Here is a 60,948-nt window from a genome sequence, read left to right on the forward strand (position 1 = left end):
CTTTCTAAAAAAAAAGAAAACTATATGTTTAAGATTTTTCAATCAAAAATTTTTTCTAAATCTGTTATTTCCATCATCTGTTTCGTTTATTTACACTTCTAATGTAAAACTGTAAATAATTATACTATCTTGCTATAATATTAAGATGTTGTATTCAGTGATTACCCAATTATATACAATTGTTAATAACTTTACATTCTCAGTGTAAAACATACAAATGATGGAAATAATGTATGCTATAAGAAAATTAAATAAATTCAGTTTATTTTTTTTTAATATTAAGAAAATAGTATTTCAAACTTTATTATATCTTTTATTTTTTTATTTTACGGAAAAAGGGTTTCTCCTTAATTTTAATGAAGTCCTTTTCAGTTGCTCACTTAAAATTATAAAAATAAGTAGTTAGTGAAAAGAGTATTGTGCAACTCATTAAGGTATTTTTTACTACTAAATAAAAAAATAAGTGTTTCTTGCTGTAAATAATTTTGTATATCTCGCTGTTTGTTGTATTTTTTTCTTGTGTATTTTTTTCTAGATTTCGTGAGTGTTTTATTTAGTTTTAAGTTTAATTAGTAATTATTAATTTATTTAAAATTGGGGAAGTTCATTTAATAGTGGTAAAAAGTTATGTAAACTTCATCCTTTAAAATTTAATTTTTAGGTTTGTATAGTAAGACACTAAAACATTACCTGGGTGATTAAAGTACTATGTGAGACTTGGATTGATAAAAAAAATTAGGAAAAAGGTACAACATAAATGAGTCATGGTCAAAAAATTATATTTTTCGAAGTTAAGAATAAGTTTTCAAAGTTTTTAATTTCCATGTAAAGAGCTATCTTTTCGATTCCGAGTGCTTTGAAATCAATAACCGATGCACAAAACAACTTTAGTAACATTCTTGTTTTCCTTGAATGTCTCTAAAGTAAAATTTTAAGAAGGAACAGAAGCATCTTTTTAACATTGATTATTCGTTTTCCTAACATTTAGAATGACGTTTGCTTACTAATTGGTAGTGTAAGACCATCATTCAAATAATTCATGTTTCAAAATCTTGAGTCCAAGATACTTTTCCGTTTCACAAAAATTAACTATCTATAAAATGTTCTTTTGGCAGTGGACTAGTAGGTCATTTATACTGACTTGTAATTGCCGAATTTCCCATTGTAATAATTTTTGTTTGTTGCACTGGAATTCCAGCCGTAAAGATAAGTACAGTATACTACCGCTTAAGTACGCACTTATCCAGAAAGACAAAGTAAAGGATGTTATACTAGAACTTCAAGAAATTCCAGTTTTTTTTGCCTAAATTTTCAATCATAAAGTTCCTCCAGATTATTTTATGTTTCCAGGTAGAATGGCCAACCTGCTGAGTTAGCCTGATACTTTGTTAACTTTTAAACTAAGGTGAGTAATCCTGAGTAGGCCAAGTGGCCTGAGATTGAGACAGTCCTGTTATTAAATGTTAACAAACTAAATACTTATGTAGTGGTTGCAGAAAAGTGAAAAGAATAATGATATTTGAGCTGTAATGCTATAAAATAAATAAATCTAGATGACAAAGTTAAAAAAACCTACATATACAAAATGGTTAAGTCATAGTTTAAATGTACATACATTGATGTTTTGAAAATGTTTGGTAAACACAAAATAGTTTTGTACTTTCCCTCTAGAAAAACAATGTAGCTTAATATTTTTTTAAAATCATTGACTGACATTGACTTTCTATATTAAATGTATGTATTAATTATGTAGAAGCTTTTTATAGAAAAAATAAATCATTTTAAAATCTATTAAAAAATTTGCAAATTAGAATTATGTTTTAAATGTTATTTAAAATAAATGACTTGTTTATTAGGCTTAATTATTTGGTGGTTAGTTGTAAGAAAGAAAACAAACAACTAAATTTCATATTATACTATATCGTCAAAAAGTACGCACTTTTTGGTCTGGTTCAATTTGCGTACTTAAGCGGTAGTGTACTGTATTTGTAATGTTAATAAGTTATATCAAGTGTTTTTCTTGACAATCGAATATTTTATGACCGAGCCCTGCGCAGCTTTTTCCATCAGCCTCCCACTTAAAAACGCCTTATAGCATGAAAAATTTTGATTGAGTCTTTTCTTAACCTTGAATAATATTTATAACATCGAAACTACTGTCTTTCTTAATTATTTGAAGTAAGTTTCAATGTTTGTGATAGTAAATTTATTAATACTTTTAAAATGTGCAGATTAGTGTAATCGAAGGGTAACAATGTTTAGATTGGAAGAATTAAATATCTGGGTAAGTTATAACTACTCTAGGGAAATCCTGGTTTTTAAAATATGGGCGATATGGAGGTAAAAACATAATGCCTTTCAAATATGCTTAACAAATCTAAAGTTAATTTATAATTATCCAATGAAAATAGATTAAACTCCATAGGTTGGTTATTTAATTTGAAATTGGTTACTTAATTTCAGTAAAATTTATTCCAGAATTAGATAATATAATCAATTTTTTAACACTACTCGAAAACATTTAAATTTTATAGTAAAACTAAACTAAAACAATTTACCATACCAACCTTTGAATCAAGTATCCAATATATAGGAGACCACCCTGAATAATCTTCCAAAATACAACGTACTTCAACGAACACTAAATATATTAAATGTGCCATTAAATTAAATAATGCAGTTAAGTTTGTATTTGTACTATTCTGGTCAAAGTAAGTTTAAAACAAAATTTTAGGTAGCCGAAGATTACTAAACCTTAAATTGTATTACATTTTTAAACGCATGTACCCACATAGTGCTTATGTCAAATAATTATAGAGAACAATTTTGTAAACGAATGTGTATTTATACAGCAATGTGCAAAACTTACTTAAAATTAGTAATTTTATTGAGAAATGACACCAATTATCGACGTATCTCCAGATAATTTCTTATAGGAAAGAAACATTCGAATCCACTTGCTATCAACTAACTTCACTAAATTACGACTTTGCAATGTTGATAGAATACTTGGGAAGTAATTGACATCCGCGGCCTAAAAGGCAAAAACATTTGCCCATTGCATATTTTTAAGCTTATTAGATACTACACACGTAAAAAATCTTAATAGGTACTTCTAGTTAATAGTGCCTCCCCTTTGATTGTTTTATCACATTTTATATTTCAAGCAGATTTTTGCTGGTAACTGTAATTCTTATGAATATCTGCCTATTATGTTTAAAATACATAGAGACCACATAAAGAAATGTTTCCAGATAAGTATGCTCAAATAATAGAAAGATGCAAATCATTTATAGAACTCCGCAATAGTACTTAAACATTCAGAACCATCTAGTATTAACTCAGACTAAAATTTTAGATACACTGTAATCAATTTTGTTTTAGTGGTTAATATTTATACTAGAATTGGTTTATAATAAAAAATATTTCAGTTGCTTTGAATTGATTACACAACAAATGATTGCTAGTCCAAATTTTCAATAAAATTTATTGTCCATATCCGAGATATGAGAACGCGAAATTCTTAAGTTTTAAAACAAATGTAATGTTTTAATGATAAATTAAAAACACGTTGAACATTTATTACTTTTATAGCAGCTATCGTTGATATTTTTAAGTTAAATTCGTGTAAAAGATCAACATAAAATTAAATGATGAAGCCTTCAACCTAACTAGTGTGTCACGTTTATTTAACTTTTTTATTTATATGTGCATAACTTTTATTAAATTGTATAGATATAAGCTCTTAAGTTTTGTAAGTACTTTAGAATACTGTTTTTTGTTATTGAATATATATAAATTACGGAGTTAATTAACTTTGAATGTCACTAAAGTATCTATTGTGCATTTATTTGTTTACCTAAATAATTTAGTTTTTTGTTGTAGATAAAACTATCCTTAATGAAATTGGTTGTTTAATGATAATTTTAATAAATTAGTGTTCAGTTGCTGAAACAACAACTAAATATAAAAATTCCAACAAAGTATTGGTTTCTATTTGTTTTGAAGTTTGTGTTTTTAATAAGCGATTCTAAACAAACATGTTGTAAAAATTATAAAGAAAATCTACCAAAGAAATTTTAGAAATCCCAAGTTTAAATTGAGTTATAAGTTTATTATATACTGTTATTATATTGATGTGCAGTGCAAACATGTAAGTCTGAAATCAAGCTTTTTTAACTGCTGCATTGTTTGTTTTATATTTAAACTGATTAGAAAATTTTACACTCAAAGCAGTTATGATAGCATGTTCTTCAGCGAACTGTAAAAAACTAGCTACATTAAAAAGGTAATAAGTTCGCAAAAGTGCACCAGCAAAACTGCTGATTTAAGTATATAAGTAAAATTTGCAAATAAATAGTTTCCTTTTATTTAACTTTGCTGCTTTTGTAATATAACTGAATTATGTATGTTGTATTTAATGTAATCCAATGGGCTATAAACAAATAAGTAGTCTAATAAACAAGTTCTAAAAAAAATCTGGTTGTAGTTCGTGTATTACTTTAAAAAATAATAAGTTCAAATTAAAATAACAGCATCTTATAAAGTAACACAAAAGTATATTTTTGTAAAAGTTTCAAAATTTGCTGAAAACCAACATAGTTATCAGTACTAAGTGAAAGTTATTTAAAAGTTTGGTACTTTGGAAAAAAACAACTTGTTAAATGTGAAAGCTTTGTAAAAAATTATTTGGTCATTAAATTAAAAAAACCATCTAAAAAAAAAAAATGACAATATTATACAATGCCTAAATATAAATTGACTGATTGATTAAAGCTATTACTTCAATTTATACATTATAAAGTTAACAGTCTAAAATTTCTTAAGGTGTTTTATTTAATTTAAATAAGGCTCAACGTTTTTTACTAATTCAATTTGTTTGTTGATTACGGAATAGAATCTTTCCTTCTGAATAGAAGTCATAGTGTAAACTTATCATGTATCTATAAAACTTTACCTAGTTTAATTTTAAGTAGTTATTTATTGTTCGCACTATTACAAAATCGTCTGCAGAAAATTTGTTAGAAGGCTTAGCTATATCTTACAATCAAATGATAGAATAAGACTGCAGCATTAAATTTGCAATTTATATATTTCCGTTTGTTTATTGAAGTTCAATATTATTTAGATTTCCATTATATTGAAATATAAATTTTAAATGATTTGAATAGAAAAAAATCATGTTAAAGTAAAACTGTCAGACAGACTTTGAATTGTCAACAGAGAAGTAAACACTTCTTCAGTAATATTCGTCATAATATGAGTCTAAAAATCACAAATTAGGCCTCACTAAAAAACAAATTTTATTTCTCTACCTACATATTTGAACAAAATTTTTTGAGCAGACAATTGAGCCCTTTTTTGTCGTTCATTTAGCTTTTCATTACTATAACTTTTAAATTCCGCAACATTATAAATAATTTTTTAAAACTTTTAAATTTTAAACGTTTTAAAATTTTAGAGACTTTAATTCAATGTCTTTTAAAAACGGGTAGCTGTCTAAATTGCGCGAGCGTACAAAACTGCACGAAGATACTTTTGTACGAAGACTTTATAGCACAAAGATAAAATTGCACGACTTTTGCACGAGCAGACAATTTCGCACATATAATGTTTTTTATTGTTTTTTATTAATGTATATATATTTTTAATTTTTTTTATTTATTTAAATTTTATTACTATCACTGTTACCCCTAACCTTTACCCTAAGTCGGTAGCTTTTTTTTTTTTGAATATAATTTTTCTTAACTATTTTTTTATTTTTACTATCACTATTATCCCTAACCCTTACCCTCGGTCGATTCTTTTTTTTAATTAATTTATTTTTGTATATTTATATATTGTAATATCTATTAGCTATTTTTTATTTTTACTACCACTATTTCCCCTAACCCTTACCCTCGGTCAGTAACTTTTTTTAAAATAATTTTTTAGTTCTTTTTTTGTTTTATTTTATTTTTTATTCACGTGCAAAAATGTAACTTGTGCAAAACTTACCCTTGGTGCAAAATCGTCTACGTGCAATTTTGTTCACTCGTGTAATTTTTTCTCTCGTGCAATTTTGGCTTTGTGCAAATTTGGCTTCGTGCAATTTCGTACACTCGTGCAATTCTGTTCTCGTGCAATATAGTCGCCTCGTGCAATTTAGACCCGTTCCCTTTAAAACAGAGGGTAAATAGATAAAGAATATTGATGTTATGAATAAGTAAATAAAAATAGCTCACTATTATAATTTCTGTTGTGTTGTTCGTACTTATTTAGTAGAAGTTACAATTTAAGGTATGTATTTAAGCATTCGCTACTGCATATCTTTAAGTTTAAAGTTAATGTTTGTAAATTTGTAGTGTCCTTTACACAAGACCTTTAAAGCGAAAATGACAATAACATTTGCTCTATAAGTCATAAACTGCAAAAGTTTTTGGATAATTAGTCTTCGTCTTGAAGAAAAATCTAAGATAAGTTTTTATAGACATAAAATAATAGAGTTACAGTTTATAAACTTCTATGTGAAAAGTAACAAACCAAAATTTCAAAAATTAATTATGCTTAAATCTAGCGGCCTTGTAATTTTATTACTTCAGATTATTGCTCTGGGCACATGATCGTTAAAAAATGATCGAAAATTATTAGATTTGTAGAAGCTTTGTTTATAAAACTATGCTCTCAAACAATCATCTTTAAAAAAATCATATTTTCACATAAATTATACATTTTAGTTCATCAAAAAAAGTACAAAACATAACAAAAACCTTGAAGTTTAAACGAAGTAATCCCTTATAAATCTATTTATTAAAATATTGCTAGTATTTATTTACATTATGGTTTATTGAACATGATGAAAAAAAGTCGACGCTTGGTGTATAGATAAGCCTTTTCATCGAGCTACAGATTACTTATTTATTTTATCTATTTTGAGCTATGAAATAAAGAATTAAAAAACTACAAAAACGTACTTTTATTACTACAAACTTGTACTTTTATAACAATAAAATATTTATGAAAAAAAGTATACATTAAAAAGAACAACATGACAACTAATTCAGAATAAATAAACATTATCACCTATATTTTAAAAAGAAACATACACAATGATCAAAGTTGTATTGAGTTTTTATCTGTTTAGTCCTTACAATAAGTATTTATAATAATTCAGTTTTTGTAGGTGGTCTAGTGACGTTACAAATTGTATTTCACAAACGTCTCACTAATCTCTTAATATATATATAATCTCATTTAAATAAGTCTGAGTGTCTATCAGTAGTATAGCAACTTCGTTTTGACTAAACTACTAGCAGTTTACTCGACTGAAAACTCATTACTATGACCTTTCAAATTCTATTTAGTTTGTTTTAAACTGTGGTCATTGTATTTACTGGAACTTAGTGACGTGAAAACAAACACTAGTCTACAAACAAAAACATAAATTAAATTGAAACACTTAGGGAGGTGTGGGTGGGTTAGATCAACCCATATCCTGACTGTCAGGACCAAGCGCCGTAGGCACAAAAGACGAACTTAACTACATTATAAGATAAAAAGCCATACTTCAGTGCAGCAAGATATTCAAAAATATTCATTGTATGAAAGTATTAACACCTCAATGTTAAAAAAAGATTAATTACTTTACACTTCAACATTATGCTCTTGACACAATGTTGAACTTAAGTCTTTTTGTAAAACTTTGGTTTTACAAAAAGACCAGGTTACTGATTTCTTCAAACTCGTAGTATATATGTAATATTTGATGAAACTACAGTTTGTTGTTTACGCTAGCAAGAGGTTAGTAATAACTAGCTACTATTTTATGAGACAAAAATTTCTTTCGTTTGTTATCTTTTAAACCTAGTACAATAACTACGCTTTTTGAAATTCATCAAAAAAATTGATTACTTTAAAATACAAATAGGAGACTTGGAACCCTTGCCCTAGATTTAAAAATATGCCACTTATAAATTTTTTTCCTCTAATCTTTCAGTTTATTATATCTTTTAGTTTATTAAAGTAAGATACTATCAACCCTTGAAACCTTTTTTTTTTAAACTATTACTTAAGACTTTGTCATAAAAACTACAAAATTATATAGTTTAAATTTTAGTTTTTTTTGGTTTTTTAGCTATCACATAAAAAGCAAACTATTTTTTAAGGGGTGTCAAACTTAATTAATACAAGCAAATAAGTATATTACTAACTAAAATTGAAGGAATTTAATTGTTAAAATAAAATAAAGTTCATTAAAGATATCGTTATCAAAATAAAAAAAATATTCTGTTATAATCTAAAACTAACCTTACTTTTAACATAATGAAAACCATTTTAGAACTTTTATTAAGTATACATCTGTTTAGTTTCACACAATAACTTTATTATCTTTTGTAATAATACAAGTTGTGTGACACAAATTTTATTAACAATTAACTTATTAAAGTCTAATATCAATGATGTGTAATTAATCTAGTACTCAAGTTATTACAAAACCCTTAGTTGACCATAAAGTTTTTTTCTTTCACCAGATCCTAGGACTAAATATTTTGAGCGCTTTTTTGTTCAATAAGCAATATATTAGTTTGTTATCTTTAAAAATAATTAGTCATTAAATTCTATTTAACTCAAAGACATAAAAGAAAAAGAACTTTCGTACTAGAACAAAACATATAAATCTCATAAAATGTTTCTCTTATACACACTCATTAGATTTTGTAGAACAAATTGAAACTCTTAACTCATATAATCAAGTATCGAAAAAACAGAAAAAAATTATTAAAGAAACTGTTGTTTGCTGTTATTAACTACGAACAGCGCAAAATTACTTAAGATATATTAATTAAGCAAGTTTTATAGCTGTACCATACAAAGTAAATAATGTATATTACGTTTTCAATTGTATTTCGACTAATAGTAAAAAACTAAGTTTTACTTTTAACAAAAGTTTTAAAAAGGGTACTAAAAGAACTTTAATTTTATAACTAATCGTTACTGTGAACTTAAAGGTTTCATATACTTTGTAGTCTTTTTTAGACGCTAATAAATAATTTTTAAAGGTTAAATGAGGACTTAAAAGTTTATTGATACTCTTTATGAAATATTTTGATTACAAAATTCTTAGAAGATTTTTTGCTATGGCTTAATAAATTTGTCTCAACTGTAAATAAACTAAGTTAGTTCTGGCAATATAAGTTGACCACCTTTATTACAAAGTAATCTTAGTATGTTTATAAAAGTTTCTTTACAGTTAAAAAACCAACTGTAAGTTTGGAAATCACTGGTTTTATACAAGAATAAAAACCAGTCAAAAGTGTAATATAAGTTAATAAGGACAGAAAAATTCAGTATCAAATTTACAGCAAATATAACTAAAGAAGATAAAACTCCTATCTCTGGTCAAATTAAAAAAACTTATAACTTGTTTGTTTATTATTGCGTTTAGTTTTGTATACTGTTTTTTAAGAGCTTTATACATTAAATAAAGTGTTAAGTTATTTATTAAGTTTAACTACACATTTTAATTGTAGAAATAAACATTGTTGTAAGGTATATTTATAACAGAATTTAAAACTATTATTCGGGATGGGCAAATATTTTAATTAAAGATACTTAATAGCTTTTGATTTATTGATTTTTTTATTCTAGTAATGAAAAGTTATACTTATAAGAAAAATAAGACTAAAATTTTTTAATAAAAACTTGTGTGAGTTGACAGTTTGTGACATCCTTTCAAAAAATTATCTTTAAACAGTTTTATTAACTAGTTAGTAATAGTTTTTTTAAAGACCTTTAGCAAAATATTTCTTAAACTAATATTCAATTGCTTTCAAAATACTTTAGACATTAAAGATCCTATTCTTTGACTAAGCACTTTAACGTAAAAATTTATAGGAACTTTAGTCTATATCTTATCTTGTTTTTTGTGAACGCCTTAGATTTTTTAAAGAATACGGCGCTGTATAGGTAAAGCTTTAAATTGGAATACTCACTTCAAAAGGACTCATAATAATTTTCCATATTAAATTAGTTTACAACATATTTTACTTTTAGAAATCTTTGCACACAAAGACTTTGTTCCTCTATAATTTTGACTTAAGCTTTTAAATTTATATCTATTAGTAAAAGGGGTTTAAATCCTGTAAGTTTTAACCTAGAAATATTATCAACAACAATTTTTATGTGAATTTTATTTATAACATCAATTACTTAAAATATTCAACTAATGTGCAATGTGACTACAATACAAAAACACAAAAAACTTTTTTTTTTTAATTTTTAATAAATTACAGCTCCGATTTATTACGACGACTAAATAAAAATAAATAAAATCATGCATCACTTTTTAATAAATTTTTCAAAATTGTGTTCACTTCTTCAGCTACTGCATTCAATGCGAATTGAAACTGCTCCTAAAAAATTAATATATTGGTTAGAATATGTTTACTTAAACCTAATTGCTTTAGTTTTTGATAGAGTTTAGTTTATATTCAAATATTTACTAAAGTTAAACTTTTCAAAATTAGATCAAGTTTTAATACTTTTGATTAAAAATTTAAGTAATAATTTTATAAAATTAAAATTTTTCATTGTAATCTGATAAACTAGCATTAAAATATTTTTATTAAAGTTGCTTCTTGTAAATGGTATAAAATGACTTAAATTTTACAGAAAAAAAATCATAAAGATGTTAACAAAAAGCTTATTGTACAATGTTATGTGCCAAAGTATTCAAACTTTTAAAATATTAAAAAATATTATATTTCTAACAACTATTATTTTCTCACCTTGGAATTAACCATACTCATACGCTGATCTCTCAGATGCTCCACAGTCGAACTGACATCAACTTCGTGTTTATTACTACACTGGAGATTGTTCAACACAACATCTATCAAAATATATGAACCACTTCTACTACTACCATCATCACACTGAACTAATACCGGGTTGTTCGATGACACACTGCATTTTGCTGCTTTTCTGTTGAGTAAAATATATGTTTGAAATATGTGTGTTTGTTGAATTTAAGAATACTTTAAATACATTTTAAAATCAACTTTTGAAATGTGTATAAAATATTTCAAACATAAGAAACGCTTTAAGTTCTGAATGTTGATATAAAATTTTACCTTTCTTTATGGGAATATATGCTGTATTTATATCTATATTTGAATCTTTAACCTTACACAACTTTAGTGAAAAACTGAACTTTTAAACTTGCTTGTCTAATCTATTAACATGTCTTTAGAAGTAGGTATCTTAAGTACAAATTCTCATTTTATATTAACTTTTTCCCTTGTTTATTTGAATACGAATTTCTGAAACACTACTAACTTCTGTTGTAATTCTCTTCTGTTGTAAGTGGCTTTTTCATGTTGTTTGGTTCGATTACTCGTAGGATCACTTTTACAACTATGCAACTTGGAATAAATTGAAAAAGTTACATAGTTGGAAAGTGATTAACGAATGACGAATGATTGAGTACAAAAAAGCCACTTTACAAAGCTATCAGATAAATTTATCCTTCTTTTATAGTACTATCTACAGCTAATTTATAACTGTTCAACTTAAAAGTTCATTTCTTTCAATTAGCATTTACCAAAGATAAACCTACTTAACCTTATTTAAATTTCTAACATTCATTATTTTAATACACTGTAGGTAAAATTTTTTTAAAGCCTGAATCTTTTTCAAATTTATTCTTCATTTAGTTGGTTTATATTCGAAAATACTTGTAAACTATCTTGTTTCAGTTTGTAAAAATCTATTCATAAACTAAAAAATTTATTTGAAACTTTTCAATCGCCTGCGTTTTTAAACTAGATTATTTATTTTATTTTGTAAAATACTTTCCTAAACTTTTAAAGCATACACACTATTTTCAAACATATTCAACACAAACCTTCGCATATCAAGCAATTGATCAGCAGATGAAGGAATGTCATCGGATGGCCAACTGAGGTAATGAAATTGTGTGATCGTCCTACTGTGTCCTGACTCCGTGTTCCTTACGAACAACGATCTCACCACGTAATCTTCGCTCAGTATGTGCTCCGATATCAAGTGCACCTGTTTAGAGATTTATTCTGTAAATTGGTTTCCTCATACCGAAAAAAAGCTTTTGATTTAATAAATAAGGATTTTAAATTTGTCTGGAAGCTATGCTAAACTATTAAAAATATTTATGAAAACAGACTTTAAGTCAACTCATGGTTCAAAAAAAATTTTAAATAAACCAATTGACAGAAGCTAATAGTTTTAGAAAATAAATTTGTAAAATCCCAATATTGACAAGTGTAGTGTTGTCTTTTAAAATAAAGATCAAAACTTTTATGGTCCTGTTAATATATAACAACAAGACATAAATAAACCACTTTAACAAATTTAAACCCCCTAATCAAACACTTACCTCATAGCAACCAAAGGTCATGGTAGATTCGCAAGGCCAGTACATGGCGCACTTTTCAGTGGAGTTCTCGCTCAGTGGGGTCAACAGAACAATGCAGGTGATGTTGTGCTGCCATATTAGTTGCCACGTTTGAACGACACTGTTGTTGGTTGGAGCTTGCGAGGTGATGTAACGCGGATTTCGTGGGTCTTTGTCGATCTGTATGAGAGTAGGTTGGATGAATAATTTTGTGTTAGTTGTTTCTTGTGTAAAACAATTGTCAATCTATTCAGAGTTAAAAGGACTAATTTGTGTTGTTAAAATGAAGTTATATTGATAAAATCCGAAGTTTAATAGATTTTATTGATCATACAAACTTAAAAGTATTGGTAGTTTTTATATACTAGTTTATCTTCCTTTTACTTGTATAACAAAATTGTTATAGTAAACAAGAAGTTGTAACTAGTCTACTGTTTAGAAATGAATCTCTTGTAAGGAAGGTTGTTTCGCCAAAAGAAGTTTTTTTGGTAAAAAAGATGAAAACCTCTTAGTTGTAACACTACATACTTATTTACAAAGTATTTCACTTTTTTAAAAACACTTAAATGTTTTTTTAATTTTAAATGTATGGTTATATATGCACGCAACTATATAATTTTATTAAGTTAATTTTGAAATATTTAAGATGAAATTAAAAACAAGTTTTTAATGAAAAACTTTGATGTGTTAATTTTAAATTATTTTATATTCTCACGCAATTTTAATTTATACGGCAAATTATAAATGGTCATCAAAAAGTCCTTTCAAATTTTTATTAGATGTTTTCATAATAAATAACTTGAAAATCAAAATATTTCAATAAAATGTTTTATGATTTCAGATTATACGTAAGATAAACTGGTGTACCGTTAAATTATTTTTCTGGTAATTAGTTCAGAAATTATTTAATTTCAAGCATAAAACTTAACTGTACAAATAGATTAAACTTAATTAATGTTATAGTTACAACAGAAATTTTTACAACGCTATAAAAACATTTTTTAACTGTTTTTTCTAATCAGATTGATTAAGTTTTCTTGCTTTGAAGATTATTTTAAGCTTATTTCATATACAAAATCAAAAAACGGTAAATTTTCTTCATAAATTGATGCAGTATTATTAATTATTCTAAAAGTTCGCATTCATCACTTTAGCAAACATCATCAGAACCACTTATTCAAACCATATTTAATTAGTTTTTTTAAATCACAATATATTTAGGCAACTCACAATATAAGTAGCATTGATGTAGTCACCAGTATCCAACAAAACTCTGTTATGATCGAACGGTAGCACATTGTTGTTCCTGTTGAGATAAATGTTACTTTCAGCTACATCTGTTGTCACATTATCAGCTACATATTCTTCCAACTGATTCCATTCTACGTTGAGTTTGTCCGATGTTATTGACTCCATGTAGGTCTATTGGAATTATTTTGTTGAATTAATATTTTATTTAAACTTAAATGTTTTTGTAATACTTATAACACAGCATTGTGTAGCATCCATAAGTTTTAAACTTTTTGATTTTGAAATAAATTTGATTTTATATTTTTATGTGAGTTGATATTATACACAATTTAGAGCATTTAGTAGACCGAGGTCGAATATAATGATTTTTTGCTAATTACTTCAGTCCTTTGTATTGAAATAATACAAGAATGAAGAAATAATATAACTTTATGCTATAATTAAAATAACACTAACATTTTAAGGGTATCGAATTAACTATTTAAAATGTAATTAATTACTGATGAACATATAAAATAATATCCTATCACCTGTTTAAATATGACCAGACAAAAAAAGTGATTTCAAGACTGATGAAAAATTTTTTGAAATTAAAAATTAAAATATCAGCATGACATTTCAAGTATAAAGACGTCATTCAAAATACGCATGAATATTTTCAAAACATTTTTATTATTTTAATAATTTAAATGTAAATGCCAGTCTAATCCGTGTTAATTAATTGGATACAAGCCTTTTTAAACTTCAATTATGTTTTATAATGCATTTTTATTAATATAATATTAAATAATGGCTTGTTTTTTAGTTTGTAAATTTTGAAAAACATAATTTAATAGGATTAAAATATAAATCTAGACAAATGGCAAAGTTTAGAAAACTGTCTATTTGAGTTTAATCTTAAAATAGCTAATTAAATACACCCAGTTTACCTTTAAATATCTTCTTGAAATACCTTTTATTTAAAATATAGCTTAAAGAAGTCTTGATGATACTTAAAGTAGCAACATTTTTTTTTAAATTTAAATCACTAACTTTTAGCTTTCCTTTTTATCTAAAAGTAGAAAATAACAACAAATATAGTAAAAAAAATTGTCAATAACTATTTATTTTTTTAAATAAATACTAATAACAAAATATAAAATAAACAAACGAGCAATGTGTGAGCCATGGAAATATCAATTGTTTGAATCGGGTCTTCAGTTATTGTCGATGAAATTGACCCCCTACCCCTAACAGATTCGTTTGTTAGTAGTGATGTTGTCTGTATAATATAAAATATATTTATATTTTGTTTGATTTGTTTATAATTGTATTATTAAGTAATTTTGAGCTTTTCAGAATATTTTCTAATCATTCAACTTTTTTTTGTTGTAATCAATTAAAACAAGTCATCATATACAGCTCATTAAAATTTTTTAAAACTTATATTATTTATCAGTTGTAGTTGGTAAAATTTAAAACATTTTCAAAACTATTCATATAAAATTAACACCTAATAATTTGTTTAATAAATACTAACAGAGTTTTTATGAAGTAGTGGTTGCTTAGTAACTTCAGGCTGGGGCTGTGTAGCAACGGTATCTATGCTGGGTTGCTGGTTACTAGGGACTATTTGGTTGCTAGGTGCTGTTGTTGGTTTGTCTGTGTACCTCTGTTGCCCACATAATTTGTTCTGTTAATCAATAAATGCTTATGAGCTAAATAAAATATTTGTTATTAAAAATGATTTACTTATAAATATCTAAAAGTTATCAACAATTATTTTCTTTTGTTCATTTAAAAACATTTTTTTACAGTTTCTGACATTTAAGCATGTTAAAATAATTTTAAACCTTTTTGTATTAATATTAATGCGTTAGGATAATCTAAACAAATTTTATGATTTTGAGTTATCTGTTACATACATTACTTTTTAATTTAATAACTAATACATATTATTTAAAATCAATAAACAACCGAACCTCGTAAACTTCTTGGGGCTTGTCGCCGTCAATGGACTTCTTCACAGAGTAAATTTTGAAGCAATACATGATGACAACTGACAAGAACCCGCAACAAATGATGATAACTGCAGCCACCACCGGTACAATAACTGTCGGATCAACAGGGTTGGGTTCCACTTTTGATTTCTCCACTCCTGAATCAGGTAGTCCTGCAAGTTTGGAGGGTTCCAAGCGGATGTTAGAAGGTTCTGGCTGAACTAAAGTGGGTTTCAAGTTATCAGGAGAATGTTTGATTGTATCAGATGGTGTTGTAGCTTCTGTTTTTAAAATATTTTCATTAATCCAGTTAAAGCTAATAATTTGAATTGTTAAGAGTAATATACTTTTGCTCATCTATTATTATTTGTCATGTAAAAGTTTAAGAGCTGTGTTTATAAATATTCATATATATCTATATCATGTTGAAAAAAAAACTATTTAATAACAAAAAAGGCATATATATATATATATATATATACCTGTATACCCAAATCAAGTATGAAAAGTTAATAAATTCAAATAAATCCATTATAAATTGAAACTAATTTACCTTCAACATAATCGTCGTACAGTTCAGATAGCTTGGGATCCGAATCTTTTCCGAACAAGTAATCGTAATCTTCATCTGACAACAATGGTCTGTTTGTTACGTCACCAGTGGCGTCACTGTCCGTTTCGTCATATATCGGCTGCTCTACGTCATAATCGTCAGCAGGATTCACGTCATAGTTGCTTACGTCATAATTGTAATCGTCAGTTGGGAGCAGCTCGCTTGCTCTGTTGGTAAAAAAAAAATAAAAATAAATTATCTGAATAATGTATTATGTTTTACAAGTATGAAGTAAAACAAAAAACAATCATATTGAATTAAGTCACATGAAAGCAATTAAAATATAATTTGAATTGTTATCAAAACAATTTAAAAAGTATTCAAATTAATTACCTTTCGATATGAAAATAAAACTCATTTAACCTACTATATATTGTTCTATATCTGTAAAAATAAGTAGTTTTATTGTTTTAAAATTAAAAAACTATCAAACTTATATTTATATAAATTTAGTTACTCAACAAAAGAACACATTTGAAAAATATAACTTTTTATTGTATATTCTTCAACTAATAAGCAAACAATGATCATGTTTCTGCAAAAAAAAATCACAAACAAAAAAGTCTTAATATTATTTAAGTCAACCGACAAAAAGTTGAGAATTTTTTTCTAATCGTGAAAAGAAATTTTTAATCGTGGATGGAATACACGACTTGAGTATGACGTCATAGCAGCGAAGAAACAAGAAGGAGAAATTTTGTTTGCCGGCGATAAAAAGCATACGACTTCCTATACGCAGTTGAGAGGTTCGTATTACTTCACGTATTTCACAAATTTATAAGAATTCATATTACTTCACGTATTTCACAAATTTATAAGAATTCAAATTACTTCACCAATATTACAAATTTATAGAAGTGGCAATACGTTAATAAGTGATTGAATATAAGTTGGTGCTAATCAAGAAATTAAACCGCTCACAACTTCGTAGATGAATAAAAAAAGAACGTTTCTTTATTTTAACAAATTTTCAAATGCAAGAAAAAAGCTCCTTTTAAGGTAGTTTTGCTTTTGTAAAAATACAAAAGTAAACTTTAATTTCTGCTAACAACAGTTGTAAATACTAAAACTAGCAAATCTCACACAAAAGTATATATACTTTATCAAAAAAGTGAGGAATTTTTTGGATTATTTAAAAAGTAACAAACCAACAAGAATTAAGCTTGGTTCTTAAGAGTCATTACATTTACGAGTATTCTCAAAACACTTGCATTGTGACGTAACAAACATTAAATTAAGCGCCAAGTCAGTTTGAGTTATTGCTGGTCTCTTGTGGGAGTTTGCAAATTGGTGAAATAAATTGAATTTAAACAAAAATAAATTGAACAAGATGTTTTCAGACGCGAAGATAAATTACCAATAATTTGTTTACCATCTCCGAAAAGCGTCGAAATTTATTTGAAAATTTTCATTCAAAAAGCAAAACTTCCATTTCTACAATTCCGCTGAAATGAACAATTTGTATTTATGTTACTAAAAAAAAAAAACTTTTAAATACAAAGTTTCTTTTTGTGAAACTTTTAAATAAAAAAGTAAACTTTTTTTCCCCACTCATAGTTAGTTTACAATTAAAACTCGTGTAAATAACTTTTTGCGAAAACTAATTTCAAATTGGCGTATGTGTAATGCAAAATAGCCTGAGGGGACAAATTTGAAACAAAAATTTTCATCTCTGGGCGGGAAGCGCACACAAAATTCAACGAGCTACTTATAAAACAATACAACCAATTTCAAGTGTTTTTATAATTTTTCTAGAAAATATTCAATATATAGGTTGGGCATTTGGATAAACATTTTTTTATAGTTGTTTTATTTATGAGTGTATATTTTTTAGGTTGAATTTTCCTACTTTTACTTCCAATCTTCATTAATTATTAAATGAATAAAACTTCTTATTCATACAGTTCACTATTAGAAAAAAAAAGCTACATTAATAAATTTTATAAACAAGATATCTGTATGGAGATAAAGTTTTTGTTTTCATCACGTTTTAGATATACACGTTTTAGATATACAGAATAATTTCATATTTTATTCACGCTTTTTATAGTTTTTAACATGAGTTTAGGAAGCTACGCTTTTTATTTTCAACGTTTTAATATGTTACAAGTTTTTCATAAAACTTTACTTTTAGCAAACACTATCAGATATTACAGCTTTAATGTTAATATTTCTGCAAGTAAGCTGTTATATAAATTATTTAGTTTTACAAGTCAGCAACTTTTCGCAGCTATCTGTGCAAATTTGCTTATTCAGCAAAACTAGTGAACGTCCTTATAAGAAATTTAATTTATTATAAGTAATTTAAAATTTTTAGTTTATAAACTTTCAAAAAAACAAAAAAAAAACAATAGACTTTATTGTTTCAAATTCAAATAAGATTACTTAATCATTTTTCCTGATAAAAACTTCTACTATCTTTTGTTTAATATCTAAATATGATAAAAAGTTTAACTTTATTTGTGGTATTACTCAAAATTGCTTTACAGTGAACTTAAAAATATGAGCTAATTTTTTTAATTAAAACCACTTGAAAATAGACTTAAGTTCACAAATTTCTCTTGCAGTTGTTGAAATCAATTAAAATATTTCGACTTTCTTCAAACAATTGAAACAAATTACTTTATTAGTAGACCGTGTAGAATTTTTGTACTTCAATTAGAACAATTAATCAACTTTGACATATATAAAAAGTTTACATTATTTAAAATAACTATAAACATTTATTAAAAACTACTTTCCTTTTTAAACTTTGATCGCAAACTTATAAAATATTTTTCAATATGCATAAGTAATAATATAAAAAAAAAGAATACCTTTAAGTAAGACATTTCAAAATCAAGCAATGTTATATATATATATATATAGTTAATAAAAACTAAATTCAAGCTTACATTTCTTAACACAACTTTATGTTAAATTCTATTCCAACCAACCTTTGAATTTTTCATCACCAAATTTTCCCCGAAAATTTTCGCAAAGATGCTTATTTCGAGCGACCGATTTTCAAATGGCTTCCGAGAAAGCCCAAAAACCCAACAATCTTCAAAAACGAGAGAACGAGAAAAAGGTTCAGCTCTCTCATATTCACAAAAGTATTATCTTACAAGAGACGCGCTTTAGTTTCTCTTTTTCACTTTTCGTTTTTCGCGCTCACCAAATTTTGCCGCCCAATTTTCGTGAGGCTGTTTCTTGCGAGAACATTCTACGCGAGACTCGAAGATTTCGTTCGACGCGCGATTGAGTTGAAATTTGTGTGTTTATTGGGCTGAATTTTCACTGAAAATATGGTTTTTAGCGCTCTAAAATTTTTTTATGAAAATATTTTTGGGTATTTTAAAGTGTTTTATGCAACACTTATGTGTTTTAGAGATTAAGTAATTATAAAAAAAAAGTTTAAAAAAATTCACTTGTAACTCAACCTTATTATTTACTGTTTTTTAAATAAATAAAAACGCAATAAAATTAACAAAACTTGATTTTTTTAGAGTACTCTTAATTTATGAATTTTGTTATTGTTAGAAACTTTGGAATGTGAAACTTTATTGTGTCTGAAATTTCGCTGTACTATGAATTTATTTATGAACAAAAAAACTTGAGTATTCAGTCTTACATTGATATTTTTCTACTTAAGTTTAAATAATACTATATAATGTTTTGCTATTTATATATTCATAGTAAATAGTATGTAAATATTAACACAAAAGTCAAAGTAGAACTAACTTTCATATTTTAATTTTGTGTCAAAAACAGGGTTCGTGCGCCAAATTTTTTTCATTTAGCCTGACTGGGACCAATTTAGCCTGACATTTTTTTAAAGTAAGGAAAATCTCTTTTAGAAGTCATTTTAGATATTGATGGGTCTTAATTAGTACTATCATAGTCTCCGAATTCAACTAGCTTTATCTCAAAAACATTTGGAGCTTTAAAAATCTGCAAAAAGCAACTCATAGCTTAGTTACAACTCAATAAAATAAGACTAAATTGTGAAAAAGGTGATTGACCCCCTATGCCCTTAACGTAACAGATTCAGTGATAAGTTTTAAAATTAGTGTTATATCTATACTAGTGTAAAAATTTAATATACATTACTAAAGACAATTTTTCAATTTAATTAAGCATTAAGTAAAAACATTATAACCAGAAAATTTATATTAAAACAACGTGCATTGTCTTGTTTTATTAAAATTTAAAATAAAACGCTTACACGAGTATTGAAGTTCAAACAAACAGCTAAGTTGTTGAACTAAACTTTAATGTTTAAACTGTGTTTTTTTTATGAATTTTCATAATTATGACGCATATAATCTACTCAAAACAAAACAATGAAGATTCATAATAAATTTTTAGAGATTCAACAAAAGGTTTTAAGCATTTATTTTTACAAATACTTACTGATTTTGTCTTAAATAACTAAATCATTATTTAGAAATAAATTCACATCTTTCTCAATTCTTTTTAATCAAAAAGTGTGAAGCATTTGAACTGAGAAAAACTGAGATTCTCAAATTTTTAAATAAAAAAACTGATTTAGCCTGACGTTTTTCAACTTTTTTCAAAAAAACTGATTTAGCCTGACTTAGCCTGATTTAGCCTGACGCGCACGAACCCTGCAAAAAGTTTCAATACAAAAATATGTTATTTTATTTCTGCACAAAAACACTTTTTTGTAAGTTTAATGTTTTTTTGTTACGTGTTACATTAAAACACAATAATACTTCATAAAAAACATAAAACGTACACGTTGAAATAAAAAAATAACGTTTAGAAAAAATAAAAAGCTTTAAACAAGACATATTACAAACAATAAATTTCAAATTTTGGTTTCACAAAAAAAATGTTATTTTTTGACCGCTACGTCAATTAAAATACAAAACAATTTCATGAAACTTTTCACTTTTTATGTTGAGTTTTCAAATTTAAATTTAGTAGACAAAATATTTAAAAAAAAACACGAATTTATCAAACTACATTTCACGTATTCATTTCCTTTTTGAACAACTGCCAGTGGAAAGTTTTGATAATATTTAAAGTAATATTTTATGAAAATTTATAAAATATATAATCGAATGATGTTATCACGTGACATAAGTTTAATAATAATTATTTTTTATTTTTTTAAAAATTGTACAACTATATTAATTGTTTTCACTTGAAGTTTTTCTAAGTAGGTCCTTTTTTATATTTGATGTAACAAAATTTTAATGTAAATTTAAAACAAATTAAAGTTTTAGTGAACTTTGAAGAAAAAATAAAATAGAAAAAACGCATACAAGATTCGGATGGTATTATTAAACTAACAAAACTTCTGGACAATTTTAAGATTTTCAATTTATAAAAAAAAAAATACGAAACAAAAAACACAAACTTGATAAAATGTTCAGCTGTATTATTTGTGGTAGAATGTAATTTATTAAAAGCAACGTATTAATTCATTTGGGAGTTGTTAAAAATTCGCAACATTTTGAGAAAAACAGAAAAATAAAAAAGTACTTTGAAAAATAAAGCACGGTTTAAAAATAAACACTTAAAATCAACAAAAAAAAATGCAATTTCTCAAAACAAAAATAGATCGGACATTTAAACAAAATTGTGCTCAGCTTGATTTATTTAAAAATTCACTTTGCTACAAATTTTCCACAAATAAATTAAAAATAAAAAACAAAAATTTTATTTTTTTTTCATTTCAATTTGTGTGAAACTTAAATGTAATCTAAAATAAAAGTAAAATTCAAATTTTATCCGGAAATGTGAATTTATTCTCACTACGAATCGCTCAAATTAGATCCACAGTTTTCAATTCAGACGTTTTTGTTTTTTCAAAACAATCAATTTTTTTTCTATTTTCATCAGGCTATTTTAAAATGGCCTGATTATAAATTTGTGAAAAATTTTCATTTATTTTAATAAAAACGAGCTCTCCTTTTGTGCTTATTTCAAGAAATGCAAAAAGTTATTCGAAAAAAAGTCATTAAATTTAAACTTATTCGTTTACTCTTAAAACTTTTGTTTAGCCAAATTTTTGTAGTGTTGTATTGAAAAATTTGAAAAATATTTTGTCATTAAATAACGGCTTTAAACAACATTTTATACCAAGTTACTTATTAAGATATTCTTTTTATATTATGATTGTAAAACAACACAAACAATTTCAAACCTTCAGTCAGAAAGAGAAGTCTTACAAACAGACAGTTGATAAAATCAACAAATTTAAAGGGGGAGGGCGATTTTAACAAGAGAGGCGGTAAATTCACTGGGCGGGAAAAAAAGTCGAAGTTGGCTGAAACAATTGAGTGCAAGAAAAACTCAACAAGAAAGTTTCAACAAGAAAGTTTGAATTTTCAACAAAAAACTTCGAGAAGAAAGTTTGAATTTTCAACAAGAAACTTCAAGTGTTTTCATTTTGCCTGAAGGGTCTGCTCAAGTGAAAGTAAAAAAAAAAGTTCGAAATTTTTCTGTTTTTCGAGCAGAAACACACGCGGAAGTTCGAAATTGGGTGAAAGTTTTCTGAAGTGTTGAAAATTTCAAGACGAAAATTTCTAAAAATAAAACCACGCACTAAATTTTCACAAAGTTTACGTACAAACATAAATTTTTCAACTATCATGAAAACTTTACTTTTCTTAAAAAGTTTAAAAACTAGATTTTTTCAAGCCTGGACAAAAATATTTTTTAAACGCAAACCAAAATTTCACAAAGTCTGTTTTGTATCAATCAGCGATAACAAACTTTCAAATATACAAATAAATCGCCATATATGGCAATATCAGCTCATTATTTGCTAGAATAAAACCTTTGTTTGAAGATTTAAGTCTTCACATTAATCTTTGCTATGGTAAATTAAATCATAACAAAAAATATTAAGTACTTCCGTATAAAGCTGGTAGAAAAAATTGATAATAAAATTACAATTGTACCTTTTTAATCCTATTTAAATAAAAACTTTTGTTTTAGTTTAAAACAATAGAAATAAATTTTATGGTTTAATACAAAGTTCATCTTAACTAAACCACATTAAAAGATAAAATAATGAAAATAATAATTCTTAGAAAGTGTAATTTAACCATTGAAGTAAGTAAAAGACTACCGGTATTTAGTTTCATACAATTACAAATGAAATACTTTTTAAACAGTAGAATATCCTGGAAATATATTACTTTACAAAATATCAAAAAGTTCCTTAGATTGTAAAAATATTTTTTCTATAAAATTTCATGAATTTGAAACTTTTTGCAAAAATAGCAAAAGTTTAGTTTTCTTTGTAGAAGTTGATACTATTGTTATTATGTACAAAAACCTCTTTTAAAAAGTATCAAACGTCTTTATTTCATATCATTCTTTTTCTCTATTTAATAAAGTCTTTTAATTACATATAAAAAACTTTATAGTAAAGTATAAATATACCAGATACAAGAAACATATTAAAAAATCCAAGCATTAAATATTTCAGCACAAATACATAAAACTCGCCATATAAAAGTCAAACTGTGATGCAATAAAACTTTCAGTATGACGTCATAAAAACCTTGTAAGGCGTCTTGTATTTACAAGAAGCAAACAGTAAGTTTTCAGAAAACAATAAATTAAAACAACAATAAAAATTTCTTGTGAAAACTAATAAATTTATCACAATCATATTTGAACAGGCCGGTTAGTTTGAGCTGAAAAGTTTTGAAACTGGGTTATTTTTGAATATCAATAAAAACCGCATAAATTTTAATAAGAAAGTTGTGGAAAAAAAAAATTGGAATTTTTCGGGTTCAACCTAATAACAAATAAATATTTCAAGTGATTAATCACAATTAATATGAGAATTTAAATTATTGTTTTTTGTTTTTAATTAACAAATACAAGTCGTGACTACTGCCAATAAATTTTACAGACTTTTTAATTTTAATAGATAACAGAGATAATACCAAAACTGTTTCTAAGAAAAATAATTCAAAAAATCTTATTTATGCAGCATATTCACAAATAAACAGTAAACAACAAAACTTAAAACATTATGGTAAGTTAACGAATTTTATTGATTATAAACACTTATAAACATTTTCTATATACGTTTATAATACGCAGTTCGTAAAATGATAATTAATTAAGTTTGTTTTCTTTTTTATCTACATAAGTTTCTAATGATTATTAAACATATTAAAACAGTAAGTTCTACAAATTTTAATTGATTTATACTCTTATTATTACCTTGCATTTCAAATAAAAATACTTAAGTTTGTTTTTCCAAAAGTACCTAGTACAACTTACTACATCGTAAATAAATTAGTATCACAATCTTGCAGTATGAACTTAATAGCGCTTCAAGCAAACACCTCTGATATTGTTGTAGTTCAGAAATAATTTGTTTCGGTAAAATCCATTAAAAAGCAAACTTTTAAGTGAACTTATTAAAAGATTAGACAGCAGTGTCTTTTGCCAGACTATTTAATTTTAAATAATTTTCTTACTTATCCAATAAAAAGTTTGTAAACTAATAGATATAAAGTGAGCATTTATAATCTTCTGTATTAATATAAAAGTATATACTTGTACATGTATTTAAGTAGTCAAACTTTTAAAAAATTATACTTTCAACAAAACTGATAAATTCTAATGTAATAGTTTCATGAAATTTAACACAAACAAAAAACAACAAGTGCGATTTATTAATCCAATTTTAAAAAACAAGATTTTTCTAATAAATCAAAACACCACAAATTTAGTAATATAACATTTTTTTTACAAATTACATCAACAAATAAAGATATTTAAAAGCGGGACTATCTGGGGAACAATAAATTAATTTTCACTTAAAAAATCGCCCGAATTGATGCTTCAAACAAACAATCGTTGCCGTTACGTCATAATTAAGAGGAATCTCGACCATTTATGACGTCATAAACAGTGGCAGATGGTCGATCTGCTACGTTGCAAACTATTTGCCGCCAAAATGTTTATTACAAGTTTTATTTTATTTTATAAAATGTTTTTTACAAGTTTTATTTTATAAAATGTTTATGATGATAGTCATTTAGTTAACTTAGAGAAAACCAAGTTTACTGAAGTATGTTTTTAAATTAAACATGATTTTAATTTCACAATTTTATTTTATAATATTGGTTACATATTAGTACAAAAACTTTAATAAAACTTTTCTTAACTGCTTCAGGTAAAACTTGTGCACATTATAATTATACTTGTTGTGTCAATAAAAAAATAAAACAGTTGTTTGTGGAGACCATTGTTGTCAGTAACAGTAAAACACTTTTACTTTTGAAAAATAAAAAACTGAAAAATTTATAAATATTGCTTGCAAGATTATTCTAATCCGTTTGAAAAATATATCGACGTTATTTAATCTAATTTGTGGCTAAAAATAAATATCTGAGCTTTTGTAATCTAATATTTTTCATAAAAACATTAAAAAACCTGAGAAAACTATATAAATACAAACTATGACTAAGCTAGACAAAAGTATGGCTACAAAATCACCAAGTAAATAAAAACTTTATATAAATTACTATCTGTAACATTATAATTATATATAAAACTACATTCAAAAATGTGTGAAAAAAGTTGAATAAGTTTCTCATATTTTCAATAGTCGATACAAATTTAAAACGTGCGATTCATATTCTAATGCTAGTACTTAGAAATTATGTATATAATAATCTAAGTATTAGTAAATGTGAATATAATAATCTATATGCTTAATAAAAAGGAACATTATAATCTGGGCACATAGCAAATGTGAGAACTATCATGTGGTCGCAAATAACTGGGTTGAAAATTTACATTGGACGAGCCCATTTTAATTTAGCATTTGTAGACAATTCTGTCTTAAAATTGTGGGAAAATTTTTATGTCGTTTATTAGCGTTTCCTATCATTTTATAATTTGTTCGTTTTATATATAAGTAATACAAAATAATTTTATCAAAATTTTATTAATTTAATGTGAGTTTGCAAATATTTCATATAAATACATGGTTTGGCAAATAAGACATTTCCTTTTTAGTAAGAGCTTTTTCCATTATACTGGTAAATTTTAAAGAAAAATAGAAGAAAAAATATCACGAAAATTTTTACTAATGATTATTAGGCCAGTGTATATTAATATATTATAATCCATTAACTTTTAGATATATGAACTTTATACGCGTAACTCATGGGTAAGCTGTTGAAAGGAAATTTTTTGTAAACAAACCCATATTTGACAATTTAATATAAACAATAGGCTTTTTGAAGAGGAAATAAAAAAAACATTTCAAAAGTTTTATTTGTGTGTGTGACTTTTGAACTCATGAGAAAATATTACCACTTGTTGTGAATTAAACTGTTATTTACCTACATTTAAATAAAAAAACATCCGTTAAATATGGTTAATTTTATTAATAATTGATTAAAAACTTCACAATTTATCAAGGGTGAAATTAAAGTGTAATACACTTTAAATTTTGAAACATTAGTATTTTTATATATCATTAAGAAATGGTCAAAGAATATTTATATACTCATATATACCAGTTGAACAATAAACTGAAATAATTCACAATCAATCAAAATAAAAATAAAGTTAATTCATAAATCATTATAAAAAGGTTAGTTACTACATTTCGTGTGAATTTTATAAAAGTGGTTTTATTTTGTTATGAGAATAGTTATTTCTATTCAACATTTTAAACAACAAATAAACAAAAACAAGTTTAATGAACGTTAATTAAAATGTCTTTTTTTTTGGACCAAAACAACAAGTTTAATAAGTTTTAGTTCCTAAAGTTATAATATTTACCAAAAATTAAGTTCTTGTAAAAAGTCGTTTTTATAAACTTAAAGCAAAGTTCATAAAAATAATGATCTATCACAACATTTCTAAATTTGTTTTTAGTATTTTTTTAGAATTTAATATTTTATTCTTTAGTGATTTAAAACCACTTTATTTGTTTATAAAAAAAAATATTCACCAACTTATTTAACTTTTGAATTAGCGCACACCAAATTTTCATTTCCATATAAGGCAATAATAGACCGGCGTTTTCAAATCAACTTTCTCAAAAATGAGCACTTCAAAATTGAAGTGATTTAAAATTATATATTCACAATTGCGGTTTTATTTCACAATAGTGCACTGTGTGATATAGATTTATTTGGTGAACTTATGAAATGTTGTTGAATGAAATAATTATGCAGTTAAACAAATAAATGACAACTTATTAGTATAAATAAACTTTCAGTTAAATATAAAATATAGTGTCTGCAGATGTATTTCATGTTTCATACCTAAATTAGGTAATTTTTGTAATTTATTTTATTGTAACGGACTTATAAGCATATATATATATAAAGTCACAACATGTAGAAGGTGATTTAATTTACATGGTCACATATTTTCTTTACGTATATATATATACATGTATTATAAAAAGAAAATAAGTCATACTTGAGATAACTTAAGCATATCCAAAAAAGTTTAACTGTAAAATAAGTACACAAAAGGTATTACATAATAAAAAGTACAACATTTACATACTAGACTCTGTTATGTCGCGGAAACTAAGATGCTAATGCGGCGAAGAACTTTCGAAAAAGGCGCGATTCAAAAGTTGGCGGGCGAAATTTCCCTCAATTATGACGTCACACCGTGAGTCATCGGCGCGTATCACCCGAGGCGGAAAATTTTGCTGGAAGTAATCTGATTAGTTTTGAAAAGTTTCAACAAAAAATCGGAGATAAAACCGAATCCTGAGTTTACTGGACAGTCGCTTAAATAAGAGGAAATTTTACATTTTCAATTTTTCAGTTTATCGAATTGTTTTTTGATTATTAAAAATATTTTGTGATTACTTTTTGCTGTTTTAACCTGTACAAGAATATTGCATTTTTATTGAAAAAATATTTTAAAAATAAATCCATTCGTTTGACAAATCTTGTTGGGTTTATCATTGACCGATTAAAAACTTCTTAAATAATAAAAACAAAACATGAAAGCTAATACTATTTTCAAATAGTTTTGTTGACTTTTAGAAAATATTACGGAGCTTTAAAGATTATAGAGCAATTTTGTAATAAAACAGGTTTTACTTACTTATTTATTTTTAAAACAATATATTTTAATTGTACAACAAAAAACATTGGAATAATTTATGGCACTTTGATCACAAAATACCACTGAATGATTTTTAAATAAAATAAATCAATTATATACAGTTTAAAGACTCTTCAAAATAATAATTCCGGGTGCTTAAAGAATAAAGTAAAACAAAATTTGGTGTTGCACATGTTAAAGAAATAAAACAAACAAATTCAGTTGTTATGGTATCTTGTATTTTTTATGAACTTTATAAACTGATTAAAATTAATAACGATAGAAATACCCTAGTACGTATATATATTAATATAATATTATAATATTAATTTATTAGTTAAAGGTTATTTAGAACTCATTAAAACTGCGTATTAGTTTAGAAAATACATAACAACAGTATGTATCAATACGAATAACAATAAAAAGTGTATTAAAAAATAACAGTAAAAAAACTGAATTGATCTTAATAAAATGCCATCTTAGATAAGCATCAACATAATTTTTATTATTTCAAAAATATTGATCAAGAACCGTACGTACATTCAGTTGCGTATAATTGTTGATGGATTCGGTTAAATTTTTGTTAAATTAAATACGTACATTTTTTATTTGTGTATTTTATTTTAAGTAAACAGTGATGTGATCTTGCCTTTGAATAATTAATAAACAAAACATTTCAGCCATTACGCTAGCAGAAATATTACAAGGTAAAAACTACTTTTTATTTGTATGTGGTCGTATAAAAAGTAGTGTATAATTCAAAAAATTTATGAAATATTTTTGCTTTTAGGTTATGAAAAGTTAATCTGTTTCAATCGAAGCTTTAGTGATACATTTTTAGATATATTGCTTAATTTAAAAACATATGCATTTAAGTTAAATACAGCTATATGGTTTGAATTCTACCAATTAAATGACAATAAAATAGTTAGGTATATATTTATTTAAAATGGAAACTAAAATTTGAACCAATGGAAAATTTTCAGCATATTCATACTCAAAATACACCATTTTTTCAAAATGACGCTCACAGACAAGAATTTCAAAAGCACAGCACACATAACTTGCCCAAATACAAAATGAAATAATTAAACTATGTATCCCATTTATGTGCTAGATAAATTAAGAACCACTGAAAACTTCTCAGTATTTCCATTTTTATTAAAATACACCGTTATAGCAGTCAACACAATTAAAAAAGAAACAACACATCTCGCTTACCCAAATACATCATCATCTTAAAACTCACTTGAGCACAAAGACACGCTTGAACAATTTTCAGAATCAACTTCCATTCAACCAAAAACAAATTAAAGCAGCCAACGGAGCGTACAACGCATTCATCAGCAGAACAAACAAAATTATCTCCCAAAAGATTCAATTACAACATTTCTGAAGACCCAAACTTAATCAAGCGTGCACAAATCCAATTTCGCACTTTTTCGGCCCAAATCAACCGTGACGAAAAGTGACGGCCAATCGAATAGAGCCACCGACGTCGAGCCTTCCAGAATGATCCGTTCACGTCACGGTTGATTGATTACGAAGATGCGTTCGAAATTGTTGTCTTCAATAACAATCTGAGACGAACTTATTTACCTTTTATTAAATTATTTATATATTTTTAATAGCTCACAGCATGATGTTAACTGATAATATTTTTCTTATCAAGAAACTCCTTTTGAATTTGATAAGTTGATTGTGAAATAATAAAAATTTAACTTAACATTTGTTTTTTGGCTTTGTAAAGTTGATATTTTAGCCAATGCATACTAAAAAGTAAAGTTTTGCTCATTATAAAAAAATTAGTTGAGATATTTCTGATGATTGCATTTTAATCTTCACGTTAAATAGACCTAAATGCTGTGAAATTTACTCTTTTGTGGTATAAATATATTTATCAGCTTTTTATCAAAACATCATTACAAAATAATTGTGAAATTCTAAAAAGTTAAGTTTTGCAGTAGCTTAACTACTAAACTTTGAGAAAAATTGGCAATAATTTTACTGTAATTTACATAAAGCTTGCTATAAAGTAAACTTTTACCGAATATCAAAAAAAATTAGTTGAGATATTTTTTGATGTTTGTATCTTGATTTTCACGTTAAATAAATTTTAGAATCTAAAATTTTATGTGTAAAGTATAAGATAAAAAATTAAATATCAACATTTTATCAAAAATGTTATTATGAGATATTAAAAAAAAACTATAATTGAACTTACAATCTTTTATCTCAGGTTTTTGTTTAATTTTAGCGCCGATAAAACCTAGCTCAATTTTTTTACAGCTACAAATTAATTTAACACGTTCGCAGTCAAGAAAATTTCCCAATTTTAATTGATTTAAACCTTATTATTTCGTACAAAGGTCCTTATTATGTGCATGATAACTTTAGCTGATAAAAAAGTGCATGTTTTGTGAAAATAATTACACACTTTTGTATTTTTTTGCACGTATTAAAGATATTAAATCTTTAAACTCTCAATGTGGTTTTTTGACTGAATAACGCAAAAATTTTAAACAACATTTCTTTTGTTTCAAAAAACAACGCAATGTCTATTTATAATATTATTAAGCTGAATTTATTTTTGTGAAAGTTACACAACCTACCTTCAAAAGGACATCTTAACAAGTGACCCTATTTTATTTATTTTTTGTTTTATAATGAAAATAGTTTTAATTGTTGTAATTAAAACAGGACTTTTTGACGTATTATTGTTTTTGACCAATTCCAGGAAATTATTTAAACCTGTTAACGTAGATTAAATTTAAATGTAAGTTTAATAGTTCAACTATTTATTTATCATTTTTATAGAAATAAAATGAAGTTTAATCAAAGACATTTTACTTACTTATTTATATTAGACATCACAGCTTTTGTATAAAAAACTATAGCTTCATATACAACCAAATTCGCACTAATTTTTAAATTAAGTCATACGATAATTTATCAAACAAGCTCAAATTAAACAACTACATAAATAAAAAAATTCAACAACTTATTTTGAAAACAGGAAACTAAACAAGTGAAGAATTATAAAAAACAAAACTTCTCAAAACTTTTACAATTCTAAAGGACTGCTCAGTATGAATGGACAAAGTTTAATTATGTGTTCGTATGGTCAGTAACACAATTTAAAATATTTTTAAGAAAACCAATAAAAACATTACATCAGACTATATTTTTAAAGTGTTTCAATCACTCAAACTAATATGAAAATAAGTAAACTGTTTTTATTTTAGTTCCTAACATTATTTTCTTTAGCTTTGTTGAACGATTTAAATGTCATGTATAAGCAAATAAAATCCCTGAAAATAGCCTCAAACTATAACTTATCAATTGTATATTAGACTATGAAATAAGTTTGACATATATAGTTTTAAAGTACAAATAGGTAGAAATTTAAAACTGGTTAAAACAATATGTTCATTTTATTAAAGATCAAAGTAGATAAACTGACAAAGTATTATTAAAGTTGACTGATAATTATAAAAAGGTGTTAATTAAAACATACTTCAAAGAATAAATTTAAGTATACTTCATAGATAGTGTCAGATTTTCAAATAAAAACCTTTCAAATAAGAACAAGAAAATTTGATTTTATTCAAAAAACAATACTTAAAAAACACAAGGCTAATTAATCTTTACAGATGTTTGATTATAACATCAATTATCCAATTCAATTTTACTTTCAACAAACAAAAAACCAAATACTACATCATTTGATTGGCTAATTCAAGTAATTAAAAACAAATCCTTTTTATTCCTTAGATACTTTACTCATAAGTTTTTTAAATTGGTAAGCTCAGAAGAGTTCATACTATTTACGTTTGTGTAGTTAGATAATTAGTTTAAACTTTTGCAAAGACAGAAGAAATAACTGAAATATTTTCAAATTGCAGACGTTGTAACAGTTACGTGTCTGGTTTATTTTGTGTTTCTTAAAAATGAGATTAGAAAATTTTAATTGTTTTATGTGGTTGTATGAAACAAAGGGTTGTTAAAACCATAAAACCTTGTAACCTTGATGCTACTTAAGATAAGATCAAAATTATTTATACATTAATGTCTTTTTATAAACGTTTGCAAAAAGATTGTTTGTACTTTGGTTATTTTTCGGCCAAGTTTTATTTATGGGTTAGTTATTTACTTCTTTTATGATTTATTTCAGCAATGCTTTTTTGCATTATACTTTGTTTTTGTATAAAATTAAACAAGGTCTTTTTTTTCATGTAAGACAATCAATTTCAAATTTTGTTTTTAAACTTATATAATCTTTTCTTTGATTTAAAAAAGAAAAACTAAATAGAAAACACAGTTATGGTTTAGATTTAAATATATTTCAAGTATACAGTAGAACTGGACAAATTAAAAAAATATTATTGATTTTATACATAGATGTACTTTAATACAAAAATCCAAAATAAAATTTTTAAACTTAATACGTTGCTGCAATGAAAAAAAAACAGCAATGAAGTTGTGTATATAGAAAAAACCGCATAAAATATTCAGTGAATTTTTCAGTGAAAACCTCTCAATTTATATAAACAACTAAATCAACAAAAGTGTTTGAATTATTCACAGTTATGTTCGATGAATTATTTAATATTCTTGCATTTGCTGAGATGATGCGTTTTATTTGTGTTAATCAAATTAAATTTTATTTTAAAACCAGTGTTTTTATTATATAGAAATAAAAAATATTTATTGGAGAAGTTTGCTATTTGAATTTTTATGCAAATAATACACAGTAAAAACTTTTTCTTCAACCTAGTTAATGTTTTACATTTGTTAAAAACATAAATAAAACTTTATAAAAAACAATTATTACAAAGGATTGCATTATTTTGTATACCAAATTTTTAAGGTTTCAACTTTAAACATAAAAAGTTTAAATTAGGTTTTAGTTTTTTGATACACCATTAATTAAAGTATAAAAGAAACGTAATAAAATCACAAAATATTTAAGTTTAAACTAAGGTTTATTTGTGATACAAAAAGTTGTTTATCAACTTTACTCAACATCTGTTTCAAAGGAAATAAACAAAATTTAATCATGTGTTAAATTAAACTTTTCTTTGATGTTTAAAATAATAAATAAGGTTCGGAAATAATTTTATAAAACTTTTTTTAAATTATAAGTTAAACTTAAAAAGCCATGTGACTGTTTCCACTTTTATTTTAATAAATTTGATAGTACCTGAATTTTAAATGTCTTTTTAAATGTATATTTACAAAAAACATTTTTCTTTTTGATTACAAAAAACTTTTAGCCAATATATAACCAAAAAAAAAAAAAAAAATTTTAAAAGTATTACTCATTATTTCTTTTTACTGTGGTTAATTTTTCCATTCTGTATACTTCTTTAAAAATAATTTTAAAAAGTTTTATTAAGAACTTTGCCAATAAATAACCATAATAACCACGCCCTAAAACAAATTTAAAACAAAACAATAGAGATCAGGTTAAAAGTTCACAAAAAAGTTTAATAAACTTTTAAATGACAATTAGAGTGCGTTAATATCTATCAGTGCTCGAATTTCGAAATACAAACAAACAAAAGTTTAAGTATTATGATTAATTGTGTTTTTTTAGCAGACACAAACACTTATAAAGGAGACAAAAAATCTTTTTTTCAATAGTTTTAAGATTTTAGTGTACTTTTAACTAAAACATTAAAAAATAATTTGCAAATTATAATGTTAAGACCAATATAATGTTTACTAAACAAAAACAATAAAATATTATGATCAGTTTCAAGTAATCTTCTTTGTTTTTTAGATTGTTTTTTTTTTTCAATTCAAAAACTTCAATTGATGTTATTTCAAAGACTTGTATTGATAATTGTTTTCAATTTAGTCAATTATATTTCTTATTTGAAAATTTATTGCCTAATTAAAAAATTTTAAAAAGTGAGAAAAAAAAATTTGAAGGTAAAAAATAAATTTTTAACCACATTAATATTTTTAAATATATTTAGAGTGTTTAAGAACATTATATTATTTCAAAAAAAATATATTATTAATTTTCCACCCTAACATCTAGTAGTCAAGTATATTCAATATTTCCTAACCAACTAACAGTTGTAACACTTGTATTAAGTAGCAACAAGTGCTTAGCAACGAAGCGTCCATAGTTACAAGTTGACACATTTTAAAGTGACCACTTTAATTTTGGCGCAATTTTTCAAAAAAAAAGATTTTACTGGAATTTACATAGTAATCTATAGATCTTTATTACAAACATTAACAAACAAAAGAAAAATTGTTCAAAAATTTGAAGGATATTTAACTTTTAATTAAGTTAATATTTTAGTAATTGATTGATGATAAAATATACTATAACCTTTTTAAAGACACAACTTTTTAGTGATAAAAATAAACTTCTAATTATAAACAAACGCACAACTTTTTATCTGTTAACATTTAAATTAAATAAACTAAAGTAGATTACCTCAACAATCACAAGGTTTTTAGTCATACGGTGAAATTTTTCAAGATAAAACTTTTTAAATTTCATGAAAAAATTATCACGAGTTTTATTTAAATATTTCTACTATTTTTGCCTCAATTTTTTTTAAATTGTTTGTTTTAAACACGAATAAATATTATGGGTCATAAGATGAAATATATTCAGCTTAAAAAAATAAATCAATATTTTCTGTAGGATGAATTATAACATAAAGTCAAACAAGTTAAAAAAATTAATATATAACATATTTAATCAAGCCTAGCTTAGTTAGTTTTAATTGGATTTTAGGAATTAATTTACTTAACATTGACGTATAAACCAGACTGAAAGAATTATTTGATTAACAAAAAAAAAAAACTATTTTTATATGTACTGACGTTCTTTTAAACATGAAGTTTAGAATTTATTCTCAATAAAAATTTTTTTTATCTTGTTGATAAAAAACAATATTGTGTTAAAAAAACTTTAAAAGATATTTTATAAGTATGGATAAAATTAATTAAGATAATGATAATTAAATTTCAAACTTCATTAAAAAAAAATAGAAATCTTTAATCAAGAGACAATACATAAAAATTATTGATATTTAGAAATATTTTTTGATATTTATTCAAGAAATGGACTTGAAAATGTAAGAAATTATTAAAAAAATAGAAAAACTTTTATCAAAAACAATAGTAGTTATATAGCCTAAAGGCGTATAGAAGCTGTTTACAAAATTTACATCAAATAAACCGTACTATCTTATTTATTGTAGAAAAATATGCTAGACACAAAATATAATTTCTAAATCAATTTTTCGCTTGCATATTATAAAGTTGTGTATACCGAAACTTGAACTTTTTATGTATTAACATGCATGCATTATTAAATTTAATATTTTTGTGAATAGCATCAAAATATCATTTAATTTAATGAGTTTAATAACATAACATACTTTATTGTGTTAAGGCTAAAAAACTGTTGTTAAATGGTTACATTACCAATAGTTTTCTAAATTAACTGTGAAAATTTTATGTAAAGTCTACAATATTAAAATATTTTACATTGCATTACAACGTTATTATTTACATATACATTCAAAGAGTAAAAAAAAATTATATTCAAATAGTTTTTGAAAAACTTTTTTACTAGTACTTTCTTTTCGTTGGACCTATTTTTTTAAGAATAAAACTATTCAAATGTTTTTATTTGACTGAAATAGTTTTGGTTTGAATGTATAAAAATAAAGGTTAGATGAAGTAAGTACAAAACAAGAAAACTTTTAAACTTGGTATTTTTTTAACAAGCAAAATTTTATCAAGTAAAGTTTAATGTAGCATGAATATTAACATATTTTGAAACAATATAAACTTCTATCATTTAAACTTAAGTAAACTTTAGATCAGGCCACAATAATAAGCAATTGAAAGTTTATATTAGTTTTTGTCAACTTATATAGGATACAATTAGACTTATCTAAGAAAATAATCGCTTAAGACTGTAATGTAGATTAAAAGCTATCTTTGAATATATATCGTTCAAGCATTTAAAGACATAAAATAAAATTCACTTAAACTATTGTTTATATTCACATAAATAAGTTTTAAAAGCTGTGAAACTTTAATTTAATTTCATAAAATTAATTTTAAATGATGTCTTACATTAAGCACTAAAAAAAAATTATTTAAAAAATGTTTTAAGTTTTATTTATCAATTATAAAAAACAAAGAAAAAATAAATATTATACTAAATAATTTATACCACCAGTTAAACAATTTTGTTTACAAAAAAAAAGTCCTTACAAAAGAACGACAACAATATTTTGTGAATTTAAGAAATGAATATTTAATTTATTTTGCTTGTCAATTTGTGTTAACATCAAAATAAATTATTCAGCACAAATAAATCAACTGAAATTTATCAGAAAAAACAACATTTTTATTAGCTTTTATTTTTATTGGTTAAACGGGCGCATATGCTGTTTTTTAAATGGATTAAGTATTGTGTTAAAATTTAATGAGATTATCAATGCTTTTAAAATGCGTTTGTGTTATAGTGTTAAGTGTATATATTTATTTAATTATAAATAAAAAGCTAACAATTGTAAGTTAACTTAAATATTAAAGACATCTTATTGAGTTATTTAAATTCTGATATAAAAAAAAGATTATATTTAAGGACTAATTCATCTGGTAATAAAATATATTGAATATTTTCTCAAAAAATAAAATAACTTTTTGCACGTATCTTGAAAAGCATATAACTTTAAACAGATTACTTTTTCTTATCTATATACTCTATCTTAACGTTAAAACTATTTCGAAAAATTCATTAATACTGAACTCATGTGAAAATTTACAAAATGTTAAAATTCTTTTATGTAATTTAGATCAAAGATACGCTGTTTATACGATTATTCTTTTAATAAATTTTTTTATTTAAAAACCAAAAATAATCTAAGGTTGTCAATAAAATAATAAACACAAATTTTTCAAATAAATAAGATTAAAATCTACTTATTTAGCGCGATAAATACAAATACTCTATTTAAAGTCTAATATCCAACTAACAGTATAGTGATAACAAAATTTTTCAGACCATAATTATAAGTAAACGTCTAAAAAATTGTAATTTTGAGCCACAATTTTTACACAGACTAGACTTGGTGCGTATGTTTAGCATAATTTTAAACTATCATGATCTTGTTATAAAATTTAAATACATTGTTGAGTTTGTACTTTGGATGTGCAAAATTTTATATTTTTGACCTATCATATGTGAAGTTTTTTGTTAACTAATATGATAAGATTTTTCTAAAAAAGTTAGAAAATTTATTTGTGATCAAAATTCAAAAACATTATTTTTATTATATGTTAATATTAGATACAAGTATTTCATAATTTAAAAATTTATATTTCGAGTTAAAAAAAAAGTTTTATTGATTTTTTTTAACTACAAACTTACTACGTAAAGAAAAACTAAAATTCGTACTTGTTTTTAAATTTTCATAATGTTACATAACTTTCATATTTTAGTTTTTTGTAATCATAATCTAATTTAGTTAAAATTTTTCAAAATAGGCGAACAGACATTATGCAGGCATAAAAATTAGCAAAACTAATTACTCACGTTAAGTAAAAATCAATAATTTCGTTACATAAATCTGCACAAGTTTAACACGGAAAATCTAGGGTTGAAAAATTTAAGTTGTAGCAAACTTTTATGCAGAAACGTTTATCAACTCTTTACTACTCCATGCGGATAAAAAAATTATTAATTACAGAAATACGATGTGCCATTACCGCTTTATAAAATTCAAAATTTTAATCACTTGGAGTTGTACAAGAGCAAAAAGTCTTTAATTAAACTTTACAAAAAGTTTAATAGGTTTTGAAAACTTTTATTTACTAAAAAACTTGCCATAATATGTTTTTAATAAACGTAAAACTTAAACCATTTAGTAAATTGGACAAAGTATGGGTATTTCACTATGCAACATATTTGAAGTCTCATTTTAGTTGTAGATAACTATAATTTAATTAATAAATCTTTAAAACCAACTGTTCTTTAACTCAATTTGCATTTTTTGTAAAACCATTAAACTTTATTTTATTTAGTAACTTAACAAGTTTTACAAATGAATCATTTGCAATTAAAATAATAATGAAAACACTAACATATTTTTTTATCTTTTTAGTTGGTAGCAGTAACAAAACACTACAAAATACCTCCTAAAATAAAACTTGATTAATCTTAGTTTTCCTTTTTCCATAATCAGCATAAGTACAAATCATAATGATAAAAAATTTGCATATCTTAAATCACTAGCATATATTTTATCACACAATGATAATTTTAATCTTTTTGAAATATTATTTAATACAATTTTTTCTACATTGCTTTTGTTAACATAAAAAATAAACAACCGATGCTTATTACTATAAATTAAAAATGCTATTTTACATAAAAAAACATATAATAAAAAATAGCTTCATTTTACTTAGAGTCCAATTGCATTCAGTACAAATCAAATTCTTAATTATAAATTTTTATCTAGATATTAAGATCTAAATTTTAATAAGTTCAGGGTTACCACTGGCTTTTGAGAAATTTATACTAAGTTTTATGAATTTCTTCCAGGTTTTTGAAAGTACTCGTTTTTGGGTCTATTTTTAGTTTAAAGTTAAGTTTAAGGTTGAAAACTTTATTAAATGGTATAACAACATTTAAAAGAGTCTGTAAAGCTACTTTAAACTTGTTTCTTAATAAAAAAATTTTTGATGATGACAACATTTTTTTATCTATATGATAGATTTTTCGTGTCAAATCAAAATCTTACTACTTAACATGTTTAAATTTCTAGGCGTTTAGTAATTATTGTTTAAAATTTCAGGTTTTTTAGCCTAAATTGTCAAATTCCAGGTGTTTCTAGGACTTCAGGTTTTGTGGCAACCCTGACTAAATTCTAATAATTTGTAGCTAAAAATTTAAAATTGTGTAGATCTTAAAGATAGTTAACAACATAAGCTGGATGAGTACTTCTACATATTTTTTCAATATGATTTTTATTATACCAGTACTCTATAAAATTTATCAAGTTTATTAACTATTTTTAATACCATCTTTCGAGATTATTTAACCATGAACTACTTTAGTTAATAGATTACATTACAAAATTATGTATATACAACTTTTAAAATTAAACAAAAATTTCAAACTCCATAAAAGAATGTAAAAAGGGCTGAAACTTTATTTATCAACACCAATTTGAACAATTAACAATAGTTTATTCACAACTAGCACATTATACATTTATCTTGTATAAAATTCAACTACAATTTACCAACTAACATTATTTTTGGTTGATTTTTTCTCCGTTTTGCATCGGCTTTCTGTAATAAAATTTAAATCAGTAATAATAATTAAACTAAATAAAACATATTATATAACTAAAAATTATTGATAATAAAATTAAGTTTTTTGAAGAAGATCAAAGACATTAAAAAGATAATGTTAATTTAAAGTTAACTAAAGTAATAAAATTTAAACAACTAATAGTAGTAAATGGTATAACTTTTCAATTAAAATAAAAACTTTTGCTTTTACAACAAATTATTAAAAACTTGAAAACCAATCACAAGATGTTACATGAGAAACGATAACGTTTGAATTTTTTAACAATAATATCTTTATTTATATTTTGAATTTTAATTTTAACAATATTGGTAAACTTCTCAAACTTTATTCTATTAAGTGCCAGTTCTATATTTTTTGTAACGAAAACCAGTGGTTGCAATTTATACCAAGAAAAGTACTTCTACTTAAAGCTATAGTCTAATTATAATTTAAACACTAGTTGTCACTAGAGAGCAGTACCGAACTGAAATCTGTATTGATTTTATATAAAATCAAGGCAGTCCTAATAGGAGTTGAACTAAACTTTGAAGTTTTTAATTATAAATAAAACAGTTTGGCTTTCAAATTAATCTATTTGAAAAAGAATAATTAATTACTTCAGTAAAAAATAACTTGTTTTTTAAAACAACTTTTTTTAAACTTACTTTGTCAAACCCAAACTTGTTGCATTAAATTCTATAAAAGGTAGTTTTGTTTTTAATATATTTATATTTGTTTTATAATTGAAGTAAAAAAGTAACTAAACAAGGTACTAAAATATTAAGTTTTATTTAAATTCATATTACATTATTAAGTTTGTCATGAATTTCGATAGTAAATTGTAATTACTATTTTTTTATGTACTATTATAGGAAGGTTTTTAAAAGTATTTATATACCATTTGCAACTAAGTATATAAAAATTACTCATTATATTTTTGAAATGAAACTAATATAGTTTTGAAAACGTTTGTGTTATAGATTAAAAAAAAGAATAATCTCTACATACTTAGTTGCAAATGCTATACAATATTTTTTTAGTTTTGGAAAAAAAAGCTTAACGCAAGCTAAAATTTAATCAAGTCTCTATCTCACAATAAAAAAAAATATTAAGAAAAATTAACTTATACAATTCCAAAATATATTTTTAACTATGTTTTAAAGTATGATTTTTGACTTTAAAATGATTAAAAAAAGTTTTAGCGTAAAACATAAATGCATAATGTTTTCGCAATTTATTTTTATATGCGCAGGAGAAAATAAAAAGATTAGTTGTAAAAGTTTTGACTGATATAAAATCAATACCAAATTTTTCCCAATATTTTGATTGACAAAAGAAATTCGAAAATAGAATGAGAGTTGGCAAGAAAAATGAAAAGTAGGAGAAAAATCCAATTTTTCTTCTAAAAAATAATCAGACATACTGAAGACTACAGTACTTTTTGCCAAAAATATTAATTACAAAAAAATCACAGTTTTTAGAAAAAACAATGGTGTAAAAATCTCATTTGGTTATACATTTTAGAGTAATATAAGTCAATAAACAAATCATTAATTAAGTTTTAAATAAATAATCCTAAAATCTTATTAAAATATTTATTTTTTGGCATTTCAACAATTCAATGATAATTAAAACTATTTTAGTTTGCTCTTTACAAAAACACTACACTTAAATGTAATGATTTTAATATAAAAGATAGTTAAACAAACGAGTAGTTAAATCAAGTATTTTTTCCGAGTAAAACTTATTTAAATAGAAAATTGTGTTTTATTACATTTAAACTTATCTAGAGCTACTTTTTTTTTTAACAAAAATATAAAAAATATTTTGTTACAGCTAACAACTACAATGACTGTCTATAAAATAAAAACACCGAATAATTTAACTTGAATATACATTTTGAAAACCTAAACAATAATTAAAGTTAACCTATGACATTTAATTATTCCTTTTTAACAAATCCTAATGAATAATTAAAAGGTTTTTACTCATTTAGAGAATAAAAAAAACTATTTCTACAGAACAAAATCTACAAAATTTCAGGCATTTCACATAGAATATTAATTGAATTATAGATTTCATGCTGTAGAAGTATTTAAACTTTTAATCATAATCAAACGTGATTTCTTAAAATTATTTTATTTTTATATATAACTTATTTAATTCTTTTAAAAGCTCACCTATAAGTATATTCTGTACTAGATATTTATGAAAAATAACTTTTTAAAGCAGACCAAAGCGATAAAACTTGAATACTTAGTAAAATACTTAAATACAAAAATAAAAACTCAAAAATCGACCAAGAAAATTCCAAAAAAAAAAACCTCAATAAAAGAGTGCAACTGGAATAAAACACAACAGATCAATAAAAATCGATCAAATTTCACATCCTTGTATGACGTCACCATATAACTCGGTTGCCATGGAAATTGTGATATTAATTTGAAGGGTTGCTACGTAGGAAAAATGTTATTTGAATTTTATAAAGGTCAGAAATTTTATGCTACTACTTTCTATATGTGGAAACGTTTGAAAAATTAATTAAATTTCAGCTGAAATGCTGGAAATATGTTATTGGTATTTTATCATAATTGGGAGAAAATATATGATATTTAGGGAGTACAAAATCTTGTTTTTTAGAAACTTGTAACTCAACTTTAATTTATACCATTTGCACTAAAGAATGAATATTTTTTAGTGAACATGTTTTCAAGTGGAACAAAATAAAGAAACCGGAGTTTAACTTATTGTTATTGGTATTTGTGCAAATATTACTTAACAAACAAAGAACTAAAACACAATTCATAATATAAACTAAATGTTTTTTAAACTTTGTTTTTATTTATAACAGTTTTTATTAAAAAATAATAGATCTATATAGTAAAATAAAGTATTTGGAAACAATAATTTTATACATCTGCTACACTTTAACTTGATACAATACTTTATGCTAAGAGGTATTATTAAATTAGGTTACTAAATTAATTGAATTACTTCAAAAATGTAATTTTTTCATATGTGGTTTATAAAATTTTCACACTAAAAGTAAATAAACGCCCGAAATTTCAATAAAAAGCAAATAAAAAGTAAGAAACATTTTATTTGTACAGTCAGATGAAACGCCCTAAAACAAAATAGAAATAATTATTACTATTTTAATATTTCTAATATATACTGAAAACCGTATATTATACTTAATCATAAATTTAAAAACTATACTATAATCCCATGGAGTTATGTAAAACGAAAAACATTCATAAAAAAATTATTTCATATTTTTAAAACGAAAGCAGATTTTGAATGTCACGAGATTTAAATTAAATTATTTTACTACGTAGATATTTTTTTTTTCTTACGCGTTTTAACTCTTAAATTTGATATTTAAAATTCAATTAGTTTTACTAAAAATTTTTAAAACATGTAACATTTGAAACATCGGGAATTGTAAATTAAATTAAACAAATGTAACTAATTCGTTTTGGTAATGTATCTTTAATTGGTCTATTAAGAATTTTATATTTTAGTTTCAAAAGAGTAATAACATTATTTTTCAGGTTTTATTTTTATATTAAACATCTGTAGTCAAAACAGAAAAGTTAAATTAATTTCTACTTTTTAAAAATATGTTGATATTATCGTTTGGTAATTTATTTGGAAGTAGTTTAATTTAATTTTAGTTCGAAGATAAATTTTAGATAAAGAATTAACTTTTACTTTTTGTAAAAAAAATAATAAGACTGTAAAATAAGCTGTTAGAGCTATATATAGCAATAAAATAATGTATCCAATGGTTTTGCTATTATAATCACAGTTAATGTTAGGATATAAACTTTAAACCCTACAAAAAAAAAACTTTGAAACATAAAAGTATAATTCTATTGAAAAGTTGAAAAACAATATAACCATACTGTAAAAACATACTAAATGTTTTTTGACAATTAAATTTTATAATGCTTGTTAAAGATCCCAAAAGCTTTAAAATATTGCTAAAAAATTAAAATAAAATATTAATTGAAAAAGTTTTTCATTAATCATAATTATTATTTTTTTTTCATAATTAAGTATTAGGCTGTATGAAATTTGTTACTGTTAGACTAAATAAATTTTCTTTTAGTTTGAGACTAGAAAATATTTAACAACCTAGCTTAGCTGTTTCAAATTAATGTTCAAAATATAAATTTGAATTCTTAGAGAATCACTAAAATTATGTGCATTTTAATTGAAAGAATATTTGTGGGTTTTACTAAAAGTTTGAATATTCCCATGGTACAATTACAACTTTTTAAATTAAAATAAAATATGTTTGTTACACGTGCTGCAGTTTATTAATTTAAAAAATACTTTAAACTACTTTTAAAGAATAAAAATATAGAAAGAAACCATTAAAAACTGAAGTATCTCTATTATTCTAACATGCAGCCAGTTAGTAGTAATTTAACATTGTAGTAAAAAATATAAACTCTGTATATTAGAGTAAATTAAATTTTACAAACGCACTTTTTAAAATTCACATATCTCATTTTTTTATAAGAAGCTACTCAAAATGTTTAAAAATTATCGTCACCTTGGTTATTTCAATTAAAATTCGAAATCAATTTAAAACAGAAGGTATTTTTATAACAAATATTAGGTATTCGCGGTGAGAAGGATAAAATGTGTCTAAAACTGTAAAGTACGCATTGAATTTTAAGGTACGCACTTTTTCCTGGGTTCAAGGTTGCTCCTAGGTTGCTTAAGGTTCAACCTTATTGATCGACTTTACATGATACCTTAATGAGAAATTACAGCCATGCTGCTTTAAAACTACAATTTGACTACAATAAGTTATTGTCTGTTAAATACAACACTCTTGATAAAATACTTATACAAAAGTACAGTTTGTGGGTCCTATCAAAATATCAAAAGCTTATATCTTAAAAAATCAATAGCAATTCTATAACGTTAAACTAAAAGTTAATGAAGTTAGTTACAGCCTAGTCAGTAAATAAATTTCATGTTATTAATAATGGCATGTAATTGCAATACCTAAAGTTTGGAAGTCAATTAAGTCAGTTGCAATTTAATTGGTGCAAATTACGCATAAAATGCTTACAATTGAAATAATCAATCGATTTCATATAACTGATTACATACATCTTTATGTAACTAGTGGGATTCAATAAATAGTTTTGCATGTACAGTAACCTCTCGCGAATCTACGCACTCGTTTAGTTACACATTTCGGAGTTCTTAAAGGATGCATAAAAAAATTAAAATTTTTTAAATATTGAGAACTTATTTTTATATATACAAGTTGTATATTAAAACTGTTCAAATATCCTTTTTTTTATAAATTTTTTTATTATAGATTTTACCAACTTGCTACTCCTTGTTAAGTTACGCATTTTTGTTGTGAACACACTGTGTGTATATTTGCGAGAAGTGCGTCCACAGCAAAAAGAATAGTATATAAAAGAAGAATATTAAACAAGTTTCAAACCTTGTTGTTGTTGCTGATAACTGGGCCAAGTAGTGAAGGGGCCATTATCGCCTGCAGGTTTTCTATTTGTTGTTTCGTAAGAGGGGTATTCACCTTTTGCGAGAAAACATTTTTTGTGGGTGAGGGCTATAAATTGTTGGTAATTTAGTTAGAAAAAAAAAGTTTACGTCTTTAAAATCAATAATGTTACTGAAAACTTATCAAGTACTTCGTGAAATAGTTTTATGTAAAAAAGTTAAATAAAATTTCACTTAAATTTTTTTTTTTAATAAATAAATAATATTTTGCTTAAAAAAAAAGTTTAAGCGCTTGTGCTGGAGATTATTTAAATGTTAAAACATGAATAAAATAAAAATCACAAAATAATAGATTTATTTCAATGCTGATATGTTATTTGTACAACCTTTTTCATCTGAAAAATCATTTTAAGTTTAAGATGAGTTGTTACTCAATTTAAACTCGATATAATGTAATAACAAATTCCATATTTGAGTTTATAAACTGTTGACATTCATAATTGTAATCATATTTTTTCATTGCTTTTAAAAAAATTATTTAACTTTCTTTTCTTTTGTAAGATAAAATATTATTGAAAACTTAAGCTTGATCATAAATAAATGTGATAACATTTTTCAAAAAAGAATAAATAAACTTGATATTCGGTTATAAATAAAGTTACTTAACATTGTAAAATACTAATCAATACAAAAATAATTAAACAAGAAAAACTAAAAGCCACTTAGACATAATATACTTCAAATATTTGCAAAGTTGCCAAGTTTTTATGAAAAAAATCAATAATATGTCTGAAGTGATTATAAATATTTTTATTATAAATATTGACAACTCATGTTCAGAGTTTCTTTTCTTATTATAAAAATATTCAATATTTTAAGCTCTCAAATTCTAACTTAATAGTTTATCTCTACAAGTATAAATTTCAAAAAGTTAATATAGTAATGCATAAAGCCATTTTAATTTGAAATCAACATACAGTACTAATTTAAGTAATCAAGTGTAAAAAAATAATTACTTTTAAAAACATATTTAAAGATAAGTAAATTTGAATTAAACTTTTTATCTATGAGTTTTAAAACAAAATATTGTATTTATTTTCAATAAGAAAAAAAAATTAAACGAACTAGTGTAATTGTATCAAACAAAAAACTTGATATTTTTGTTTACAATAAAAAAATTTATTTTAATTTACCTGGTATTGATTATATTTGAGTTGGTTTCTTTTTTGTTGGTAGTTTCTTTCATCTGATAAATTGTTTTTATGTTAGATATTGATAATTTAAATTTATGTAAAATGAAAAATTGCCGGATACTTCGAAATCGCAATTGTTATTAAATAAAATATTTACAAAAACAAAATTATTTTTTGCTTTTATAATTTTAAGTGTGCTTTTAATTGAAATTTCAAAAGTAGTAGTAAATCAATCAATAATGTAAAATTTAAAAATTTTCATAAAAAATGTTAATAACAAAAAAGGTTTAAAGAAAGTCTTTCCAACTTTCTTAATTGGTATAGTGTTTTATTTTTATTGCCAATAACATACTACTTAATAAGATTAACAATACATACCAAAACAAATTAACGAACAAGTTACAAATAACTTAAATTTAACTAAGTACTTTACACTGTTAATTTAACAAACATACAAGCTTTTTCTTCTTACATTTAACAGAATTGTTAAAATAATACTCGACTTAAAAAAAATCAAAATCTTCCTGAAAAATTAAAAATTTGTTTTACTTTAGCATACGTATTTCAACAGAGTTTAAAATAATTTGATCGAATTGTTTTTATACAAATTCAATCATTAGTTAGGCCTTCATGGATGTAAAAAACAGAAAAATTCTGATAAATTGTTGAAAATCAATACTATTACGTCATAATCGATATTATGACGTATTACTGACGTACTTATCAATCTAAAGATGTTTTCAATATCCCAGTTGACATCTTATATTTATATTTTTATTTATGGATTTATTTCAACAAATAAACTTTTATTTAATGTATGCTTGAAATATTCATATTTATCTACAGATATAAATCCTCGAAACAAGAATTTAATTTTTTCAGATTTCATTTATATGCCTTTAAAAAGCTGATCGAAAATTTTATTTACTGTTATTTTTCATATGCTTTTTGTATTAGATAAAAAAAAAGGTTTCTAACTTGCTACAAATTCAAAATTTCCAGTGCAAAATTTTTAATTAAACAATAAAATTGTGTACCAACTAGTTTTGCTCTTACAATTTCATTGCAAAAGACAAAATTTGTGATATTGTTTAAAAAACACTATTTTAGAAAACATAGAATTTTATGCTTTGCTAAAAAACTTTTTATTAATTTATTTTTCTCTGTAACTCTAAGGTTATGGATTAAACTTGGAGAAAAAGATTGATTATTTAAGAATAAAAACGTCTAGAGTTTTTTTCTTTTGTTTTTGGTCGTGTTTTTTGTTTTATTATAAACAATTTCGTTGCAGAACTATTTTTTTAGAACAAAAATGAGAACAAGTTCTTTAGACTTATACTTTTTAACTTTATTTCAATTAACCTTTTGTAAAATAAGATGACTTACTTTTTATAAAACTTTTAATGAAATATTTTTTTAAGGTTTTTAAAGTATTTAATTGTTTTTTAAAAGTAACTTATAAAAAAAGCATTTGTTAGTTTAAAAACGATATACTATTGTAAATAGTTTTTCTATTGAGACAAGTTTAAAAGTATAAGATTTATATGTCTTAAATTAAGTAATCAAAAATTTCATTTACTGTTATTTGATATACTATTTGATTGAAATTAAAAATAAAACATTCTAACTTGCTACAAGTTCAAAATTTATTCCAGTGCAAAACTTTTAATTTAATCAATAAAACTTTCTACCAACTAGTTTTGCTCTTACAATTTCATTTAAACGCCAAAAATTGTGACAGTGCTTTAAAAACACTAATTTTAGAAAACATTGAATTTTAGATTTTGCTAAAATACTTTTTTTTATCAATTTATTTTCATCTTTAGCTTTTTTTTATGGATTAAACTTGGAAAAAAATGATTGATTATTTTATTTAAAGAACGTCTAGAGCTTTTTTGGTCTTGTTTTATGTTTAACTATAAACAATTTCGTTGCAGAATTATTTGTTTTGAACAAAAATGAGAAAAGATTCTTTGAAATAAACTGTTCAACTAAAATTTAAAATTTCAAGTCTTTTGGAAAATAAGATAATTGATCTTTTATAAAACTATTATTCAAATCTTGTATTTCCTTTTAAAGTTTTTAAGAATTTAATAATCAACTAAAAATAATTCATTATAAAAAATTTCTGTTTAAAAATTAAATAATTTTTTAAATAATTTTTCTTTGAGACAAGTTTTATGCAGTACAATATATTAAAAAAATATAAATTTTATAATTGTTTATATACTACATAATTAAGTATTTATTAATTTTTTACTAAAAGAGAGAATGGAATAAAGTGTTGGAGGTGCATTAGTTTTAAAAAGTTATTTGTATCTAACGAGCTTAAAACGCCGAATATTTAAATATTGAAATAGAATATAACTATATTCAAAAAATAAACTATTTTATTAATAATCAAAACTTTAAACTTTCATACAAATAAAATAAAGTTATTTAATAAAACTCCAACGAAGTATACTATCTTATGTTAAAAGCAAACTTTTGCTTTTCATCAATTTTTTTAGCAACTATTTTAATTAACATATAAACAATTATATTTTATTAAATAAAACGAACTTTCGCTTTTAAGAAAATACTTAGTGATCATTTAAGCTAGTATATCTTGACATAAATATTTACACAAAAAAACTTTTTTTTTTGATGAATTTTCTATAAATTATTTTAGAAAGTATATCTTGATATAAAATAATTTTACAAAATATAACAAACTTTCGCTTTTTATGAACTTTCTCGCGATTATTCTAGCGAGAACATCCTGATCCTTATCATCAAGATCACTCAATGAGATGCCGTATTTTTTCAGATGGTTTCTCGCCTGCTCAACTGCTTGCAACAGCCTGTTCTTCAGGTCTTTCTTCTCTGTTATTACTGTTTAGTTTTTAAATTGTACATCACTATTGTTACTGAACTTTCATACAGAGCCTTAGGGTCGAAAACTAATACTTCATTAGCTTCGAGAATATTTTATCAAAAACAATTACACAAGTTGAATTATAAAAATAGCCGATTTTTTTTGAAATTCTAAAGCTAATCAAGCACATCGATAGACTCCAGCAGAAAAGTATGTTAAGAAACAAACAATTATTATGTCAACTTTGGTAAATATGTTTTAATTGTTTTATAAAATTTTTAATAATAGATTAATTTCTACAAATAAAAAAGTCTATACAGATTGAATTATAAATGATGTTATGCATCATAAAAAATAAGACACAATATAAGAGCTAACATTTGAGGGGTTCGAAAAATACTTACATTTGCTTTCGAGTCAAAACTTTAAAAAATCAGTTTATTGTACAACATAATTCAGTTTTTATAGTCAAAAAATTTTAAAACAAATTTTGAGATTTTGTCAATTTAAAAAACAGAAATATGTACCAAAGTTTTGTCATTGTCATTTAACCTGATTTTTTTTTTTCAGCTAGAGTTCTTAAGTTTTAACAACACACCCCTTATATAGACAAAAAAAAAGAAAATTGAAACTAATTATTAGAAAATAAAAATTTTAGATAATAAAACTAAAAAGTAGTTTTTCAACTTTTTTCATTCATATTTTTAAATTCCAATTATTAAGTGAATCACTTAATAATCAGTAATTGACTAAGTGTATAGATTTGAAGTGTTGTTTAAAAATTAAATTTTTAGTTAATTTAGTTTTTTTTGTCTTTTTGATGGCACCCTGTTTAAAAAACCTATTGAGCTAACATTCCTTGACAACTTATATTTCCACAGTTACTTTTATTTTTTGTTTAATTGCAAAAATTGTGTGACACTTAAGATAAATTTCTACAAACTAAAATCAAGTTGTTAAAAAATTTGAGCCTCCTATGGCCTTATTACTGTTTAATTTTATTTTAACAGCTTAGATATGGTTTAAAATTGTATTTAAAAAATAAAACAAATTTACAAATAGACGCTAGTTTAAAACTTGAGAAAATTTTAATGGTACTTCTTAAAATAAAATATTAAAATCATGAGATTTAAAAAAAATTAAAACAGCTTTCAAAAATCAATCAAAATTATAATTTAGGTTAATAAACAATATGCATAGAAGATACACTATAACATAACTTTTTATGTGTACCAAATATATAATTACAAACACGTTTTTTAATTGACTTGAATTTCATTTAAAACAAACATATTGTCATATCAGAACTTTAATGTTTTTACATAAAAAAGTACTATTCACCAATTAATGTAAAATATTAGCTACAAAATAACATACCTCTAAGTATAAGGTTAATTTAAAATATTAAAAAATATATCTGCATATAAAAACAACTCTTTTAAATATTATTGAACAAATTCATTGCAAGAAAAACTAAATAATAAAAATTTTACGACCAATATTTTGACGCACTTATGCCACATGTTGACGGAAAAAATTCTTACTTTTACGTCATAAAGGCATCTGGAAATTATTTTTAATTCTTATTTAATTGACGCAGATATCAGACTCAGAAAATAAAATTTCAATCATAGGCAATTGAATAATTTCAGACTTTTTTTTTAATTAGAAATTAATAAACTTATGTTTTCCAAATTATTACCGTGGAATAAAGGAGCAAGTTTATTCATTAATTTTTAAATAAAATAAAATTGTAAGAACCCTAAGAATTTTTTTCATAAACAAGTTTTATCAGAACGAAATTCAATAAAAAAAGTGTATGATAGACTGTAATAAACAAACTATCGGGCAAAATTTAATTTTTGTTATGATTTAATATCAATCATTTAGTATATTTTCATACTTTCAATAACAAACTTATGCAACGTAAACAACATAAGCTTTGAAATCAATCTCTGTGGAGTTTCAGCCAAAAGTAGAGAACAAAGTTTCTATTTTTAAACAAAATTTTGTGGAAATTATGTTTTGTTGTTGAATTATGGAAAGCAGTGCTTAAAAGAACATTAAACGAAAAGTTTTTTGAAGCAAATCACACGGTATTTAGTTTGAAGTAATTTGCACAGAGAAACTCATAAAAGTTGGGAAAATTGTTTGTAAGCTGCAAATTACAAGTGGCTTGACTTTGAACACACACAAAAAAAATGTTGTAATTTTTCTTATACAGCTAAAACATTTTCTTTAAAAATTAATGTTTAATATCAAAAAAAATGTTTGTAGTTGTGCTAAAAAGAAAGGTTAAAAACTTATACTTGATTTATTACGACAACAATTTTTTTCAAACTGCATTGCACTTTATGTAAAATTAATTATTTAGTAAGAACATTAATTTTTAAATTTATCAACTGTAATAAAGTTGTTATTAACGTAATACTTTATGCAACATTGTGATTGTTAAATATTAAACGAAAAATTAAAACAATATTTTCTAACAATAAAGTAATTTTTAGATAATTTAATGTGACAAACCTTTATTTTTACTTTTGACGAATTGTGAAACCAAAATGTGCAAATTTTCAAAAGTTATTTCATTTATATTTATTCCGTTATCAATTAAATATGATAAAAACTCTTTCAGTAATTTGCTGTTTTCTAAAACTGAAATAAAGTTGATAATTTATCTATTATCAATGTTAACTCATTTACATAAATGTTTAAACTTCGAATGTAATATTTATCTGACTATTATTGAAGTAAATAGTATTCTTTTTACACGAGGGGACTAAATCGCACGAAGACACTTTTGCACGAGCAGACAATTTTGCACGGAGAAATTTTTGCACGGGTTGAATTATCTATTTTTATTTTTTAATTTATTTTATTAAGGGAATAGGGGGGTCCACCTTGATTTTTACAATATGATCTTATTTTATAGAGTTTTTCCTGTGCTATCAGACATTTTTAACCGCTTGAAAAAACTTAAAGTATTTTTTGAGATATGAGCGATCAAAGTTGGTGACCTCAATAGGTTCCTAATGGAAGGCGCAAACTAAAAATACAAAAAAAGACCATTTCACTAAAAATCTATCTCCTCCTTCATTTTTTAAGCAATCTTCTTCAAATTTTCACAGAAAGTGTATTATTAAATTTTAAAAAGATTGAATGCAGGAATTTTTTTAATTTTGAAAAAAAAAAAATTATTAAAAAAAAACCACCTTTTTTTTTGTTTTTTTATCTAAAATTTTTATTTTTTAATTTTTTTAAAATTTTAACATTCAAAGTCTTCTAAAATACAAAAGGAACGTTTCCTAAAAGTTTTAGGTCTCTAGCTCAAAAAATGAAGGAGAAGATAGATTTTTAGTGATTTTTTAAATTTCCAATAAATTTAGGTTTAAAAATTTTCGGTCCATAAGTTTGTATCAGAAACTTTTTATAAAAATTACGATATCTCAAAAATTAAATAAGATTTTTTAATTCTGTAAAAACTGGCTTGTAGTTTGTACTTTAAACTTTTATATAGGATACAATGTTATTTTTAGTGAAAAAAAATTTCGGACTTATTTTTACTATGCCCTTAATTTTAACTTTTCGTTTTTTTTAACAATTTTGGTTATTTATTAATTTTATTTTTTATCACTAGTACCCCTAACCCTTCCCATCGGCCAGTAACTTTCTTTTTTATGGTTTTTTATTAATTCATCTTTTATTTATTATTTTTGTTTTTTATATACTTTTTTTTATGTTTTTTTTTACTCTCGGGCAAAACTGACCCTTGGTGCAAAATTGTCTTCGTGCAATTTTGTGCCCTTGTGCAATTTTGACCCGTACCTATATTTTTATGTTATACTTCTTAAATTTAATAAATGGTTATTATACTATTGTTATTTCCAAAAAAAAATTTGATTAGAAATAAAACTGTTATGATTTAGTCAATTTTGAGTATAAAAATGGTAAAAACAAAAATATTATTGTTTTAAACAAAAATTATTGTTTTAAAAACAAAAATATTATTTTTTTAAAAACAAAAAATTATAATTCAAACAAACTTTCTATATCGCCAGCACTGAGTGAGCTTGGTTTCTGAAAAAAAAAATATTTCTACTGATAAATAAATCTAAAGAACAATAACAATAAAAACAAAGGAAATTTATAAATAAATACAGACAATCGGGATTGTTATCATATTGTGACGCCATAACACTTTTTATACCGGAAGCAAAATATTTATAAGTTATGCAAGAGTGATATTGCGACAACAAAACATTTATTTTAAAAACTATTAATTTACATTTCAATAATTGTTTTTTTAAGTTTTAGTAAAATAAACGTCTATAATCAAATAAAGTTAACAAAAAATAATCTTAAGCTGAATAACAACAAAAAAAATATATTTATTAACATTCAATTTTATAAAACTCACCTTATTGTACAGAACTTGGTTTTTATTCACACTTTTTTTGTAACCTGTAAAATATTATTTCATTTAAGGTGAAAAAATAAAATAAGATATTTTATATGATAGAAATGACAAAAAAAAAGACTTTAAAAATATTTTAAAAATCAACTTACTGAAAATCACAATAAATGTACAACAGATAACTTAAAATTAAATTTTATATTAAAACTGTATTTAATGGGATAAATTTTACATTATTTTAGAAAACTAAGTAATCCAAAAAAGAGAAACTTTTATTTACAAAATAATTTTACATAAACAAAGAAATTTTAAAAGCTGTTTAATACAAAGCTCTTTAAGTTTAAGAAAAAACATCTTAGTTTTCATTGAAATAATACTCAATAAATTTCAACTTTTAAAAGTCAAGATTCATTTATAAGTTGTCAATATAAATAAAAATACTTGAAAAATAAAAGCCGTCATAAACATATGTATAAATCAAAAGGGGAAGGTTTTACTATTTTACAAAACAATATTTTAAACTAGGCTCATAAAATATTCATTTAAAAATACAATATGTTCCTTTGACGTTATAAACTTTTATTACTTAAGTAATTTACTCATTTTTTAAGAAATATATTTTTTATTCCAAACATATATTATTTTGTCTACACATTTTGTTTAATATTTCGCATACATAAATATTTGTACAGTAAACATTTAATATTAATTAAATGTTGAAATAGAGAGGCTCTTTACAAAGAATTATAGGTTTATTTAGTAGATAGTAAGTTTATAATCTACTTCTGGAATGGCCACTGATTTTTGAGAATTTTTTTTCAGGTTTTTGTAAATACACGTTTTTGGGTCTATATTTTGTTTAAAGTTAAGTTTAAGGTGAAAAAATGTGTCAAATAGAATAAAAAAAATTAAAAAGTTCTGTAAAGCTACATCAAATGTGTATTTTTTTAGATTTAATGATGAAAAAAAAAAAATTTTTCTGATGGATTTTTTGTTTTAAATAAAAATTTATTTACTATACATGTAAAACCTGTTTAAAATTCAAGGTCTTTCAGGATTTTTTAGTGATTTTTGTTCAAAATTACAGGTTTTTTCAATATTTTTTCAATATTTCTCAAATTCCAAGCTTTTCCAAGTTTTTTTCACCGTAACTTATCAAATTAAAGGCTTTTCCAGGATTTCAGGTTTTGTGGCAACCCTTTTAACTGTTTATCAGAATAGTGAAACAATGTTTTCAAAATCGTAGTATTATGATATATACAGTTTACATAAATATTAATATAAAAATCATTAAACCTTTCTTCAATTATTGAACTAATTATTAATTTGTTAGGTTTTTATAAATATCGCTATTTTATTAGCAATTTTTATATAATTTACAGTGAATATTTAAAACATATTTGAACTACTATTTTTTAAAACAAAATAAAAACAAAAAAAACTGATGTTTAATTTTAATTATAAAATCAATTTGAAATATATTAACATCTTTATAAATCAGATTTTACAAAACGAGTAATTTTGTTAGATTTTAAAAGTTAAATAGTTTTTTTTCCAATTTCATTTAAAGACATTTAAACATTTGCTAAACTACAACTAAAAAAAATACAATTTATGGAATTTTTGTTACTAAATTTTTAAACATTTATATAAATGTACACATATTTAAATTTGAGCTTATAGCTAATTTGTATTTAGTTAAGTCTATTAAAATTTTTCTTGAAATTTAATTACTGAAAATGCAACATTCAAGTTATAATTTTGTAATAAATTTTGAAGTACAGTAAAATTTTTAATAACATTACTTACTAAATGTAACTAAAAAGAAAAACTGAAAATATATTTAATACTTTTTTATCTGCTATAATATCTTTCAAGCTGAGAAAACTGAAAGTACTTTGTTTTTTTTACTTAAACTCAATTTCAATGCACTTGAACAGTAAAATAAAAATCAATAAAAGGGAAAAGTTTATTAATTATTAAAACAGTATATCACCGTGGAAAACTTAATTTTATAGTTGATTAGCGCGTATTCAAAAAATAAAAATGCTTCTTTAAATAAAAATGTTATACAAACAAACAACATAGGTAATAACATTTACTATGTTAAATTTCCTAAAATAAATCAGCCATTTGTTTACAATTCTTTTAAATTTTTGATGTTTTTTAACAATATAAAACTGAATATGAAAGCTTATTACAAATAACAAATTAACAGTTTAGAAAATTAAGAAAACAAAAACAATCTAAATAAAAGCGAAATTGAAATAAATCTTAAGAGTTTTTGTATGTAGCCGTTTGTAAAGTACATCATACAATAAGCGTACTTATTTGAAAAAATATTATAATAAATAATTAATTTTGTGTTTGTTGTGTCTAACCTTTCTTTTAAAGATCATTCTTTTAATTTTAGCAGAATTTACATAAAATTATGTAAGATAAATCGATCATTTTGGTATTTTTTCTCAAATATTTTTTGACCAAGTATTACAAAACAGTAAAAAGTTCAACATATTAATTTTTAATTTAAAATTATGATTTAATGAACAACTTATCCTTATACGACTAAAATTTTAAGATTTTTTGTGTTGATTTTTAATGAACTTGGTATTAAAACTGGTAAAAAAAAAGAGTATTGTATAAAAAAGAAAATGTTTTGAGAAGAAAAATCTTATGTTGCATATGTAGCTTACAAAATTTACAAAAAAAAAATCTTATGTTATATATGTAACCCGCAAAATTTGCATGCAAACATTCGTTTTACTTCAAAACATCCAAAAAGCTTTTTTGGCAAGATTTAGAAAATTGTGTCATATATTAATCTAATCAGAAAATATATTGATTTACTGAGAAATAACATTAATTTTATAAAGTATTACATAACATAAACAAAATTCTAATCAATATGTACGAAAAAAATAATAAAGCATTGATTAAGTTTTTAATGCTGATTTGTATAAAAATCTAAACTACCAATAGTGTTAAATACTTTATTTTTAAAGGATATTATCAGGCAAAAATACTAAATAAGTGTCATAGATACCAAACAACAAAATACCAAATAAATAGATACAAGCTAAAAAAACTTAAACAGAAATTAAACTTAATTGAAAGTTAATTAAAAATGTATAAAAAACAAAAAATCCAGAACAAACACAACAACATTAGGTTTAATAATGTTTGATAAAATATAACTAGTTGTTTTTAAGACATAAAAGTGCCACTGGTTTTTTGAATTTCTTCCAGGTTTTTGAAAGTACACGTTTTTACGCCTACTTTTATTTTACAGTTAATATAATTTAAAAACTTTGTTAAGCAGTATAATAGTATTGAAAAAATACCATAAAACTACTTTATATAAGTTTTTAATGAAAAATTTATTAATAAATTTTTTAATTTATTAATAAATTTTTTAATTTATATGATAGACTTTTTGTGTCAAATCAAAATTTTACTACTTAGCATGTAAAATTTTTTTTAAATTTTAGATTTTCCAGGTTTTTTAATGAATTTTGTTTAAAATTCCAGGTTTTGTGGCTACCCTGTTAAAAATTATAAGTATTTTAAATTACCTGCTGGCTTTACTCTTGTTATGTCTACACATTTTCCATAGAGTCCATCTGAAAAAAAAAATTAATTCATAAATAAAAAGTAATTAGAACTTACTATTACAATTACGTACTGTAATTACTGAAAAGTATCAAAATAATGCAACCAATCAGTCTAAATTAAGTAAAATTTGTTTTTCTTATTTCAATGAATAAAATTTTAATAATATAGTATTTACTTAATAGTATTCAATCTACTTAAATAACAGTTTAATTTCTGTTTAAACAAAACAAAAGTTTAAAAAAATAAAAATTGAAAAGAACTATAATTTACGAAATATCTTAACATTGATGTAAGCTCAACTTTTTAATAAGGTCAAACAATGAGTATAAAAACTGTGATTAAAAACTGTTTAATAAAGGATTTATAGTTTAAATGTTTGAATGAATGCAAAAAAATATGGAAAGTTATCTAAGATTAATAAAACTTAAAACGTTTTTAGCATGATATAGTTTATGTGCTTTATATCTTATAGATCACAATAAAATATCTCAACTTAATGATAAGGAGAATGATCAATTCAATATTATTTAAATTTTATTACCAAAACCATGTTTCACTCTCTTGAACCAAATCATATGAGATCATCAGTTGAAAAAAATATTATATAAATAGAATGATATAGTATACATAGTTTTATAAAATTTTGAAATAAAATAAAACACAATAAAAAAATTCAAACGCAAAAGTATATCATACCATATACTTGTTTGAAACAAAATACAACTCACTAATATAAAAGTTTCAAAATATTTTTCAAAATACATAAAGTACAATCAATAATTCATTTGAAATAAAATAGTAAAATAATGCATAATAAATTGATTTGTAAAGTTTTAAGTAAGTACTATTTACAAAACTAAGGTAATGAAGTCATTACAAAGACAGAACAAAAAACTGACTTGAATAATTTCCTACTAAAAAAAAAGGAATATATTAAAAAAAATTAAACTAAATAATTTATTCTTAATTTATAAAATGGTTAAAAAATGACTTAGGTATTTTTTTTTTTTGAAATTTATTAAGACATCAAAAAAAAAAATTAATAAAAAACTCACCATCTAAACATACATGATTTTGTCTTGGACAATATCCATTGTAAAGGCAGCCTGGAATTAAAATTGAAAGTTTTTTTGAATTTCACGCTTGTCAGTTATACTAATTTATTTTAACAACTTTAAAAGTTTTAACATTGCATAAGATAATGGAAAACAGAATGGCAGCTTTTGAAAAGTTATTTTAAACTTTTATCTATATCTTGTAACTACTACAAACTTCAAGTGCTTATGTTTTTTTTGTTTTTGAAAGTTGTAAAATATAGTATTATTATTTGTTTCTACCCACAAATTTTTTGTTTTATTTAAAATATTTACTAAAATTTTAATTATTACAACTAAAAACATTTTAGCTAAAATTATTGTGCTAAAGGAAAGTTATGTTTTTTTTTGTAGGAAATGGCTATAAGATAATACAGTCTAAAAAATAATATTTGACGATAAATTTATAATATAGGTTTTGAAATTTAAACTTAATTATCAAAACAACAAACTGACTCTAGTCTAATATATATGCAAAAATAAGTTTTATATTAATGCTTAAGTTTTTCATGGTGATTTATTTAGAGAACATTTTTTTAAACTAGATTATTACTTTTAAAAAACTATAAAGATTTTTATGAGATAAAAAAATCTACTTTTTAAATTACTTCAATTCTTTATTTTATACTATTATTAAATTTTAAATAAGTTATATAAATGGTAAAAAAAAATTATCAAAAACTATCAACTTTGTTTTATAATCAATGGTTTTTTTGTATTTGTAGTAATAAGGAAAACAAAAAAAGTTAATTCAAGCAACCACTTAATAATAAATATGAACTAAAATTTAATTTAGTATATAACACTTAAAAGACTATAATCAGCATACAAATAAAAAACAAATTATACAGTAATCTTCCTTTATTGTACCAACATATGTTTATGTGTGTTAAAGAATCAACACACTTCAACTGGGTTCTGTAAAAAATAATTACTGTAATATGAGAATAGAAGCATAGAATAAAGTAGGTGTATACACAGAACATAAAGTAGGTGTATATTATATTTTTTACAGAACCCAGTTGAAGTGTGTTGATTCGTTAACACACAGAAACATATGTTGGTACAATAAAGGAAGATTACTGTATAATTTGTTTTTATTTATTTTCTAGTAAACTTGTTTCACTAGGATCTTTTGTTAACAAACAATTAAATCTATATTTTTGAACAGGTATAATCAGCATACTTGATACTATTTTTTGAGATATGGCTCAAGTAAATTTAAATATAGTAACTTAAAAAAATGTTATCCCTCAAAAAACATGCAAAGTTTTGTTAAAATTAAATGGCTTGTAGATTTTAAAAATACCTAGACTTTTTTTTCAAATATATATTACTTTTTGAGATATGTTCTTTTAATTATTTTTTTAAGAATTCGAATTACCCATATTTAAATTGTCATTTAACCAAAAATTGAAGCTTCAGTATTATTTATAGGTATATGCTAGCTTATCTGAAAATAGTTTTTAAATTAAAACTGCAAAAATGTTTAGAGTAAAAATTTAAAGTGCATTTACTTTTACTAAAAAAATCACTTTAATCAAAATAATAGTTATAATTAATTTACTAAAATTGCTGAAAATTTCAGAAATTAAATCTTAATAAACTAAATTGAACTGATTTTAAATAAATAAATATATATATATATTTATCATTAAAACTAATATTTAATATTAAAAATAATAAAACATGAAACCTGAATATGGATCGGCATGACATGATATGAAAATAAAAACTAAAAGGAATTGCTTCATCATTAAATGATCATCGTAAATTGTAAAATGTGCAACATTATTAAAAAAACATTATAAAAAAACTGCAAGAATAGTGTTATAATACAATTAAAAACATGTAAAGTTGATAAAAATAAGCTGTTTTTTAAAGACTTTAACAGTATTTTTTATGTATGTCAAGCTTAAAGAAGCAAGTAAATTAGATTTAACAAGTTTAAAGTTATTTACGCTCTCAGCAGTTTTTGCTTATTCAAAAGTGCTAATTCATCAAAAATAAGGTGTACAGCATAATAAATTTATTTCTTAAGTCGATATTGCTTTGATAAGCACAAATTCATTTAAAAATAACCTTTTTTGTTTGTTTGACCTAGTTATTATTTCTAGCTTTAAATTTTGTTACCAACAAAAAACTTGCTTTACTCAAGCTACTCTACAGGGTGGCATCTGTTTCTAAGAAATATCTTCCAGGTTTTATTAAAAAAAGTATATGTTTTTGGGTCTGTTTTTAGTATAAAATTAAGTTAAAAACTGAAAACTGTTTTAGATTGTATAACAACATTGAAAAGATACTGCAAAGCTACTTAAATGTGTTTTTAATAAAAAACTTGATGATGACAAAATATTTCTATCTAAAATACAGATATTTTGTGTCAATTCAACTTTTTACTAATAAAACATGTAATAATTGTTAAAAATTCCAGAGTTTTAATGACGTCTCTTCAAAATTCCAGATTTTTTCAGGATTCGGGTTTAGTTGCCACCCAGCATGTTATTATTGTTACCAACGTCTTTTATACCCTAACACCAAACTACTCTACCAGACATATTTTATAAAGCATAAAAAATTGATAATTTCACTGTTTGTATTC

General features: G+C 23.7%; 1 protein-coding gene across 2 annotated transcripts; it reads right to left on the reverse strand.

Annotated features, from left to right (window-relative positions):
* Positions 1-10,168: 10,168 nt before the first annotated feature.
* On the reverse strand, positions 10,169-60,164 carry LOC145838025 (uncharacterized). 2 transcript variants are annotated; one of them, XM_082945546.1, is made up of 19 exons: positions 60,043-60,164; positions 58,308-58,358; positions 57,213-57,260; positions 53,644-53,687; positions 53,270-53,303; positions 51,753-51,881; positions 49,085-49,243; positions 46,370-46,422; positions 45,160-45,285; positions 39,636-39,676; positions 16,193-16,419; positions 15,622-15,920; positions 15,180-15,332; positions 14,811-14,921; positions 13,640-13,831; positions 12,392-12,589; positions 11,885-12,051; positions 10,767-10,962; positions 10,169-10,391 (listed from the first exon to the last, which is right to left on the reverse strand). In XM_082945546.1, the coding sequence occupies exons 1-19, from the start codon at positions 60,101-60,103 to the stop codon at positions 10,311-10,313; spliced, it is 2,370 nt and encodes a 789-aa protein (XP_082801672.1). In that variant the 5' UTR covers positions 60,104-60,164; the 3' UTR covers positions 10,169-10,310. The 2 variants fall into 2 exon arrangements, with proteins under 2 accessions (XP_082801672.1, XP_082801673.1); XM_082945547.1 differs by having other exon boundaries at positions 10,170-10,391; positions 49,085-49,234.
* Positions 60,165-60,948: the final 784 nt, after the last annotated feature.

Source organism: Thalia democratica, chromosome 6, assembly GCF_965202585.1.
Source record: "Thalia democratica chromosome 6, ktThaDemo2.hap1.1, whole genome shotgun sequence".
Taxonomy (NCBI): Eukaryota; Metazoa; Chordata; class Thaliacea; order Salpida; family Salpidae; genus Thalia; species Thalia democratica.

Coding starts and splice junctions, on each gene's coding strand:
- LOC145838025 (XM_082945546.1), bottom strand. CDS start 60,103: ATGATGAAGCAATTCCTTTTAGTTTTTATTTTCATATCATGTCATGCC. Junction 15,921..16,192: donor GTACGACGATTATGTTGAAG/GTAAATTAGTTT, acceptor TTTTAAAAACAG/AAGCTACAACACCATCTGAT. Junction 10,963..11,884: donor CAATTGCTTGATATGCGAAG/GTTTGTGTTGAA, acceptor TTTACTCAACAG/AAAAGCAGCAAAATGCAGTG.